This window comes from Populus nigra, chromosome 5 (genome assembly GCF_951802175.1).
Source record: "Populus nigra chromosome 5, ddPopNigr1.1, whole genome shotgun sequence".
NCBI lineage: Eukaryota > Viridiplantae > Streptophyta > Magnoliopsida > Malpighiales > Salicaceae > Populus > Populus nigra.
In genome coordinates, this window is record NC_084856.1 from 23401591 (window position 1) to 23471097 (window position 69507).

The 69507-nt window shown below is 35.4% G+C and overlaps 7 protein-coding genes, 1 long non-coding RNA gene and 1 pseudogene across 21 annotated transcripts; 5 read left to right on the plus strand and 4 right to left on the minus strand.

The window, feature by feature from the left end:
* Positions 1–8454: 8454 nt before the first annotated feature.
* On the minus strand, positions 8455–11558 carry LOC133694784 (uncharacterized). 2 transcript variants are annotated; one of them, XR_009842342.1, is made up of 7 exons: positions 11008–11558; positions 10359–10733; positions 10040–10134; positions 9488–9585; positions 9107–9361; positions 8926–9035; positions 8455–8815 (listed from the first exon to the last, which is right to left on the minus strand). It is a non-coding gene; the product is annotated as an uncharacterized LOC133694784 (long non-coding RNA). The 2 variants fall into 2 exon arrangements; XR_009842341.1 differs by having other exon boundaries at positions 8926–9361.
* A 3167-nt stretch (positions 11559–14725) lies between these two features.
* LOC133695166 (uncharacterized) lies at positions 14726–17754 on the plus strand. 3 transcript variants are annotated; one of them, XM_062117017.1, is made up of 5 exons: positions 14733–14915; positions 15712–16053; positions 16176–16280; positions 16371–16418; positions 17240–17754. In XM_062117017.1, exons 2-5 carry the CDS (start codon positions 15787–15789, stop codon positions 17474–17476), a joined length of 657 nt encoding a protein of 218 aa, XP_061973001.1. In that variant the 5' UTR covers positions 14733–14915; positions 15712–15786; the 3' UTR covers positions 17477–17754. The 3 variants fall into 3 exon arrangements, with proteins under 3 accessions (XP_061973003.1, XP_061973001.1, XP_061973002.1); XM_062117018.1 differs by lacking the exon at positions 14733–14915 and adding an exon at positions 14951–15148; XM_062117019.1 differs by lacking the exon at positions 16371–16418 and having other exon boundaries at positions 14726–14915.
* A 509-nt stretch (positions 17755–18263) lies between these two features.
* Positions 18264–20999, minus strand: LOC133694388 (putative pentatricopeptide repeat-containing protein At3g49142). 2 transcript variants are annotated; one of them, XM_062115890.1, is made up of 2 exons: positions 20847–20999; positions 18264–20064 (listed from the first exon to the last, which is right to left on the minus strand). In XM_062115890.1, the coding sequence occupies exons 1-2, from the start codon at positions 20988–20990 to the stop codon at positions 18466–18468; spliced, it is 1743 nt and encodes a 580-aa protein (XP_061971874.1). In that variant the 5' UTR covers positions 20991–20999; the 3' UTR covers positions 18264–18465. The 2 variants fall into 2 exon arrangements, with proteins under 2 accessions (XP_061971874.1, XP_061971873.1); XM_062115889.1 differs by lacking the exon at positions 20847–20999 and having other exon boundaries at positions 18264–20756.
* A 2421-nt stretch (positions 21000–23420) lies between these two features.
* Positions 23421–26085, minus strand: LOC133693345 (polygalacturonase At1g48100-like). The gene is made up of 6 exons (XM_062114543.1): positions 25392–26085; positions 25097–25264; positions 24817–24861; positions 24527–24734; positions 24351–24432; positions 23421–24012 (listed from the first exon to the last, which is right to left on the minus strand). The coding sequence occupies exons 1-6, from the start codon at positions 25818–25820 to the stop codon at positions 23484–23486; spliced, it is 1461 nt and encodes a 486-aa protein (XP_061970527.1). The 5' UTR covers positions 25821–26085; the 3' UTR covers positions 23421–23483.
* An 8084-nt stretch (positions 26086–34169) lies between these two features.
* Positions 34170–38756, plus strand: LOC133694697 (shaggy-related protein kinase alpha). Of its 6 annotated transcripts, none has more exons than XM_062116355.1 (14): positions 34170–34386; positions 35001–35129; positions 35246–35423; positions 35518–35610; positions 36007–36066; positions 36191–36463; positions 36712–36786; positions 37035–37091; positions 37175–37315; positions 37405–37455; positions 37622–37717; positions 37811–37894; positions 38205–38307; positions 38410–38756. In XM_062116355.1, exons 3-14 carry the CDS (start codon positions 35310–35312, stop codon positions 38490–38492), a joined length of 1230 nt encoding a protein of 409 aa, XP_061972339.1. In that variant the 5' UTR covers positions 34170–34386; positions 35001–35129; positions 35246–35309; the 3' UTR covers positions 38493–38756. The 6 variants fall into 6 exon arrangements, with proteins under 6 accessions (XP_061972339.1, XP_061972340.1, XP_061972335.1 ...); XM_062116356.1 differs by having other exon boundaries at positions 35249–35423; XM_062116351.1 differs by having other exon boundaries at positions 35001–35112.
* Positions 38757–39515: 759 nt separating this feature from the next.
* LOC133693168 (FACT complex subunit SPT16-like) lies at positions 39516–45888 on the plus strand. Of its 3 annotated transcripts, none has more exons than XM_062114329.1 (5): positions 39516–39761; positions 39910–40028; positions 40130–40165; positions 40586–43953; positions 44883–45888. In XM_062114329.1, the coding sequence occupies exons 4-5, from the start codon at positions 40646–40648 to the stop codon at positions 44926–44928; spliced, it is 3354 nt and encodes a 1117-aa protein (XP_061970313.1). In that variant the 5' UTR covers positions 39516–39761; positions 39910–40028; positions 40130–40165; positions 40586–40645; the 3' UTR covers positions 44929–45888. The 3 variants fall into 3 exon arrangements, with proteins under 3 accessions (XP_061970313.1, XP_061970314.1, XP_061970315.1); XM_062114330.1 differs by having other exon boundaries at positions 39943–40028; XM_062114331.1 differs by lacking the exon at positions 44883–45888 and having other exon boundaries at positions 40586–44230.
* Positions 45889–46473: 585 nt separating this feature from the next.
* On the minus strand, positions 46474–51045 carry LOC133694688 (FACT complex subunit SPT16-like). Of its 2 annotated transcripts, none has more exons than XM_062116334.1 (4): positions 50938–51045; positions 50685–50777; positions 48936–50249; positions 46474–48722 (listed from the first exon to the last, which is right to left on the minus strand). In XM_062116334.1, exons 3-4 carry the CDS (start codon positions 50230–50232, stop codon positions 46822–46824), a joined length of 3198 nt encoding a protein of 1065 aa, XP_061972318.1. In that variant the 5' UTR covers positions 50233–50249; positions 50685–50777; positions 50938–51045; the 3' UTR covers positions 46474–46821. The 2 variants fall into 2 exon arrangements, with proteins under 2 accessions (XP_061972318.1, XP_061972317.1); XM_062116333.1 differs by having other exon boundaries at positions 50672–50777.
* Positions 51046–61646: 10601 nt separating this feature from the next.
* Positions 61647–65717, plus strand: LOC133695130 (ATP-citrate synthase alpha chain protein 2). 2 transcript variants are annotated; one of them, XM_062116957.1, is made up of 13 exons: positions 61647–61844; positions 61985–62108; positions 62560–62736; positions 62829–62990; positions 63113–63193; positions 63479–63530; positions 63799–63913; positions 64028–64109; positions 64228–64323; positions 64433–64534; positions 64633–64749; positions 64845–64961; positions 65389–65717. In XM_062116957.1, exons 2-13 carry the CDS (start codon positions 62010–62012, stop codon positions 65458–65460), a joined length of 1272 nt encoding a protein of 423 aa, XP_061972941.1. In that variant the 5' UTR covers positions 61647–61844; positions 61985–62009; the 3' UTR covers positions 65461–65717. The 2 variants fall into 2 exon arrangements, with proteins under 2 accessions (XP_061972941.1, XP_061972942.1); XM_062116958.1 differs by lacking the exon at positions 61647–61844 and having other exon boundaries at positions 61851–62108.
* Positions 65718–67325: 1608 nt separating this feature from the next.
* The window catches only part of LOC133694927 (uncharacterized), a 5743-nt pseudogene continuing 3561 nt past the window's right edge, over positions 67326–69507 (plus strand).

The following is a 69507-nucleotide window of genomic DNA, read 5'->3' on the forward strand; positions in this document are numbered from 1 at the left end:
ATTATTAATCTTTACCAGAATAGCTTCATTAGGTGCATCACTCAGAATCAGCTCATTAGTAGCCAGATCAATGTTTAGCTTGACACGTTCACAATAAAGGTTCTCGGGGACATTATGGAAATGTACACGTGTCTCCACTCTGCATCATGTAGTTTCATCATGGTCAGAAAATTCAATATAGTGTAAGCAAATGGTACACCATTTCCTCCCCCTAGTAACTAACACAATGCGTGTCTTAATTTGGGCATATAAATACCCCGCACAAATCCCTTGTTCTCTAGTTTCATTCAGCACAGAACTCAAGAGTTCAGCTGTGTGCACCCTGAATGTGAAGAGTTTGGATTCCTGAACCTTAACACTAAGTGTTCTCAATGAAGTTCCTTCTTAAGAGATGATCTATCCTTGTATTTAACACACACTGCTCTAACTCTGCTGCATCTTAAGTTCCATGCATCTTGAAAAGACCACTCTGAAGCAAAAGTACTCAGCTTGTTTTTTCTTTCCTCCTCCATTTGCTTTGTAAGTGCTGTTTCACCAAACTTTTATGACACACTATATATTAGTGGTTGATCAGCTCCTGCCTTCTCACTGCAGGGTGACTTTAGTTGTATATTTATACAACCCGGTACAAAATCACAGAAAATATGTCATTCTAGTGGGGACATAGACCTGCTGGAGTTTGCGATGCCTTTTAATTTCGTCCGGTGAAGGTGACCGAAGTGAATCAATTAGGATGCTTTCTTTCAAAGTTGCTATTAACTAGTGGTTGATCATATACGTCATAGGATTACATAAGTCGAGAATCTTTTTCCTTGTAAAATTTTCTGTCAACTTTGATTACTGTCTTTGCTGTATCTGTTGAGCTCTATGATATCTGAAACTGTACCTGTGAGTGGCTAAGTACTTCGATCCTCAAAAGATTTTATCTTCGGGAATGCTAATGAATGAGAATCATGATTTTTTAAGCAGATAATCTTGTGATGAGACAAGTATCTACGAAACATTGAGCATCATCCTGGCTGCTCCAACACACAAAAAAATAAAAAATAAAAAAGTTGCTTTAGGCAAATGGCATCAATTATTAGAGGTGAATGCAAGGCTGCCCCGACAAAAAAAAAACAAAAAAAAAAAAGGCTGCTTTAAGCAAATGGCATAAATTATTAGAGGCAACTGTGCAGCTTGGCAAGGTAAAATTCTCCTCCTAGATGATCTTTAAAGAAAAGTTTTTTACTTTGCCTGGAATAAATTTATTATGAAAGGTTTGACAAGCTGTAAAGCCTGGACCTCAATTTGCCTTCCACAACGTTCTTCCAAATCTCCAATGATGCTGCCCATAGAGTTACAGTCTACCGTTCAGTACAGTCAATACCATCCATGTTAACACAAATTTGGCAGAACGGGTGTTAACTCCTAATACGTTTTATTTGTGATAAATTATATTATTTATTAATATAAAAAAAATTATGTTTTTTTAATTGTTGATTTATTTAAAATTTTAAAAAAAATCTAATAAAAAAATTCTTATCTTATCAAATTAAAAACATAACCGTTTTAATATCAATAAAAAAATAAATTGTTTTTCTTATTTAATATTAAAAATATATCTTACATATAAATTTATAATCTCACATATTAAAATAAAAAAATAATATTTTTTGGTATTTTTGAAATGTAGACAAAAATCCTTTGAAATTTTACAAATTTATTATAAAATCCAACCAATATTAAAAAAAAACATGTCAAGGTATTTTAAGATATTTTTTTAAGAAAAAAAAATGCTTAAATAACTTTAGAATTTTTAGTCATATACAAGAAAAAAAATATTTACCCGGCCCAACCGGGTTGACCTAAAATTTTTGATTCGCCCATAAACAGAATAAAAAATTCTAGTTTGACCCGGAAGAAAAAACCCAAAAATAAAATTAAAGCAAAAAAAAAAAGATTAAACACCCAAAAAAACATAAAAATTCAAAAATTCTTAAACAAAATGGATCAAACAAAAAAAATAAAGAATACGAAGAACACCAAGAGCACTCGAAACAAACCCAACAACGTGAACTCAAATCTAGACCATATTTCATGAAATCAAAAGCACGTAAAAGTTGTAAATTATTCAAGGATCAAGAATTAAAGGTTCATTCACTTCAATTATGATTAAATCATCACGATTTGGTCAAAATGGGTTTTGGTTCAAAATCAAAATCTTAGAATTAAAAATCATTATAAATGTGTTGTTGATACAAATAAATACTAGATTATTAGTTAACCATGCATAAGGTAGGATTCTCTACAAACAAATGGATCAAAATTTTGATCCAAATCAAGGGTTTAAGATAATATTCTTCTTAATAATACAAAAAACATTGCCTAGAACCCAACAAAAAACATAACCATGAGGTAGCCATTGTCAAGCATAGAAATGAGCATTTTTTGTCTCTAAAACATGCTTTCTTTATTCCAACAAGTCACAATATCATACACAAACATGTTTGAATCTAAAACTAACAGAAAAAAAACATCAAAATCAAGTATGAAATACCAAATCCAAAAACTAATAACCTCAAACAACTTACATGTTCATGCAACATGGATTCCAAATTGGTTTTTTGAACCCATTTTATGCCTAAACAAGCTTGACAAACTAAGGATAAACACTCTTACTTTAACATGTATAGCTTAGGTTAAACCAAAGCTAAAACAACATTTATATATCAAAAAGAGAATATAAAAATCAAATTTAATACATAAAAAATATAAAATAACTTCATTAAATAGAAATCATAGTAACAGAGAGGTGAATGCAACACCATTTGTTAAACATTTTAAACCTTTTTTCTATGATTGTAACTATAAATGTAAACCAAAACAAATAAAAAAAAAAGACAGGCCATAAAATACCTGTTTTTGGGCCTGCAATATATACCTAAAACAACTACTCTCTCTTAGCTTTCTTTTAGAAACTTTTGCCTCTTACAAACTTATAAAGCTTAAGGAAACTTTTGCCTCCTACAACTAGTCTAAACTTTTGTTTAGACTTTTGGACCTCTACCCTTATATTTCTCTTTTTCTTTTTTTCTTTCTCTTTCCTTCAGCCTCTTTTCTTGATTTTGAATGGGTATTTATAGGGTTTTATTAGGGTTTTGAGAGGTCTTGAATCCATTTATGACCTCTTGATCTTGAGATGAGTGTTGTGAACTCTTGATAAGAACCCATTGAGGAGCTTTTATGTGTAAACACACAAAAATCAAATTGTTTTTTGCATGATAGTTACATTGTTGGGGCTGATTGAGTTGCCTACTTTCGAGGCCTCGTTAGAGCAATTCTGACGTCATCATCGCCTGAAACCACCTAAACCTCGTAGAGGGGGAGAATATCTTTCATTTGGATCCAACCTTACTCAATTTGAATGCCTGAAACTCCATATTATACGTTTGAAGTTGTTAACTCAATCAATCAAAACTATCAAAATAAAGGTGTAAACTGACGAATGACGTGTCATTCACCTTCACTTCATTAAATTTGAATGACACATTATTTAGGATTATTTATTTGGGATTTGACAAAATTCAATCGAGTCTTTGTTCTTCAAATTGCTTTTACTTGTAATTGCCTCAAGACTTTTAATTTCATGCAATTTCACCATTGTTAAACTCAATTATTAGCCTCAAAGTTGACCGTTATTTTTATTTAAGTCTTTAATTCTGAATTTGTGCATTCCAACCATCTTCTGAATTTATGTATTTTAACCTTCAACTAACCAACAAACTTTTAATTTTTTCTATTTGGCCCCTGATTTAGTCCATTTTAGCCCTTACATTATATGTCTTTTTAGTTTGGTCCTTGAATTTAAATTTCTTCAATCAAGTTCTTAATTGCCTATTAAACTTTAATATTTATGCAATTAAGGCCCTAATTTGACCAAATTAACTCTTAAAAATTACAATCCAACCCCTAAACTTTAATTTCTGTTAATTAAAGCCTGGATTGACTTCAAAAATCAATTTTCTTACAATTAAGCTCTCAATAAATTCAATTGAACCTTGAAAAATTTCAATTAAATCCTTAAACATTCAATTTTGATTTTTTTCTCCTTCAATTGGATTTTTCTTTGCCAATAAAGCCTTCATCAAAAATATACTGTTAAATTTTTCAATCTTGTATATTTTAATCTTCTTCAACTAGTCTTCGACAATCTCCTAGATGTTCTGGTATATTCTTCTCACTAATATATATATTTTTTTATTCTCTTCCAACATTTTTTTTAAAAAAATTTTGTATAATTTTTATATTATATCACAAGTTTATTCATGGTCAATTAGTAACGGTGTGTGTGAAAAGAAAAGAGGTAAAGGGTTTAAATCCCACAACTTATTTGTATTTTTGTTTTTTTAATTACTAATTACCAGCGCAATGTTACAAGGTAGGATTTTAAGTTAATTTTTAATATATATAATTAACTTAAAATCCTACCTTGTAACATATATATATATATATATATACACACACACACACACACTGTGAAAGCATTCGATAAAATAGATTGCATTCAATAAAATAGATTGAAAATTATATGAATTAATAAATTTTAAAGAGAGTTATTAAGACAAACTAAAGCAGGAAGGTAAAAAAATTATATAAAAATATTTGATCCAGTAATCTATAGAAACCATCTCAATTGAATTTTTCTTTTAAAACATAATCTATAGATATCAAAATTGAAGTTATTGATGGTCAGAATTCAGCCAACTAAGAGCTTTTTAAAATTTTTTATGACTTTATCTCTCATTTCTCAAGAACGAGAAATTAAAATATTAAAAAAAATAAAATTTATGATCAAAATAAGAAATCCTAAACAAAAAAGGATCAAATCTAAATAAATTAAAAATTTAGAGATGAAAGTGTAGTTTTACGCTCACAATGAACATGGAAAGAAGGTTGTTACATATTGCCAATGTTAATATTAGGGCGTCGTTCTTTTAATTTTTTCAGCATAGCTAAAAAATCTTTTTGTAAAATTACCATGTCATTTTAACTCCAAAATAATCTCCGACACTTCGGACCTGTTATAGCATGCAATCCAGAAACAAAAAGAAAAGATAGGATAGGATAGCGACAACATATTTTTTTAGGACCAAATTCATAGAGAATAAAGTTCGATTACCTAGTCAAAAGAATCTAAAACTCAACTATGTCTGAAACTAGGCTTTGCTGTTCTTGTAAAATTACCTAGTTCGATTAAAAGTTGACCGTGTTCTGGAAACGAGGATTTCTTGTTCTTGTTCTTGTTGGAGAAAGAAGGTATATTCTCCTAAACTGTCTCAAACCTATTTAAAAAATACAGCATGAGTTCTCGTCGAACAAGTGTTTACATGACTTGGTGTGTCCGCTTCAAACAGTGAGCTAGGTTATTCCATCACTTGTGTAATAACATCAACTTAAAAAAAAAAAAATCTTAATTACCTCATATAGACCCAAACAAGCCAGAGAGACGTCAGGATACATAATATGTTTTCGATAAACTCAGCACATCATGGAAATGCTTGCCAGTATTGCTGTTACTTATTGTAGTGGTCGACCTTTCATTGTAAAAGCTTCTCAGCATGCAAGAAGAGAGAAGGGAGTTGTGGGGGAGGCAGCTACCCTCTACAAAGAAAGCTTTAGGTCCAAGCCAGTGCCTTCTTGTCCCTCGTCCTTTTTCTCTTCTTCCTTTCTCTTGGAAGGACCGGCTGCTGCCTGACTATCCTTGCCATCCTCCAAGAAATCTTCTGGCAGAAATGATGGATTCCAAGCCACGCTAACCTTCTCTTCTCCAACTTTCCTGATCTCCTCTTTCTCTTTAAATATTCTATTTGAGTTTCTTCTTATTTGATCATGCATTTGTTTTGTACTTCTCAGCAAAGCAAAGAACTTCTCCATCTTCTCTTCTTCTTCTTCATCATCATCATCTTCCTTTCCCTTTTCTTCTTCTTCAATAAACTCCGTCTTCCTCTTCTTTGCTTCCCTCTCCATGCCAAGCTAGCTAGCTATTTCCTCCAACAAAAACAAATATCAAAGAGAGAAGCATAAGCAGTAGACCATAGAGTATCTCTTATTGTCTAGTATGGGTTATTGTAGTTTGATGTGTTAAACCAAACCACATACTAGACTTGCACTATGACCACTCTAGAAACCGTGTTAGTTGACTCTTTGTAGAGAGTCACCATGACGTAGTGCAGGTATCACAAGAAGACTTTTACAGAAATGGGCTTGGCTTTTCATTTTTGATTTGAATATTGTGAAAGCATCCCTCCATATATAAATAATTGTTTAAGACTTGATTGGTGCAGACTTTAGTTTCAATGTACAAAAGCTGATTTAAAAATTACCCCACCAATAAGCGTAATAAAATTTTGATTTGATTTCTTGCAAAAACAGATAAAAACCATAGTGAGTCCTCGCTTCTCTTCAGGAAAGATTGGCTGAAGATGGAGTGGATACTATGGATGGAAAAGAATAATGGCAAATAAGGTCATTGGCTGCTGCCCATGATGCTGTGTAGCATACCGAATAAAGGTGATGCAAGCACCATGACATATTGTCATTTTGGTGGAGTCTTCCTAGAGGGCCAGCCTGACATTTTTGTGAGAATATATACTTTGGTGGGTCCTTTTGGTATACTTTTATGGCCTCTATTTAATTGACACCTTAGAAAACTTATTTCTCTGCCGTCTGTTTTCCTTCATTACTTGTTCTATGTTCATAGCAAGAATCTATCACTGTAGCAATTAATCAATTATATATTGTCATCGTGATGTCATATGGATGATCTCATACTAGTTTAAGGTACAATTTATAGTTGTCATCCTCCAAGTGGAGCTTCACAATGACATGTAATTTGCGGCAAAATGACAAGTTGGGCTCGAGCTTCTTTCATGTTTCAACGAAGCAAAGCTGAAAGTCTGTTCGGCCTGCTATACAAACTGCTTAACAACCACAGAATTGTGGGGTAAAAGCAACAACTTCCCTTATAAGCAGCTTCCAACTGCTTTTGTAAGATGAAGATATTATAGTGGATGGAGATTATTTGCCATGAATAGATTCAAAATAGGGGAGTTGGATCACTATGACTGAGCTTTGTATTCACCTGGGCAATGGATGGTGAACTTTGGATTCATGTAGTAATACCTACCTAACTAGCCAGAGCTGTAATAAATATTTAGCCAAGTTTAAACTAGAGTCAGTGAACTAGGTCTTCTGTGGAGTCAACCAAACTTAATGCACAAATAAGATACCTTCGATATCAGGTGGGCCCTGAATTCACATTATTCTTGCTGAAATTTTAAACATCAAGTTCCATCAATAGATAAGCTGTGTTCACAGAAATATCTTTATTATGGGCCAAGCTAGGCTGGCAAATCCAGAGCTCCATGATCACTGGCATTCAACTTTATTGACAGGAAAGTAGATTGTGCTACTGAAGCACAACAGCATGGTATCCAAGGTTAATGTATAAAACACAACTCAAGTTCTGACAGTTGAGCATGTCATGATATTGTATAATACAGAAGCGTGTGATTGAAGTTCAATGTTTGTCAAGAACATAGAACTGAATCTTACTTTGGAAATTGTCAGGAAAAAGAAATTGATGGGGGTCTCCAAAGTTTTTCTCCGTGATTGTATGGTGATTTGAAGCTCCGATAAGAAGCTTGATCAATCACCCTCAGCAGGCCATTATTTTGCTAGTTAAGGCAGCTGGACTGTGGTAACAGAAAATCAAACAAGGAACATGTTAGTTGAATATTTCAGTAAATCAGAGTAATTTTACACGCCTAACATATATACAGTTATTTATTTCACGTGGTCCTGGAGACGGAATGACTATTTCATACTGCCTATCATGCATGTAGTTGTTCTCAAACATCAGATTCGAAGCCTTCAACAAGCTTCGGTCGTCTACCAACCCACCGAACCTGATATTTTGCATAAAGATAATATCGTCCAATTGGACCTCTACCTCCCAGTTCACAGAGTTCTGGTGTCGTACGTTTCTTGTCTATCTCCTGTGGAGTTGGAGTTAGAATATTCCATGCAGCAGCAAGCTCATCGCTCCTCATGAAGAGATGGTTGTCTCCATCAATGAAATCAAGAAGAAGATGGTCATATGAATCAGGCACCTCCGCATTATAGAACAAGGTGGGTGCTGAATTGGCTTCACTTTAGGAAATGTGAATTTAAATAGAACATGTCTTGTAACATGAAAGTGCTTACTTGTCCTTATACAGCAGATTGAGTTCGGAAGCATCCAACTGCAAGCCAAGTCCCGGAATCATATTATTAATCTTTACCAGAATAGCTTCATTAGGTGCATCACTCAGAATCAGCTCATTAGTAGCCAGATCAATGTTTAGCTTGACACGTTCACAATAAAGGTTCTCGGGGACATTATGGAAATGTACACGTCTCCACTCTGCATCATGTAGTTCATCATGGTCAGAAAATTCAATATAGTGTAAGCAAATGGTACACCATTTCCTCCCCCTAGTAACTATCACATAGATTGAAGAACTAGCACAATGCATGTGTCTATGTGCACATAAATACCCTGCACAATTCCCTTGTTCTCTAGTTTCATTCAGCACAGAATTCAAGAGCTGAGTTTGGATTCTTGAATCTTCATATTCTAATTTGAAAACAATGAAGAGCCAAGGAGAAATCAGGCAATCTCATAATCAAAGCATCTTGGTTTTTTTTAGTGCCAAATTTTGATCTTCTAAATAAATTATCATAGATGTTCCCCAGAACATGTGTGCGAGAGGAAGTCTTCTGACAAAATGATCTGAAATATCATGCAATGTTTCAGTGACTGAGCAGTATATTACGGGTGGTGTATTGAAGGTTTGCCACATCATAGAATGTAACACAAATTAATAAAATACATAAACTCACCTGCATACTGTGCACATTAAGTTCAGCTTCATAATGGCTCAAAGACCAGATTAGAGAACCTCACCACTGTGAGGTTATCAATGAGGTTCCTTCTTAAGAGTTGATCTATCCTGATGTGCACAAAATTGAAGTCATATTCCAATCAAATGAAGTGAATAGCTACAGAAGAAAATGTGCTTACTGAATGAATATTGCGCACACACGGAACAGATATAGCTAATGTCAACTGAAACTTGTATAATTATTTCTCATCAAACTTAAAGAGAAGACTTTGTGAATTGGTGAGAAGACAGTGCATCAAACCCAAAAGGTTTCACAAATATTATTCAATTCCAGCTCTTCAGTGTTTGGGCATTATCAGCTAGACAGGATGCAACATCAAGGAGTGCTTCTTGTGACACAGAAAGGTAGTATTCCTGTTTGCTTTAGATCCCACCTGCATTGGTATGCTATTACAGAATCAATTATCAATTAATCCAGCAAATCTATTTTACAGTCAACAAAAACCCCGCCTAGTCAGAAAGCAATTTTAATATTTAAGCATGTGCCAGTACAAGTATACCTCAATCTGCTCCATTCTGGCATTTAGCTTTGACATCCTCTCTCAGCTATCATAACCTCCATTAAGAGGAAAGCCTCCATTTGTCCCCACAGTTCTGCCTGAAACATTTCCAAACATTGATGATTATTGCAAAGTTGAGAACCTGTGATACAGGAATAACCATGAGACATAAGCATACATTCAATAATTTATATTCTTACTTTTAGCAATTACTTCATTTTATAGAATTTTTTAATGAGCATTGTTGTGGGTGGTATTAACAACTCAATTGACAAGCCCAGGAATAAATATCAGATATTCTCCGTATGCAATGCCCTTGTTACCTAAAGCTGTGAGATTTTATTGACAAGCAACCCACTATATTTGTTTTAGTCATTTCTCAGGGAGGTTCAGAAAGATTGAGTTTTCTTTCGCATGATTGTGGATCAATGTTAATTGGAAGCATCTTCTTGTGCCAGCCATATATAGAAATGCTTGCTCATTTTGACCATTCTACCACATAATTCAATAAAATTAATGATTGAAACTCGTAAGGTGATAAGAGAACCATACTGGTGATCAATGCGACAAGTCAAAGTCAAAGCTATTATGGATCTCAGATCTTCAGCCGTCAAATTCTTTCTTGAATAACCAAAGATACCGACGTCCTGCATCCATAAAACTACTCAAACTAAGAGTAAATACAAAAGTAAACCAGCGTAAAAGGATATGAACACAACATACTGGAGACAAGCTAATTTCGCTAATTCATGTATTTCCACTTTCCCTTTATGATTGAAGTATATCCACATACTGAGCTTACCAGATGCATGTAAAAAGAATGAAATGTACACAAAGAAACATTGAGTATTGACATCAGAGTAAACCTCACCTCAGATAGAAATCCATTATAATACAGAGCAAATAATGCTAGAAAAATTTCCCCCTTTGCTAGCTCACCAGTTGCTCCAATGACTGCAATGCAGAGAGAAGGTCCTCTACCACCCTCAGTCGGATAATTCAAGTAATGACTTGGCAAAGGCACTACATTTGCGAAGGAATCAGGTTGGAGCTCATGCAAGAACTTTCTTCAGGTTCCGAAGTTCTTTTTGTCTCTTGATCAGAATCGACACTCAGAAAACACTTTTTGACAACAAATTCAACTCAAATTGACACACACAGGTGCGCACCCTTTTGGTAGTAATCATCACAGCAAAACACAAACTTTCAATACACAAACTGCCACGCACACACTCTTCAGTGGAATCTACAGTCGAAAAACAAACCTTTACTACAAATTCAACTAAAATCCATACACAAAAACATGTTAGTAACAATGAACGATCACATTCAACAATGAATCTTCATCACAAAAAACACTTACTTTCATTTTCCTCTTTTCGATTAATTACACAGATTTTCACTATAATGAATCACTAACACTTGAAGCACGATCTTTCACCACAAACTCCTCTAAAATTAACCCACACATTTACACTTGTAAGTAAAAAAAATCACTATTACAATGAACTATTACTAACCATTGGGAAAATTTTGATTTTTTGTAGTCATGAACTCCTTCAAAAGTCCAGACTTCCTATTCATTTGCCAAATATTGAATCTCTGGGTCATCCATAGCTTTAACCCACAAAACCTTCTACATAAACCACCTCCTCCTCCAAAATTCCTTGTCACAAGCTAACATAAACCACCAGAAACCAACAAACTTAGTAATTTATTCAAAAGGGCATTTATAGAATCACAAAAAGTTCAGTACTTTATAGTGCAAAATCTCATTGACCTGCAAGCTAAAAGGAGGGTCTTTGAGAGAACTCGAACATGGAGAAATGGGTCTAGAAGTTGAAGAATCCCAAGAGGGTATTGATAGAGTTGGAAAGAAAAGTGACATCCTTTCTGGATTTTATTGTGGTTGAGACAGTAAAGGTTCGGTTCTTTTACCCATGGTGGAAGAAGAGGGAGGGGGGTAGTTGAGGATGAATGTAACTTGGGTTTGGCGAGACTGGTTGTAGTGGATTAAATGAGGACACCAGATGACTGTAAATTGGACTTTCCCAGAGGGGGTGAGGAACTCGTGACTACAATGGGCTGTTGGTGATAGGCTTTCTTTTGTTTTCTTTTGAAATAATTTTCCTACATGGTAAGTTATTGTCAATCAAGTTTAGATTAATTATTTATATCTAATTAGTTTATAAAAAGTAAAATATTTTTTACACATATATATTACGTATAATATAAACCGCATAGCTATTTCATTGTATATTATTTTACTGTTTACTTTTTTATGTTTTATTATGAATTATAATAATGAGATTAAAAAAAAAATCAAGGTGGTCTGGAACTTTATTTAGGTAATTAAATGGATGGCGCGCATGCTATTAAAAAGTCGCATGTGATGTTTTGTGATGGCCAAATCCGGCTATATATCTTCTTACTAAATGTGCAATCATGCTCTCTTTTATATGGTATAACGCGTATAAATAAATAATAGTTGAATTGCAACTATTAATTGATTGTTTGTATTTTTTCTATTTTTTCTCTCTCTTGACAATTAAAATGCATAATTATTTTTTTTACTTGTTATTTATCAAATCAGGTATTTTTCTCATACCCAAATCATTTGGACCTTTATTATTATTTTTTGTTTGATAATGGTGCAAATGACATGTCGTCAGCCCTAACTAAAGTTAATAAAAAGATGTGTCAGACAACACGTCACTCTTCATACCTAAATTCTGGGCACCAAAATTGGGTCTGACATGGGTATCAAACTTGAGTTTCTTAGATTTAGCAACCACGTCAAATTCAAGTGTTTTGAGTTTGAGAGCAATGTCAAACCCAAGTATTACTGGGTGAGAGGAAAAAGAGGATGGCCGGAATCTAGCTTGAAGAGTTCGATTCTAATCCAAGATACTTGAGTTTGACAATAACTTTAAATTTAAATGACTTGAATCTAGAATCATGGTAGCCCTAAGCAACTTGAATCTAATAACCACATCTAGATGGAAGCGGCTTGAGTTGACAACCAACATAATAACAGGGAAAAAAAAAAAAAAAAGCTACATGCACACATGCACACACCTTTAATAAGGTAGACATAAATAATAGCATCCAAAAGATATAAATAAAGATAATTTATGTTTCTTTAAAAAGAAAATATACAAGGAGTACAGATTTTCTTTAAAAAAACTGCATAGTAAAAACAAAAAATAGAGAAAATGACACCCTATTTTTTTTATTATTTGAGCATTAATTTTTTAGTTTTCAGTTATATTTTAATATATATCTTTCATGTTTTCATATTCACCGATACTAAAATTCGTTATTCTCTTGAATATTTTATGTACTTTATATTTTTTTATTTTTTAAATATCCAAAAAAACTCAAGTATATCAAAGATATAAGTAATAATTTTTTAAAAGTGTCTTGAAATATTTCAAAATCCTCTCTTTATCCTTATTTTCAAATCTCAAGTATTTTCATGTAAATACTTTTTAAAAGTATTTTTTTATTTAAAAATATATTAAAATATTTTTTTTAACATCAGCATATTAAGATTATCATAAAACATTAAAAAAATCAATTCAATATTTTTCATATCAAATATATTTTTAAAATACATTCAAATAAAACTAGAAACACAATGTTAAATAGCCAGTCTCCATCATTTAACTTAAAATACTAATATATACACACACACACACACACACCAAAATCTGATGAGAATATTGCCAGCAGATGAGAGCCGGCAAAATATAATGAGGTGTGTCTAAACAATGGGCATGTTGAATGTTGTTTAGTCATGGGAATCAATGGATGAATTCATGATGATGATGAATTTTAATTAAATATTAATCAATATATATATATTAATTAAATATTAATCAATGTATATAGACACACACACACATGTGCGTGCATGCATGCCTGCCTGCCTCCCTGCAGGTCCACCTCATGGCCTCATCCACAAGGTAGGCTGCTACAAAGCATTAGTCAACAACAGCCACTCTATTATTTTTTTGCAATTTGCAAGACATGAAGTAAACCTCTTTGATCCACAAGCCCAGCCATTGAAGATTTGAAATAAAATTAAAAGTTTCTTTATTTTTATGTTTTAAAATTATATTTTTTCTGCAGAATAAAAATGAAAGAATACCAGTTTCTGACGATAAATGGAGAGAGAGAGAGAGAGAGATGCGATGTACAGTTTGCAAGAACCGACAAATCATTGTCTAACCAGAAAACAAGAAAAAACGACAAGCGCTCTTTAGCCTTTGTAATTCCTCGCAGCAGACCAGAGTGCTCTCCACTCGTGAATGAAGAACATACGATGTTAGGCCCTAGCCCTAGCCAGTAGCCAGTAGCCAGTAGCCAGTAGCCAGTAGCCAGTAGCCACCCACCTTTTTCTATCAATGGAGAAACCAATTGGAACTTAAACGCCATAGCCATAGCCACCCTCCCTTTCACCCACCTTTTACTATTTTCAAATTGTTTTAATATATTAATATTAAAAATATTTAAAAAATAACAACTATTATAATAAAAATTAAGAAAGTGATATTTTAATTTTAATAAAAATTTAAGTTTTAAAGTTTTAAATAAATTATGCTAAACTAGATCTAGCTTCACGTTTTTGTATCTGATAACCTTATTTAATAATGCTTGTTGGAGTTCTAATTACTATAATTTCTTTGATTATTATAATATGAAATATTTATATTTTATAATTAGTGTCTTGGAATAAAACTATAAATATAAAAGAGATTAAAACATATTTGGTTAAGGAAATAGAAAATACAACATTAAATTAATATGTTAAAAAAACTCAAGATTCAAACCATAAAAAAATATTTATTACATCCGTGAGAAAATCTTAGTTATTAACATTCAAATCTTAAGTTTTATAAGTTGTTTTAACAAAAATAAAATTATTTATCTAAAATTCAAATAAGAATCCAAAAATAGGTAACAATTATATTTAAAATTTTAAAATAACACATTTTTAACTCTATGATGAAAAACATTTACCCTCTTTAAACATCCAATATATAGCTGAAATCAATATCTTAAGTTTTTAATATATTAATATTAAAAAATATAATTTTAATCACGTTTCTAAATACATCCATAGTTATTATGCTTTTCATCTCTCTCTCTCTCTATATATATATATATATATTAGAGTGAACCTTCTCCAATAAAACCACATTCTTTATTATAATAATAAGATTTTTAATACCTATCAAGAAAAAAAAAATTTCAACTCCTTTGTCACTCACTCTCTCTCTCCCTTCTTATAAACTGATTGGAATCTTAATCAGTTCTTCATTAGTGTTAAATCAACCTTTTTCAATAGATAAGACTGGTGGTTGAGTCACTCATTACCCTTTTTTTCTTTCCTCTCTTACTTTCCTTCTTTTGAAGATTACAGGTAAGAAAATTTAGGAAAGGTCTTATCTTTTTCTTCTTTTTGAATTTCAAGATAGATGCTTTTGGTCCCTTTTGTTTTTATCGATTTCTGGGTTTTGATTGTTTTTCTGATATATATGGTCATCTGGGTGGTCCTTGATCAGTTGTTTTCTGATTGTGTACCAACTTGAATTTTGAGTACAGCTGGATTTACGGTGGTTTATTTCATCTGGGGTTGTGTTTTTTCTTTCAAAGGTGTGATCTTTTTTAGCTGTGTACTTAAATGATTTTGGATTAGATTATCAGATTCATTTGCAGAATCTTAAGATATGTTATTAGTCCACAGTTTTTTTTTTTTTTAATTCTGATGGTTTTCTTTGTTTATTGTTCTTTTGATCAACAAAGACGTAAACTTTACTCCTTAGTTGTGTTTTATCTTGAATTGAGGCTATTGGTTCTGTCAGTATAGTACTTGGATTGTCAATTTCTCCATATAAAGTCGTGAAATTTTGTTTCATCAAGAGTAGAATTGCTCAGGTTCCAGTCATTTAGTGTTTCTATTATTGAAATTCATTGCCATGATAGCTAAATTATGTCTGCAGATGTATTTTCAGTAATTTTTAAGCCAAATTTGATAGGATTTTAGGTTTAAGGAGTGAGTTTGTTTTTGTTTCCTTACTGACTATAACAAGGTATAAGGGCATTGTAATTTGTTTTAGAATGTTAATGATTGGAAATGTAGTAGTTCTATGTTCTATTATCGCTAGCTGATTCTAATTGCGTGGCTGATGAGCCTGATTTTTTGTTGAATCATGCAGGTGCTTGGATTTCAATCTAATTTTCATGCTATAGTACCTTTTCGATCAAGTAAATCTTGAAAAAGTGAATTGTTAATGGGGTCTGAAGGGCCTCCAGCTGTAACTATCCATGTGACTGGATTCAAGAAATTCCATGGAGTTGCTGAGAATCCAACTGAGACAATTGTTGGTAATCTAAAAGAGTACATGAAGAAGAAGGGCATGCCAAAAGGCGTGATTCTGGGGAGTTGCAGTGTTCTCGAGTCTGCAGGACAAGGAGCGGTTGCTCCACTTTACCAAATATTTCAATCTTCCATAAACTCGAAGGATTCTGAATCCTCAAGTCCTGGAAGAATCATTTGGGTAACATCTATAGATCTTTTCTTTCATATCTCAGCTTCGTGTATATTGCTTGTCTGACTCCTTCCAACATCTTATGTTTTCTGCTTACCACTTGATACTGTTTTTGCAAATGATTCATTCAGCTACACTTTGGGGTCAATAGTGGGGCAACAAGATTTGCCATTGAGCATCAAGCTGTCAATGAAGCTACTTTTCGCTGTCCAGATGAGTTGGGATGGAAGCCACAGGTTAGACAAATCATTAAGGTCTTTTCTTTTAGTGATTTTGAGTTTTTAATTTTTTTTGTGTTTTTAGAGTTCCATTATTTTGGTTTGCAGAAAGTACCCATCATTCCTTCAGATGGTGGAATTTCACGAGTTCGAGAGGTATATTTGGGTTTGAATTTACCTTTTCTTTTCCTTTATCTTTCAAAAAGTTGATGCTATGTCGGCTGGCAAATAGAATTAATCAATTTGTTAGTGCTTTTTTTTTATTGCATCTTATTATGATTTAGGTTTTTTTAAATCATTAAGGTATTAGGTGGCGTAAAGCCTCTATGCTATTGATTTGGTGCTCAATAGAAGCTGCCTTTTCTTCTTTCATTGGAAGCCTCTGTGCTACTTTCTTCAGTTTGAAAGCTGACATGACTTGAAACCACACAATTTATGCTAACAGGAAGTATCTGAACTATGCGATTGATTTTTTAGGTGCGCTTTTTTGTTGTCCATCTGTTTCTTGGGACCATCACATCTTAAACTTTTCAGATGCTAATTCACCGTCCAATTGTCAAAGGCAAAGTAAACATCAAGAAATTTCGTGACAGAAATTTGGATTATGTCACCCATCAATGGTTATGGATCCCACTATTTCTTTCTTTGCAACTTCTTTGCCATTAAGAAGAGAAATTGGATCAGGGGAAGCCAATAACTATACCATTTAGACTATGTAAACTAGAATCTATTTTATTATGTGGGAGTTACCCTTTCAGAGCCAGGCTAAGCAAATGAAATGAAGAGAAAACTATCCTCTCTGCTTGTAGCGTCTTTTGCTTTTCTTTGTCCAGAACATTTTGTTGTGAAAAATACTGTACTAGGTTCTAATTCTGTTTTTTAGGTAGGATGTAGAGATATCTTTGGATGCATTTTGTTTTTGTTACCTTTGTTCTGTTGCACTTTATAAAAGGGTTTCTTCTTCTCAATGCACACAGACCACTCTTCCCGTCCAGGAGCTCACAAAGATCTTGACAAAGAAAGGCTATGAGGTGATGACATCTGATGATGCAGGCCGATTTGTATGCAATTATGTTTACTACCATTCACTTCGGTTTGCAGAGCAAAATGGGACAATGTCTCTCTTTGTGCATGTACCTCTGTTCTTGACCATAGATGAGGAGACGCAAATGCAATTTGCTGCTTCCCTGTTGGAGGTACTTGCTTCTTTGTAGTAGTAATATCTATTAGCATCCATCTTGCTCTTAATCTCCACAAGCATTTAAGCTTGTACAGTTATGGATGACTATTGTTAAGGTGGATGCTTGTATTGAAATGTTCTAATAAACGAATGGGTGTATGGTGAATGAAAAAAAGTGTGTTAATTGGTTGCTCAAAGACTTCTCATGTACTTTCTTCGACCTTTCCCAAAAGGTTTGGCAACTGACTGAAAGGTTCTTGAATATCAGTTTACTATGTGAATGAATAAGATTTCAGTTCGCTATTATCTTTATTCATTGTACACATTACATGTCTTCTACCTCCACCAATTTGTGCTTTCAATATTGCTCCTGAAAGGGTTTTTGTGGACAACTCGGTTGAATTTTACCCTTCTCAAATTGGAATATGAAATCCTATCTCGTAATAAAAAGGGTAAATTTTCATGTGAAGACTCTCAAAAGGTAGCAAGGCACAATCGTGGAATACAATATGCCATTCTATTTTCTTCGCGATCCACTCTGGCTTGCTGATTTCCCTTGGATTCCTGTTTCTGGTAACCAAATGGACCATCAGTTCTTGACAACTCGTGCATTGTATGCTCGATCCCTTGCTCCGAATAACTTCAACTTTCTTAAATTGACACTTGAATTTTCAAATTTGAGCCATTTGATGGATTGTTAAGGCTTGAAATCTGAACTAGAAATCTAGAATGCTACATGCATTGCCACCCACTCTTTCCAGTTTCAACGCCAAAGTTGTGGCTTTGTGATGAAAGCTAAAAAGAGAGAGGAGGTTCAGAAAAGTTTAAAGGTGTTAGATATTTTATATTTCTTATTGCTTGATAAATGCTCAATACACCTTCTATTCGTAGCCTTAGAATTGCAACGCTAATAAAAATAATCCTAATCCGAGACATAATCTAAGATAGATGATTATAATCAGAATTCAGAACTGTCCTTGATCATGTCAGATTATGTTTCTGACTCACAATGCTCAACATCAGTTACCAATAGTCCCCACAGGAGCAAACCCCATCACGAAAATGGTGAAAACGATGAGTATCTCTAATGATGATCTCTCGTTCAGCGATCTTGGATATAAGCTTGGTAGCAACATGGCAATCCCCACAAACACGAATATTCTTGGTAATTCTGATTGTGCTTCCAGGCTTTGTATTCAGAATGGCAAACACAATTGCCAGCTTCTCACTATGAACTGCTAGATGGCATTCTTTGTCCTCCTCTTCCACATCGTGAAGAGCAGAATCAGTTTCAGGCATGTAACCTAATTCTTTCATTCTTCCAACTAATACACCTAACGCCTTGTAGATCTCCTTTGATTGAGTATGAGACTGGTCACCAGCAAGAAAGGTGTAAACATGATCGTTGATCTCAACATTGCTATTGCCTGGAATTTTTTTGACTCCCTTGCTGTTCATGATTGACCTAACCGTTTCCACATCTTGCCATCTTCCAGCCTTTGCATATATGTTGGATAGCAACACATAATACCCTGACTGTTTAGGAGCTAACTGGAACAGGTGGTCAGCAGCCAAAAGTGCAATATTCATGTTAGAGTAAACCCGACAAGCACTCAACAGAGACCCCCAAACTCTTTCGTTAGGCTCCATTGGCATCTTTCTGGTCAAATGATAGGCCTCGTCTATTTTCCCAGCACGTCCCAATAGATCTACCATGCAATTATAGTGTTCTATCCCTGGAGTTATCCCATATTCAGCCATTAGATTAAAGCAATACCTCCCCTCGTCAACCAATCCTGCGTGACTGCAGGCTGCTAGAACAGAAACAAAAGCAATCCAATCTGGAGTAAAACCTGAGTCCCTCATCTTTTTAAAGAGAGCCACAGCATCCTTACCTTGGCCACTCATGCCATAAGCAGAGATCATAGAAGTCCATGACACAACATCCCGAAACATCATTTGATCAAATACTGCCCTTGCTTCCTTTAAGCATCCACATTTTGCATACATATCAATTAATGCATTCTCCAATAATAAATTCGGCCGAAGCTTCTTCCTTTCAACATATTCATGGATTCGTCTTCCTAACACCGCAGCTGAAAGGTCCCCACAAGCAGGAAGCACACTAGAAATAGAGACAGCATCGGGTTCAACCCCATGCACTTGCATCTGCAAATACAAGTCCACTGCTTCATTAGGCATTGCATTATTCACATACACTGCTATCATCACGTTCCAAGAAATCAAACTCTTTTCTTTCAGCTTCACAAACATGTCCTTAACATACAAAACATTATCACAAGATGTGTTCGTCACAGCTGGCAAGAGACTTCCCATTGTGCCAGCATCAGGTTCTAGCTTCAAATCCTCCATTTCCCTACAAAGTTTCAATGCATCATTAAACCTCCCATTTTGTGCATACCCAGCAACCATCGAATTCCAAGAAACCATATCCCTCCCTGGCATCTCATCAAGAACTCGCCTTGCCGCATCCAACCACTTACATTTCCCATACATGGAAACTAACCCATTCCCAATATAAAGATTCATATCAAGCCCAAGTTTCACAACAGCACCATGAATTTGCAAGCCAACCCACAAATTCCCAGACACCGAACACGCCTTTAACACACAAGGATAAGTATAATTATCAGGATAAAACCCCTGATTAGCCATGGTTTTGAAAACAAGTAAAGCATCTTGGTATAAACCATTGTTAACATAGCTTCTAATCATGACATTAAAGAACACAACATTTTTGTCAGTAATTTCATCAAATATGTGGCGTGTGTAAAATGGTTCACCACAAGCGGCATAAGCCCTCATTAATTTGATGCCAAGTGAAGGGTTTGGGTGAAGGTTTTGGTCAATTAAAATCTTGGAATGGAGCTTTTTAAGTGTTTTGGCATCTGGGTTTACGTCCAAAATTTTATTACACAAGTCTTCTGTTAGGGCTGTGAATTTTGGGGAAAGTTGAGGTTTTTGGGTTGTTAAAGAAAAGGGTTTTGTCTGTTTAGCAGTTGAAAATTGGCGGGAAAGAGAAGAAATTGTTTTCATGAATTAATCTTTGTGCCTGTGATTTTGATTGTAGTATCACTTCAACTGTGAAACAGAGTTATATATAGTTTGATAAAGATCACAGACCCAGTTGATAAAACTACAAATTATATATTTAATAGCATTTAATTAGTTATCTGTAAAGATTTATTCGTGGTTTCTTCTTCTATGTGTTACATTGAGGTTACATGGTGTTTTATGTTTTTAGTCCCTTTTGTTTATACAATCAATCATGTGTTTTGCCATAAAAAAAAACATAAAAAATAATGTGTTTTTTTTTCCAGAGAAAAAGAGTGCCATTAGGATATGATTTTTATTCTCTAGGCAAGGTGTTGAAGACAACTAACAAGGGAGCTTCTATTCTTTTCTTTGGCGCTATCTTGCAGTACGAAATGAAACTCCACATTGAATCCTAGAGCCAATTCTTTCAGAGAGACTATGATGCTATATATCCCATGCGCAGCCTCGATTTTGAGATTTAACATGTTCATACTGAGGATTTTCGGTACAATGTCGCGTCCTGAATTGGAATCTTGTGCCAGCGAGAAATGCTGCTTTTTCCTCAAGATGGAGTAGCAGTCCTCGTTTCATCAACTTTATGATTTCCTGAACTCCATTCTTACCTTCATGTTTCTGGTAACCAAATGAGCCATCCGTTCCTGGAGGGCTCTTTTTTCTTTGAAGCCCAATGGATTGTTAGGCTTGACAGTTGAACTGGATACAATTCTAGAATGATGAATGCATCACCTCCAAATCTTTCCAGTTTCAAAGCCTTAAGTCATGGCTTTCTAATAATTAGCCCATGTATCTTGTGACTTAACACAACATGATGAGCAAGGCAACGTATCACAACAGAGTAGTCACTCAGAATCAGTCACCATTAATAGCCTGCACAACAGCGAATTCCACCATGAAAATGGCGCAAACAACGATTATCTCTAACAATGAGAAGAGTGATTTCTTTGGAAACAATCAAGATTGCAAAGATTACTTCTATTCATATTGTAGGTTAAATAGTGGTGAAGCAGCTGATGCAGTGACGATAAAAGAATAGATAACGCTGCACTTTCTAGGCTGAGATACATGCACTTTCTAGCTAATCTTCCTTAAATTACTAACATGACAATTCTCTGGATTCTAAAATTAGATATTACTGCATGTAAAATTACAATGTTGACAAGCTGCTCAAACAATTCTTCTTCTTCTTCCTTTTCTTTTTCTTCTTATGTTATTTTGTGACAAGAAATCGAGTACACGCCATTTGGATGTAGGTCAGATACATTTCGATATAACCTTCTTCCACAGTAATTGGCATCTCATGCTCTTTAGCCAATTGCCTGATAAGATTTGTACCAGAGACAATTACCCCATTTCACTTTTCTGACCTCCGGTGCGGTTACTTTGTTGTTCGGGGAAAGAATTGTTCCAATTCCATTGCCCTTGGGAACCTGAAGCAGCGGGTTCTGTGTCATCTATAGCTGCCGCTGTTGCAACAATGTGCATCAGCTCAGCTTCATCAGATGGAGCCATGTATGTGATATCAAATGCTCCACAATAGGCGAGTCTATCTGCTCCAACCAAACCAGCTCTATCCATGGCAAAAAGGGTTGGTAACTACTCTTGAAGATCAGCAGATGTGAATTTAAGTTTTCAAGGGAAAAAAAGGTTTTAAGTATTGTCGGAGAAGTGCATGGCGTCCTACCCCCTTGTATTTTTTTAAGAATCAATGCCCTAATCAATTACAACAATAATTATTGTTACTGATTAATCAAATTATTCTACTTTGAGTAAATCAGTCTGGACACAAAAAATATGAGTATATTCCAGTTAAATAATAGATGAAATCATAATTAAAAAACTTCAAAAAAATAGTAATCATCGTCACGTTTAGGTGTAAGAACTTCTTTTTATCATTTTTGGTAGGTAAACAACACTATGGTTATGGCTCTGCTCACCATACCGAGTCCTTTATCAAGCATCAGGATTTTGGGTTGTTAAAGCAATTCAGGCAAACTTCAAATCCATCCCCCAACTATTGTTGTAGTATCAACTATGCCCCTAAAGTATTTTAATTGCATCATTTTGAAAATTAGTGGAAAAGAGAAAGTATTATGTTCATAGGCTAATCTTTGGGCATGGCTGTAGTCTAGAAAATGAGGCAACTACTCAACCAGTAGAGAATTGGGCTCGCCTTTTCCTCCATCCCATTTAGCCCACGGGGGGTATTCGGTGTCTCTAATGTGAGAGCTTTAGGTAGGGAATTTATGTCTGAGCCGTAAAGGTCAAGTTTGGCTCCTATGGTCCCAAGTTTCTTAAAGAAAAATATCCTTTCTTGGTGCCCACATAGACCCTTTCTTTTGCTTGGTGTACTTTTGGAATCCGGCAAATTAAATATGATTCATCCTTGCTACCCAGCCAATTTATTAAATTTACACTAAATTATTGTTTGGATATGTTTTTTTTTATAGCATTTGGTTATTGAATTAGAGCAAAAGGAGACAAAAAATAATTTGGGTAGAAAAGACAAGTCTTTTAGTATTTTTTATTTTGAAAGGATATAAAATCACTTCAAAACAATCCCAAAAACAAATTATTAATATATATTTGTTTTTATATCACCAACCTAGAGCTTTTTTTATTTGTGTTTTCTCTCACGAAACATTAATCAAATTCAACCAAAGTGATAATCCTCTAATTAGCTTGCAACTGTTTGATATAAGAATTCAATTTTTAGAATTTATTTTCTGTTCCTACTTCTTGAAATCTAAATTTCTTGTTCGTCCCTTTTGTCTTCTCTTCTATAGCAATAACCAAGTAGTTGCAAATAACAAGCAGATCCAAGAAATCTGACATCTCCATTCCATTATAAGGTTTGAAACATGAAATAGGGTGCAATTTTAATTTGTTGAACTAAAACCTCTAATTCCATGCTAGGCAATGATAGCTGCTAGCCTTTTGGTCTCTGACATGTAACTAAATCTTCTTTACATACGGGTCTGATACAAATTATTCTGACACTGATCAATATTGTTCTGGGGTAAGAATTGTGGGATTCCATCCAACAAGCAAGAAACTGGTGGAATGGTAAGATTCTGCATTGCCCCATAAACATTCCAGCAAAATGGATTTGCCATAAATTGTCCTTGAGCTGGAAGCAACTCAATTTCTGATAACCTGAGGTTGGTGCATGGAACTGAATCACTGCAAGCCAAATGCAAAGGTGGACTCCTAATATCATAGGTACCTTTAATGTTTGTGTACAAAATATCAGAAATGTAAACTGAACTAGTTTGGTTAGTGCAATTCCTGGTTTGGCAGTAATACTGGTCTATGATTATTGGATTGCGAACTGTTTCCATGTGAATGTTGTGGAATGTGATTTTAGACACAGAACCATATCCACCTTGCCATGTCTTAATTCGGACACCATTATCGGAATACTTGATTACTGAATCTGTCACTGTTATGTTCGACACACATGCTCGCGAGTTGCGGATTCCAAGACTACCAATGCTGCAACAACAATAATATCAGACACCAAATGTTGGCCATATTTTTTTGAACATCTCTCGAATCAATGCTAATAAATGACTTTGGCAACATAGCAAATTCGATTCCCTCACTGCTGCCAGATTTTCCTGTTTAGTTTTCGTCTAATTTGTTGCTGAGTTTTATGGATAGATTAGGAGGTGACATTATCAATGAGTCACAAAGCATTAAAAATCTTGGATCACTGTAAGTTGAGCTAAGAAGTTGAAATTAGAGCATTAGAAACCCTTTTTGGAGGCGCCTAACTTCTGTACTCATCTTTTGGGGAGAGAGTATTTAGGCAAAAGCTTAAAAAAATGTACCTTATGCCATGGCTTGGACCACAGGTAATGTTCTTTATATCAACATTATGACAACCGGCTCCAATTGATACACAGTCATCACCTGCAGTAGAAAAAGCAGAGGAAAAAATGGAACTCAGAGAGTGAATATTCATGGAGATGATGAAGAAAAGTTCTGAAGTCTAAGGAATTAATACCATTTGATACAACAGAGTTATGTATTTGGACATTGTTTGTGTTCTCTATGTGAATCCCATCTGTGTTAGGGCTTTGAGCTGGTGATTTGATGCTAAGCATTTGTACAATAACATTTTGACAGTTATCAAACCGGAAATGGAATTGGGGACTGTTCTTCACTCTGAGTCCTTGGACTGTCAAATTAGAGCTCGTGAAAAACCTAATAGCCTGCATTATAGAGCAAAAACAAAAGGTTATAAAATTTCATGAAACCCTTGATTCATCATGCTGAAGTAGTTCTTTTACTTACAACTGGGCTATCACAAGGACCAGGAAGTGTTGTGCCATTAATCCCCTAAATTTTGCAAGCATAGCAAGTTAGTTAGAGAGATAAAAAAAAAGAAGAGAGAACTATTAAAGAAATTAACTAACCACATACAGCGTGTTTGATAATACGATGCAATTAGTTATTTATATTAAAAATATTATTGATTTAATAGTTTTTTCAAGTATATTACAATAATTTTAATATAAACTCATTTTGAAAAGTGTTTTCTCAGGCCGAATAGAGCCTAAAATTAATGACTTACTTTGTGAGGCTTGCATGGCAGATTCCACCACTTCTCTCCTCTCCCGTCTATAACACCACCTCCTTGCATTGCCATTCCATTGATCTTGTAAAACACTAGCCATTGTCTCTTGTTCATCTTACTAGGCCATGATTCAGGTCCATCAGGTGGCATTATAGTTCCATCAATCTTCTCATAAACCAAAATAACCAATCAGTTTTTTCTCCCACTTAATAATGTATATATACTGGAATTCAATTCCATAACAAAATACTTAGAGCCAGTCTTAGCTTAGTTATTATTTTACTGAAATTACCTGAAACACGAGGCTAGTTTTACAAGGTCCTGTAAAGATAGTAGGCTGTATCATAAAAGAATAATCATCAGGAGCAAGTAGAATAGCTGATTCATTCTGCAGGCAAGCAGTATCCCAAGCCATCTTGAATGCTTGTGTATCATCTGTTACACCATCACCAACAGCACCAAAAGATAGCACATTGTAAACCCTTGCTATACTTTGAATTGGGCTAGGAGTGGGACTAGGACTTGGAGAATATTCTTTATAATAACTTGGACTAACAGGCGCCTGAGGAGCAGGAGCAAGAGCTAGCGAAACGTGGGAAACAATGTCCGAGTGTTTTGATCTACTCTTGGCATGAACTCTCCCTTCAGTGTAAGTAAAGAAGAAGAGAGAGACGAAAGAAAAAGCCAAAAGGAAAATTTTAGACAATGTCATGGTTACCATACTACGATGAGGGAATCAATGCAAGTGAAGATAAAAAGGTAATGGTCTATACTTATAGAAACAAAGAGAAAGTTTCAAGTTGAGTACTAGAATAGAATAGGGTTTTGTTGCGGTTACTAGGTGTAGCCAAGCTCAATATCACGCTTTGGACATTGAATTCAAAGAAGACAAGTTGAGTTTTGAAAGATGATGGAGCTTTTTTCACGAGTAAAGAAAGAGATTAGAGGAGGAGACAGAGAAGGCGAAGGCACCCACGTTTAGGGAGTTGAAAACATTTAACGACGTGTGTGTGACCACTTGAAGCACTATACATATAAACATCAACTTGGCCGTGAAGGGAGGATATCCTGAATGGACATATATAGTGCATAGAATTGTTTCAATGGAGGTTGCTTTTATACTCTAGGAATTCTTAGTGGAAGCTCCTTTTTGGGAGGGGGTATTTTGTATGTGTTTGTGCTTTTAAGCCTATCTATAATATAATGGAGGCATGAGACCGACCAATTCCATTTAGAGATTGGTATTTTGTTCATAGGGCAATGGTATTAAAGATATCTTTAAATCAATTTTCATGTTAATTAATTCAAATTTGATTCTTTATCATAGTATTAATATTTAAAATCACATCAACTTAATGCATACAGATTTAAGAAGCTAATAAAGAAAGCAAATCTTTCTAATTAATAAATCATAAAAACTATACATCTTCAGACCCACTTTTTAAAATAAGATATTAATTTTTTATTATTAAGAATGTGTTATTTGATCATCAGCATTCAAGTAAAATTGGAGGAGTTGAAAAGAATGGGGAGGCACAAGGCAACTCATAATTGCTTATGCAATATGAATTGGGATTTAATGATAAAAAATAAAGAGAAATCAACTTGCTGCATTTGCTGGAGCAAGTGGAAATGGCAAAGAAGAATGTTTTCAATTTCATATATGGGCCGGCATTGGACACCAACCCACTAGAGAGAAATGTTATTTTTTAATGTATTAGTCAACAGAAAGCAATAATTGTTTTTTTTTTTTAATTATTGGCAGAAACTCAGCTAGCTTGCTAACCAATAGCCTTTGCTCTTGTTTTGCTGACATCTATTCAATGTCCACTTAAGGTTTTCTTAAAGCAAGGTAGCTGCTTATAACATCTCAAATAAAGAAGGTTGGAAGTGGGAGGGCAAAATGGATAGTGATTATTTGGCTCAAAGTTCTTGGGCGGTTGAGCGTGATCACTTTACCTCCTTCCATGATCATGCACCCATCTAGATACCTGTCACAAGCGAGCTGCTTACATCAATTTCAGTTTTATAGCAGATTTGTCCGACCATAGCAGTCAGGGACTGGAGTTATTAAGTTTTTTTTATCAATTAGTTATTATGATTTTGATGCCTGTTCATTAAAAAAATGTCAAAGTGGGATGGATTCAGTTCAATGTTCATTATCATTGCTAAAACAAATTGATAGACATGTGAGACGCGCAGAATTAAAGAAACCCATATTAGCATTCTTCCTCTCAATGTAACAGTCTATCTCCATCTCCTTGCCTCCATCTTCCGCATGGCATTTAGCCGTCCGCCTTCCATGATATATAGAATTGGTGGTCTAGTGAGTTTACTATTCACAGACATTTGACTTCCACTTCCATCAGCAGAGTGTTAAAATGTTTGAATTAGCAATACTAATTTGCCATGCCTGAATCTTCACTCTCCTTGGATAATCATCTTCTCTTCTGAAGTCTTGAAAGACTTTCCAATTTCTACTTATACAGCTTCTATAGACTTGAAGTGCCATTTTCATTTGAGAGCTCCGAAATGGCTAATCAGTTAAGGTCCCATCCAAGCTTCAAGTGGTGGGCTCGGGATGTTAATGAATTTAGTGATGCTCCACCATGAACACCATCTTCAGTTGGAAGTCCTGAACGTGTTCCTCCGGCAAGAAGACCATCTTCAGTTGGTACTGAACGTTATACTCCAACAAGAAGATCATCTTCAGTTGCTAGTGACAAGACAGTCTTCAGTTAGTAGTGAACATATTTCTGTGATGAGAACCAAGCTTCCATGTTACGGCGGAAACCAATTTGAGGTCAGAAATGAATGACCGGCAGAATTAGAATCTCTTCTGACTTGGGGGATTTTGAGTTCTTAGTTCTGATTTGAATCAAATATCTTATATTGTATCTTAATATAGATTAGGATTATCTTTATCAGTTATTTTTCTTTATTAGAATTTTTGCTAGGCTATGATAGCCAAGGCGTGTTGAATATTCAATAAGCAAAACGCAATAAAAAATAAAATATCAAACACTGTTGACTAAGCATGACTCCATAAGTATGATCAGTTTTTATTTGTTGCTATTTTTGTGGCCATGACCACTTCTTTTGATTTGTAACAGAAAAATCCAATACTAGAAGGAGAGGAAGCAATAAGTATGATTAGTAATATTCAGGTGTGGACTGTTAGAATGGAAGCCTATTTTGATGCTCAAGATATATGGAAAGCTTTTAAACAAGTATATAGAATTCCACCCCTGCCACACAATCCAATTATTGCATAAATAAAAAATCACAAGGAGAGGAAGCAAAGAAAATCAAAAGCAAGATCAACTTTGTTTTGTAGCAGTACTCTCACCCATCATCTTGAACAGGATAATGACTTTGAAAACATCTAAGAAAATTCAATATTTTTTAAAGCAAGAATATGAAAGAAATGAGAAGATCAAAGGGATACAAGTGCTCTGAATTTGATCTGAGAATTTGAGATGCAAAAAATATAAAATTTAGAAACAATCAAGGAATATTCTAATAGATTTCTTAACATTGTCAATAATGTAAGACTCTTTGGTGCTGATTTTTCTGATTCTAGAATCATTCAAAAGATCCTTATAACAGTTCTTGAAAAGTTTGAGGCTATAATTTTATTTTTGGAAAACTCAAATATTTGTCAAGTATTACCTAGGCAGAATTGTTGAATGCATTGTAGGCACAAAAGCAAAGAAGGCTTATGAGGCAATAAAGATCTCTGGAGGGTGTTTTTTTTTGCCAAATCTTAAAACAACTATGGTGGCAAGAACAAGAAAACAAATTAGAACAACAAGCCTAAAGGTTCTGCATTCAACATCAGAAATAACAGAAAGTGTTAGTGGAGGCTTGATGTATGATGTTTCAAATATGGTCAGTTAAGGCACATGAAAAAGATACGCAAGACTTATCAATAACAAGGAGAAGCCAATGATGCTTCAATATTTAGAGGGACAATTATTTGTGGTATCATGCTTGGCCGCCAACAGCTTCACAGAAAGTCGACTTATAAATAATGGTTGTACAAATCATATCACTAATGATCGAAAGCTTTTCAAAAAGATTAATGAAACTATCATTTCCAAAGTTAGAATTGGAAATGGAGCACATCTGACAGTAGAAGGCAAATGAATAGTAACTATTGAAGGACACTTATGTTTAAAATTAATTTAAGATGTACTATATATTCTTGAAATTAATCAGAACTTATTAAGTATCTCTCAGCTACTAAACAAAGATTATAAGGTGTTGTTTGAAGATAAGAACTATATGATTGAAGATGCAAAAGGCATAAAGGTATTCAAAGTTCAAATGAAAGGCAAAAGCTTTGTCTTGAACTTTATGAACGAGGAACACGCTGCTGTATATAAAGAAAATAGTAATTTAATGCTTTGGCAAAAAAAATAAGACATTATCATCATGAAGCTTTGTTTTTCATGAAGGAGAATAATATGGTGAAAGGCTTAACTAAATTGGAAAAGGATTTTCCTACATGTTATGCTTGTCAATATGAAAAACTGTCAAGGTTTCCTTTTAACAAAGCAAGACCTGAAAAGCCACACAAAAGCTACAATTGATACACACAAATGTTCAAGGACCAATGAATACGTCATCTCTAAATGGCAATGTAGGCATTCAACATCAATTAGCAACACCATATACCCTTCAGTAGAATGGTGTTGTGGAGAGAGAAAAAAAAACAAGAAAGTGATGGAGATGACAAGGTGATTGCTTCATGATAAAAGTCTGCCAAAGAAATTTTAAGCTAAAGCAGTTAACACAATAATTTTTCTGCTAAATAGGTTGCCAACAAAAGCCCTGCAAACAAAGACTCCATTTAAAGTTTGGTACAAATACAAACATAACAGTTAACAGTTAACATAACATTTGGTTTTTTGTGTTTCTCTTATATTCCTCAAATGAAAAGAGACAAATTGGATAAGAAAGCTGAAGTTGAAATTTTTATAGGCTACTGTTCTATTTCAAAAGCTTATAGGATCTTTTTACCACAAAGAAATAATGTAATCATTAATAGGGATGCTTAATTTTTTTAGTCTGATAGCATAAACAGCTTAAAATTCAGAAATAAAAAAATAATATAGATGATGAACCTGTTAGAGGAACCAGAACAATATCTAACATTTATCAAAGATGCAATATTGCTGTAATAAAACCTGTAAACTATGAAGAAGCTGCAACTGATCAGAAATGAATGGTTGCAATGAAGGAGTAGCTAAAAATGACTAAAAAAACCAAACGTGAGAATTAGTGTACAGACCTTAACACGAAAAAAAAAACTATAGGAGTCAAGTGGGTTTATAAATGCAAATTGAATTCTAATGTTTCAGTTCTAGAGTTCTTTCATGGTGTTCAAAGAAGTAAAAAATCATAGCTCAGTCTACAATAGAAGCAAAATATGTAACTGCTGCTGCTACTGCAAACCAAACACTTTGGATCAGGAAGCTTATGGTAGATTTGCATCTGAAATAACAACAAAGCACATAGTTATCTGTAAACAACCAAGCTGCAATATCAATCTCTAATAATCCAGTGTTTCATGGTAAAACAAAACACTTCAAGATTAAGTTTTTATTTCCAAAAGAAGGAGAAATCAAGTTGTTTTACTTCAAAAGCACTTCTTAAGTTCAGGTTTGAGCATTTAAGACAGAAATTAGGAGTTTGCAGCTTCAAAGTCAAGAAGGAGAATAGTTGAAACAAGCATGACTTAAGAAGCATAATCAATTTGTATTTGTTTTTATTTTTATGGCTATGACCACTTCTTTTTATTTGTAACAGAAAAATTTGATATGTATGGAGATTTTCTTATAATTTAGTTTCATTCATATTATATAAATAAATGCTTTGATATTCAATAAAAAATAATCTTCTGCAATTCAAGAAATATAAAACTTGCTTTCTCTTTCATATAACCAACAAACACCTTTCATAAACTTTTTTTAACCTATCTTTCTTGCTAGCACAAAGCACAATGACACCAGCTACACACCAATATTCTCGATATATGATTGAGAATCCATCGCTGGGGATGGATAGGCATGCTGCTTTGAGAATGCATGAGAGTATGAAGAGGAATGGATTGAGAAGATTATTTGTAAGGAGGAAAATGAGATAAAGGAAATAAAAGAAGAGGGAGTTGATCAGGTTAATTATGAGGAGGTTTTAAGAATGGATTATTTGGTGAGAGATGGCTTTGTTGGTTATGTACGCGATATTTTGTGTTTTGAAAATGTTTTTTAAAAAATTATTTTTTTATTTTAAATTAATATTTTTTTGATATTTTTAAATTATTTTAATATTTTAATGTTAAAAATAATTTTTTTAAATATATATATATATATTAAATAAAAAATATTTTAAAAAACAAACACCTCTCGGCTAACCTTATCGCTCAGTGATTTCTAACAAAGGTAATGCAAGAACAAGTAGCAATATCCTTCAAAGAATCGTCGAAAGGAAATTTATGTGTACTAAGTGGTGCATTGCAATTAGACAAATCCGGAAACTGCAAGATGGGACGGGACGCGCCTCACATCTATACTCTTTCTTTCTTAATAGTGTTGAAGCATTACAAAGAAAAGGCAAGGACAAACCACTCATCAACAAAGAGGAGAAATTTCATGAGAATTAACATTAACATTGATTAACAAAAACAAAAAATACATTAAAGGAGAAGGGGTTTTATTCAATACTTTTTTTTTATAATACTATTTACTAAAATAATGTTATTTTTTTTCTTATAACTTATTTTTTTTTTCAATTTTAATTGTATAAGTTTTATTGAGGATTGCGTTTCATAATGTTTTTTCATTTATTTTTTATCAGTTTATTCTAGACTTATGATCTAGACCGCGCGTTTAACAGATTGACTCGAGTTTTTTTTCTTTTCTTAATTAACTTTTTCTCTCTAAATTATATTCTTTATTATTGAGTTGATTATAAATTAGATTTTGTGATTTATTTTGATCGGTTTCTTATAAAATTATTTTCATCTCATGATTCAAATCACGTGTATTTATTTCACTTTGTTTTTTATTAGATTATTCTAATTGACTTCGGTCATAAGTTTGATATGTTAATTCAAGTTGACTCAAGTTAATTTTTTATTTTTTTATTGATTTTTTTATTTTTAAATTTTCCAAAACATCCTAGTGATGTCCTGTATAATTAAATTTTGTTATATTGAAAAAATATTTATCCGATCCATGATCAAGTACGAAAACTATGCCCAGTTAGTGAGTGATGCGGCATAAAATTATGGAATACATGATCTGAGAAATCAATCACAACATGTGAAATACGAGGATGAGCTGTGATGTAGGAAGAACTATACCACTAGGACACAGTTTGTAACTATATTTAAGTTAAAATTGAGTGTGGTTTGTATTTTTTAAATTATTTTAATTTATTAATATCAAAAATAATTTTTAAAAAATAAAAAAATATTATTAATATATATTTAATATAAAAAATTATTTAAAAAACATCCATCCATAACCACACTTTCACAACGTAAAATGCTAAAGAGTCTACCACCCTCTAACTTGAAGTAGGGCTGTCCCCCACAGCCACAGGATGTATTATTGTCCGAATCTGCCTTCCATCTGGTCCCACCATCTCACAGCATCCTGCCTAATCTTCTCAGCACCCATTGACTTTATAGTCCTCCTTTGCCTCCCTTTCAAGGGTAGAATTGCCCTTTCCTCCATGATTGCTACCCTTGAATGCGAGAACTGTTGTACTTTGTGGTTGCCGTTTTCCTACTTGCCCTTGTAGGGTGGGGCAACCATTGTCAAGATCACCTCCCTTTCTATTTAAATACAATTACAATTATTTCCCTCGTCCTATTAAAATACCATCCAACCAAAACAAATAAATAAATAAATAAATCAAGTTTCATGCATGGCTTTGGACTTTGAACGGCAAAGAAAAAAAATAAAAAATTATTGTCAAAGCTACTCCTCCCTTCCCCTGTGCTGCAATTGCATTTGTGAATGATTTGACTGCAAAACAGTAGAGTGGAGTGTCTTGTTCTTTCTAAAAAGAAAAAAAAAAGGAGGAAAGAAATCATTGAACATATTTTTAAATGTTAAATCATCTCTCCAACCAATAATTTCTTCTTCAAGGTCGTCTATGAAATTATAGTGGGAAGTGCCTTTCCTGCAATTCCATGATCATAAGTGGGTAATGTATAAATTGCTGCTGTTGTTAGAGTCAAGTAAAATATAAATTGATTACTGCTTTTTTATATCATTTGAAAAAAAAGGGAAATAATTTTTTTTTAATAAAAACCAATCATTTTAATTTTCCCATTATATATGTGTTGTGCTATTGTCTCCATTCCAAAAAAAAAAGGGAAATTAACTATTTTTCTCTTTTAATTTATAAACTAGTATTAATAAAAAGAAATATTCTTTGGGATAAAAGTATTCAGATATACCATTGTTTATGGTTTTTTTTAACAATAAGATTAAAGTAGTTAGACATACCATTGTTTTTTTTTAAGTATTTAAAAACTTTCTTAATTATTTTTATTATTTTTATCTCTAGATAATAATCAAATATTATCTTTATTTTTCCAGTATTCACGAGTGGATGCTTTTTTTATTTTATAAGAATTCACCCCTTGAATTTGGATTTAATTAAAAAAAATTCATGAAAACAATTTTATGAATACACATGTATTTATTCAAGGCTTGGATGATGTGAATTGAATCATATATTAGTAAAATAAAAACAATTTAAAAAGATATATTTTTTAAAAATATATAGTTGTTTTTATTCTTAAAGTATTTTATTTCATGTACCGAGCCAAACCTTAATCATGCCATAACAACTCTTCATTATTATTATTATTTTTTTTATAAATAGCTGTCTTTATTCTTAAAGTATATTAATTATACAATAATTTTTTTTCATATTATCATTTCAGTTCAAATTGATAAAAAAAAAAACCCTAACTAAACCTAAACCTAATGGACTGACACAAGCACATTAGCACACCTTAAAAAATTAAAAATTAAAAAAAAAGGAGGAAAAACACACAAAACAAAAACAAAAGAGAAAGAGAGAAAGAAAGCACTTTCTTTTGTGTATTGTATTGGAAGGCAGCTTGTTGTGTTATTGCCCACAAAAATGGATCTGTCTTCCCCATCTTCTCTCTCCACTGTCTGATCCTCAGCTCCTCTTCCTCATCTCCACCTTCAAAACGGCATCTTCTTTAATACCCAGGATTTTTTCCGGCTTAATTGGTATGTTTTCTTATTCTCTATGTTTCTCTTTTTATTCAAAAATTGGCATCTTTTTTATTTAAGCGTGAAAAGATTGAGACTTTTTGGGTTTTTTTGACATAGATTGTGTGTCTTGGCTCCCGGGGTTTCTTGTTTTTGGATCAAATTGTGATGGGTTGTCTTGGATCTTGTTAAAGTTTTGAGTTTTGCATCTGGGCTCTATTTTTTTTTATGTTCTTTGGGAGCTTGAATAATTTTTTTTTTTATGTTTATGGGTTTTGATTGTATTTTAAAAGTTCTGTCTTGGGAATTTTGTTGGGAGGATTTGTTTGTTTTCGTTGTTAGATCTTAGATTGAAAGTTGTGGACTTTGTTTGAGCTATTGTAATTTTTTAGTTTGTTATGTCTCATGTAGATCAAAACACCTTTTTCAGGTTCCATTTTGCATGTCATTTTTTTTTTATGTTTTAATTTATTCATCTGGGGTGATTTGTGGCGTAAGTGTTTGACTTTAATGGCAAAAAACTTGTACAGAAAACTTGATTTACTGCTGTTTTGTGGGAATTTACAGAGCTCTTGTGTCTTTGTGTTCTATTGTGCTGGTGCTTGAGCATTTTGATTTTGAACCTTGTGCAGGAATTTAATTATAGAGCCTGACTTGATCTGATGGTTGTGCTATCTATGGTCACCGGTCATTGATTTTTAAGCTGTGAATTGGATAAACTTTGGAGTCCGAGTTTTTGTTCGAGTACTAGCTTTCCTTTTGTGGGTTTTGGTTTAGTTCTGTTACTGCACGTTGTGGAGAATCAATGAATGTATTTTATATGTATTTTGATGCAACTAAATCTGTCTTCTGAGATTTTTAACCTTCTCCGTTCCAGCAGGTAATGTGTAATTGAATTGAAGTTCAAGAGTAAGACAGAATAATTTGTTCTTGTCTAACAAATGGGTTCTGTGGGCGTGGCACCTTCTTCGGGATTAAGAGAAGCTAGTGCCCATAATGCTGGTGTGGATAAGTTACCTGAGGAAATGAATGACATGAAAATTAGAGATGACAAAGTATGGCAATCAGCTCCTTGTCGTTGGTTTATGCCTCTTTTTGTTGTTTTTAGTGGATTTCGGATGCAGTCACTCACTCAGGTATGCTTTTCAGGAAATGGAGGCAACAGTGGTGGATGGTAATGGTACAGAGACAGGTCATATTATAGTAACAACAATTGGCGGTAGAAATGGCCAGCCAAAGCAGGTATAATTGTTGTCTTTTTTCTTCATATCTTCTAGCAAGTCAAAATCCCCTTGCAGTTTGAGGGGTAGTCCTCAGGATGTAACCTGATTTAAACAACTGGCACCATTTCCTCCCATTATTCACCTTGTTATTATCGAAGCCTCAACAGATATGATTAGGAGAATTCCATAATGGTTTCTCCATACATTGATATTTACTGTTATCCTCCAAGTGCCATGATTTTACCATAACTTCACCACATAACCCATCCCATTCTAAGACATTCTTCTCCATTTCTAATTAAAGACAGTGAATCAGCAATTTGGTTTGTCTATCAGGGCATGTCCCATTCACTTTGTTGTATTATGCTTCTTTTATTCTTAGTTAATATGTTTTTCTTCCATTTAAACCATGCAGACTATAAGTTACATGGCTGAGCGTGTTGTTGGGCATGGTTCATTTGGGGTTGTTTTCCAGGTATGCTGTTTTAGACATTAGTGTTTTGCTGAATGTTCATCGATAGTGTAATGTTACTTCCTTTCCAGACTTTCTCACCAAGTGTTCATGTTTCCATTTTGCCTTTCTGCAATTTTGACTTTAGGCAAAATGCTTAGAGACTGGTGAAACTGTTGCTATAAAGAAAGTTCTTCAAGATAAGAGGTATAAGAACCGTGAGCTGCAAACCATGCGTCTTCTTGACCATCCGAATGTTGTCTCTTTAAAGCATTGCTTCTTTTCGACAACTGAGAAGGATGAGCTTTACCTTAATCTGGTTCTCGAGTATGTCCCGGAAACTGTTCATCGTGTGATTAAACACTATAGCAAGTTGAATCAGAAGATGCCACTAATATATGTCAAACTTTATACGTATCAGGTATGGAGCTGATCAATTGAATTGGGTTTTATAATGGTCTTCTCTTAAGTTACAGTTTAGATGACCTAGTTCTTGCGGATCCATTTTCTTTCTTTCTATCTTTTTTTTGGCATTTTATATCCATCACTTTGTTATTTATTTCTCCCAAGGCAGCTAGAGTTTTTACCTCAATGCACGGAACAGTATCTTCTTGGAGGTATTGTTTATCAGGAACATTGGTAAGATATTAACGTGTTGATTCTTGGCAGATATTTAGGGCATTGTCATACATCCACCGTGCAATTGGAGTGTGTCATCGTGATATTAAACCTCAAAACCTTTTGGTAAGAGTTCGAGTGCATTTTTTAGGCATATACTTGTATATGTTTAATTGTGATAAAAATATAGAAATATGTCTTCTCATAAGGGTCTCACTAAAAAAAACTATAAATATTTGGTTGTAATTTGATTTGCACAAATGAAGTGGTTATCCTTTTTTATTGGAGGACACAATCTTTGTGTTGTTTACATGGTCTCTTATTCCATGTCAGAATTTTTTTTAAAGTTATCTTCAATTTTTTTCTTGATGCAGGTGAATCCTCATACGCATCAGGTTAAATTGTGTGATTTTGGAAGTGCAAAAGTCTTGGTATGCTTTGCTCCTTGGTATTTTTGTCTCTTTGGTGTTTATGTTTGCTTTTATTTTTAGTGGGATGCTGTTTCTTCTGACAGGTAAAAGGGGAGCCAAATATATCTTATATCTGCTCTAGGTATTACAGAGCACCTGAACTTATATTTGGAGCAACTGAATACACGACAGCTATTGACATCTGGTCTGTTGGCTGTGTCCTTGCTGAGCTATTGCTTGGACAGGTAGGAAGCTTTTGTGGACAAGGTGTATTTGATTTGTTTTACATAAATGATCTCCACGACAAGCTTAATAAATGTATCGATTATGTCAGCCTCTTTTTCCTGGTGAGAGTGGAGTCGACCAGCTTGTGGAGATTATCAAGGTAAATTTAGTATCCTGAACCTTTTAATAACTGTCTAGGCATTATTAAGTTTAGCTTTTTACTCACATTAAAAGGCTTTGTCTACACTTTGGTAAAATGTGCGTTTCTGTTGGGACCTACTTTATCCTTGATTTATTTTAATTCATAAAATGCCATTATTTTCCAGGTTTTGGGGACTCCAACAAGGGAGGAAATTAAATGCATGAACCCGAATTATACAGAGTACAAATTCCCCCAGATTAAAGCTCATCCTTGGCACAAGGTATTAGCAATTCTAGATGAATGTTTCATGGTTTGTGTTGTTGCATTCTTATGACTCTTACCACCCATTAACTCCTGTTGGTTTCACTTTTAGATTTTCCACAAGCGCATGCCTCCTGAAGCAGTTGATCTGGTTTCTAGATTACTGCAATACTCCCCTAACCTACGGTGCACTGCTGTGAGTATTTTTCTGGACTAGGGTTCCTTTGATTCTATAATTTTTGTGAACTCACCATAACCTTCTTTGAATGTCGTTGTTTCTTTCCCAAGAATTACTTGTTGCTATTTGACTTTGAAGGCCTAACAGCTGCATTAAACTGTCATTTAAATATGGAGTTGGTTACTTTTTGATGTTAATCAATTACTCAATTTAGATGCTTTTACCTAATGTTTATTATAGAAACCGACCATGTTATGTGCTTATTGCAATCTTGTCCTCTGGGCTTGTTTGATTAAAATTTTTTTACTACTATTTACTTTGGTTGCAGCTGGATGCCTTGACACATCCCTTTTTTGACGAGCTCCGTGATCAAAACACCCGCCTGCCAAATGGGCGTTTCCTCCCACCGTTATTTAACTTCAAATCTCATGGTATGAAATTATTATAGAGGAAATCGTTTTCATGAACTGCAGTTTATTATACATTAATCATGATATTACCATTTGTTGTTTCTACTGCTGCTGTTCAACTAGAATTGAAGGGAGTTTCAGTGGAGACACTGGTCAAATTGATACCCGAGCATGCAAGAAAGCAATGCCCCTTTCTCGGTTTATGATTTTATTGTGTTAGAAACCGAGCTGAGTGATGTCCCGAACTGGAAGCTATAATTGTTCTACCTTATCTATGATGTTTGGTTCTCTATGTATCTTTGTTGTATCCTATTATTCTATTATGTAAACGCAGATTTAGAGACATGCTACTTGATGTTTGCCCTAGCCTCCATGGGTGGTCTGATCACCCGTGTACCTTGTTCCTGTATCACAGAATATTGTAATGTTCCTAAACAGCTAAAGATCAAATGTGATTTAGTGTTCCTGAATTGGGCCTGGCAGTTCAATTGGTTCTCTCGTCTGTCTTTGTAGCTCGCCCTCATTGTTTGTTGTGGTTTGCTCTTGAACATAGTTCCTGGGAATTGAATGCAAACTGTTCATCCATAACGAGTTTAGACCCGTATAACCAAAATTGTTGAGTAAAAACTTTGAATGGATTTAGAGTAAACCTTCCTATCATCCGTATAACATGCTAGATTTTCATCTTTTCTGAAGATGAATGTGAAATTGAAACTTAAACCAACCTTATAAATTGATTTTAATCTAGAAGATTAATGCTTAGTGGTGTTTAAAACTTTTTTTTTTAGAAAAATATTTAACTATTTTTTTTATATAATTCTGTTGTATTAATGCTAAAAATAAAAAAAATTACAAAAACATCAGAAGTTAAAATACACTGCACCGTATCATCAACGATATGTTTTTCTTTTTTAATGTTTTATTTTAAAAATATAAAAAGTTGTTTTAAAATCATTTGGAGATAGATTTTATTATTCTGAAATAAAAACTGAAAATAAAGAGGATATTTTTTTTATGTTTTCTGTTTTAAGAATATAAAAAATTATTTAAAAACATATTTATTTTATTTTTTTTCAGGTTTTTTAATTAAATATGCTTTTATTTTTTTATACATCAGACAATTTGTTTTTGTTCTGTACATATAATAAAAACCAAAAATGAAAAAAGGTAAAAAAATCAACCAGATTTTACCTTACATATAAATATTCATTTTCCACAAGAGAACTGATTGATGATGACCCTTTTGGCTTCTTTAGCTCCTCCTCATCTCCTCTGTTGTTCATCTTTAATCATTCCTTATTGTAACTGTCATCCATTAATCACTCTCTATACCTCCAAATCCTTCATGTTGGAGCAATCCATTCAAAGTTGATAAAAAGTCAGTTTCATCATCATCAACATCCATTTCTTTCAAAAAGTTCACACCTTTGACCTCAACCTTTTACCTTTTGAATCATAAGATAAACATACCATAGGTACCTACAAGTTGTAATCTTTTAATTTTAATCTTTTATCTATCTGGGTTTTCTTTGTTTTTTCATAATTCAATGAAATCAAGCACCAGATTTAGCTCCAAATTCTGACCTTTTTTATTTTATTTATTTATTTTGTGGGTCTGTGTAGCTGGTTCTAAGGATCAAGAATTCTTGATTGCAGAAGTTGAGATTTGATGGCTTTTTTATTAGATGCATGGTTCCTTGTTACTGAAGTGAGGTTCATTTGAGGCTTTTCAGATAGAGGAGGTAATGGATCGATCCTTCTTTGATTACTAGTTTGATCAATGGATTTTTGAGGATGTGAAGTTTTAACAAAGATTTGTTTTCTTTTTTATTTGTGAGTGCAGGATTGTCTTGCTTCTGCTAAGGGAAGACAGAGAATTGTAAGCTCTAATCCATTTCTGTGTTTGGATTCTGACAAAATGAATGGAAGTAAAAAGGGGACTGTAAAATTTGAATTTATGATCTTTCCTTTTCTGGGAATGGATAGGCCTAAACTATAAACTTAAATTCCAAAATCAGGTCTTTATCGAATTGAACAGACTAAGATGTGCAAAGGAGATGCATCAAATGTAGTTTATGAATTAAGATCTGATAGCTCTTTAATCCGGGGCATCATTTAGAACAGGTTTTAAATTTTTGCAACTTTGGAAGTTGTCATTGTTCAAGTTTCTCCGTAATATTTTGCTGGTCTTCTGATTTTGAAAATTGTTGATCATGGCTAATAAAAGCGTATCCAGATCAAACTTTTGCCATATGGAGAGAAGGAAGAGAACTGATGGGTTATTTGTTATTTATCACAGTTTTTGCTGATCATTAGGCGCAACTTGTTCAGTTGTTGACAAATCAAGATCCTACATGCGATGGCTGAAAGTAGGAATGCTAATGCAAAATCCTCAAATGGGAAGCCTTCAGGAGCTGTCAGTCCATATGCGATAGATTTGGATAACTTCACTAAGCGCTTGAACTTGTTATATTCACATTGGAAGGAACACCATAATGACCTATGGGGTGCTTCTGATGTTCTTGCCATAGCAACGCCTCCAGCTTCAGAGGATCTCCGGTATCTGAAGTCATCAGCACTGAATATTTGGTTGGTTGGATATGAGTTCCCAGAGACAATTATGGTCTTCCTGAAAAAGCAGATCCATTTCTTGTGTAGCCAGAAAAAGGCTTCTTTGCTTGAGGTTGTTAAGAAGTCTGCCAAAGAGGCTTTGGGTGTTGAAGTTGTGATACATGTGAAGACCAAAAGTGACGATGGAAGTGGTTTGATGGATATCATTTTTCATGCAGTCCATGCTCAGTCAAACTCCAATGGTCATGATACTCCTGTCATTGGACATATAGCTAGAGAAAGTCCTGAAGGGAAGCTTTTGGAAACATGGGATGAGAAACTAAAGAATGCTAATTGTGAGCTAAGTGATGTAACGAATGGGTTCTCTGACTTATTTGCTGTCAAAGACAGTATTGAGCTTACAAATGTAAGGAAAGCAGCTTTCTTGACTTCTTCAGTGATGAAGCAGTTTGTGGTGCCAAAGCTTGAAAAAGTCATTGATGAGGAGAAGAAGATCTCCCATTCTTCATTGATGGATGACACAGAGAAGGCAATATTGGAACCTGCAAGAATTAAGGTAAAGCTGAAGGCAGAGAATGTTGATATATGCTATCCTCCAATTTTTCAGAGTGGAGGAGAGTTTGATCTGAAACCGAGTGCTGCAAGCAATGATGAGAGCCTCTACTATGACTCTACTAGTGTGATCATATGTGCAATTGGTTCTAGATACAACAGCTACTGCTCAAACATTGCAAGAACTTTTCTGATTGATGCCAATCCGTTGCAGAGCAAGGCATATGAGGTCCTCCTTAAGGCCCATGAAGCAGCAATCAGTGAATTGAAGTCTGGGAACAAGATTAGTGCTGTGTATCAAGCAGCACTCTCTGTGGTTGAGAAGGATGCTCCTGAATTAATTGCAAACTTGACCAAAACTGCAGGAACTGGAATTGGCCTTGAGTTTCGTGAGTCAGGGCTAAGTCTTAATTCCAAGAATGATCGAACTCTGAGACAAGGAATGGTTTTCAATGTGTCTCTTGGCTTTCAGAACTTGCAGGCAGAGACCAAAAACCCAAAGACCCAGAAGTGTTCTGTCTTGCTGGCAGATACAGTGATTGTTGGTGAGAAGATTCCAGATGTGGTGACTTCAAAGAGTACTAAAGCCGTTAAAGATGTGGCATACTCATTCAATGAGGACGATCAGGAAGAAGATCAGCCAAAAGTCAGGCCTGAACTTAGAGGGAGTAAGACCATCTTGTCTAAGGCAACACTTAGGTCAGACAACCATGAAATGTCAAAGGAGGAGCTACGAAGGCAGCACCAGGCAGAACTTGCCCGCCAGAAGAATGAAGAGACTGCTAGGAGGCTTGCTGGTGGGGGTTCAAGTGCAACAGATAATCGTGGTGGTGCAAAGACAATTGGTGATTTGGTTGCGTATAAGAATGTCAATGATCTGCCCCCTCCTCGGGAGTTTATGATTCAGATTGACCAAAAGAATGAAGCCATAATATTACCAATTCATGGAAGTATGGTTCCTTTCCATGTCGCCACTGTGAAGAGCGTGTCTAGTCAGCAGGATGGTAACCGAACTTGCTACATACGAATAATATTTAATGTGCCTGGCACCCCTTTCAGCCCTCATGATGCAAATTCCCTTAAGTTTCAAGGGTCTATATATTTAAAAGAGGTTTCATTTCGTTCAAAGGATTCTAGACATATAAGTGAAGTGGTACAGCAGATTAAAACCCTACGTCGGCAGGTTACTTCTAGAGAATCTGAGAGAGCTGAGAGGGCGACCTTAGTTAGTCAGGAAAAGCTTCAGCTATCTTCTACCAAATTCAAGCCAATAAAATTGTTAGATCTATGGGTTCGTCCTCCTTTTGGTGGTCGTGGAAGAAAATTGACTGGCTCACTTGAAGCCCACGCTAATGGCTTTCGCTATTCAACTTCACGGCCTGATGAACGTGTTGATGTAATGTTTGGTAACATCAAGCATGCATTCTTTCAGCCAGCAGAGAAGGAAATGATTACTCTCGTGCACTTTCATTTGCATAATCACATAATGGTGGGGAACAAAAAGACCAAGGATGTGCAATTTTATATTGAGGTGATTGATGTGGTCCAGACAATTGGAGGGGGTAAAAGATCAGCCTATGACCCTGACGAGATTGAGGAGGAACAACGTGAGAGGGATCGGAAGAATAAAATTAACATGGACTTCCAGAACTTTGTGAACCGGGTGAATGATGTATGGGGCCAACCTCAATTTAAAGCACTTGACCTTGAGTTTGATCAGCCTTTAAGAGAGCTTGGGTTCCATGGGGTTCCCCATAAAGTTTCAGCATTCATAGTTCCGACATCGAGTTGCTTGGTTGAGCTGATAGAGACTCCTTGTGTGGTTATAACTCTGAGTGAGATTGAAATAGTTAACCTGGAGAGAGTTGGCCTTGGACAGAAGAATTTTGATATGACTGTTGTCTTCAAGGACTTCAAACGGGATGTCCTAAGGATAGACTCTATCCCCTCTACGTCACTAGATGGCATAAAGGAGTGGCTAAACACGACTGACCTCAAGTATTATGAGAGTAGATTAAATCTGAACTGGCGGCCTATACTGAAAACTATCACTGATGATCCAGAAAAATTCATAGAGGATGGTGGGTGGGAATTTTTAAACATGGAAGTTAGTGATTCAGATTCTGAAAACTCAGTGGACTCGGACCAAGGGTATGTGCCTTCAGATGTGCAATCTGACTCAGGTTCCGATGATGAAGATGATGACAGTGAGTCTTTGGTGGAGTCTGAGGATGATGAGGAAGAGGACTCTGAGGAAGATTCGGAGGAGGAAGAAGGAAAGACATGGGAAGAGTTGGAGAGAGAAGCTAGTTATGCTGACAGGGAGAAGGGGAATGATTCAGATAGTGAAGAGGAGAGAAAAAGAAGGAAGATCAAGGCACTTGGTAAGTCTCGAGAGCCAGCTCGACCACCCACTCGACCACCAGCTCGACCGCCAGCTCGACCCCTGGCTCGACCCCCGGCTCGACCCCCAGCTCGACCGCTAGTTCGACCGCCTGATAGAAGAAATGTGAGTGGCAGTCATCCCAAGAGGCCCAAACTAAGGTGACCAAAGGTGTCTATACCCCTATGCTTTATTAAACTAGCACCTGCAGCATCTACAGATAATAGTTGCACTAGCCAGAATAATCTCTTGCAGGGAAGCAGATGTTTTGGAATTTTCTCCTTTTTGTTTTTTTGGTGGTGTTATTTTATACGCATGTTGGACAAAATGGTTGAAATTATACTCTTTACTTGTAAAGTAGTTTTGAAACTCAGGGTCATAACCAATTGTTTACTTGTAAAATAGTGGAATTAGAAATCAGAGAGAAATGTTTTCATATCTTTTTTCTGCCTTTTGTTTTTAACTTGAATCTCCTACTTGAATGTCCCTCTAGAATCGTTTCCATTTCATCAATTAGAATGTGTAAAGCTGTTTTTGGATCTTCAAATTCCACATCCACTCTTTGGTTTCCTCCACTGTCACTGATGTCAATGGAGGGAATATTAACCACATATGGCCAAAATGGCGAGTGCTATTCAATTGATGGTGATGGGTATGTTGTGTGTAAACCTGCTCAATTTCATATCAGCATGTTATTGGTTGCCATTGTGTGGAGCTTTCTTCTGTTTTGAAAGTAGTTCGTTTATCTTATTTAGCTACGGTTTTATTGCATATCTCGATCCATGTATCATCCACCATGAAATTTTCTATTTCGCAATGCTATACAGGAAATAGCAAGGTGCATGTTTTCGGAGGTGGGTATGGCTTTATTTGTTCAAGGCTTTTTATCCTCAGTTTTCTATTTGTTTATATGGGATGATTAAAGTGTTACTTTCATTTATGGTTTACCATTTCCATGATTATGAATCGCTGTGTCTCTTAGCTTGGATAGTTAAATTATTTTTGCATTAAATTTTTATTGTATGATTTCCAAATCAATTCCTTACATCTTCTCTCTGCTGTTTAAACCATTGTGATGAGATGTATGCAGCAAAGAAAAGGGATGGTTGGGGTTTTCGGAAATTATAACTTCTTAACCCAGGCACTCGCCAAAAAAAGGTTGGAATACATGAAGACTCCTGACACACTTTCGAACCCAGATACCATCCAAGGTCTGCCACACAAGTCTAGGATATTGGTCAAGCTATCCATGGTGCGGAATTTTTGAAGCTAAACAACTACCGGATTATGGTCTGGTGTGGAGGACTGTAGTGGACTGACAGCATATGAAAGGACCATTGGTTGCCAGATCAAGCTACAAGCAGATTCTCTTTCGAGTTTCCATGCTTGATATGAAGATGCAAGTTCTTAAATGTTGGAATGAGAAGTGATAGATACTATATCCCAAGGCACAGCAACTAAGGCCACCAAGACTATTCTTCTCAGTTATGTCCTTCACCCTGATTCACTATTTAGTTAAGGACAGCAAGTTTTTCAGTGAGGAGTGCCTACCATCTATCCATCCTGCTCAAATATTAGAGAATTTTGAAACAAAGGGGAGCTAATGTGCCTCCAACCTGTGACTGATGTGTTCCTCAGCTACTGAATTACTGAGACTGAATCCTTTAGCTCCGAATCCAGAAGAGACCAGTGATGTTCAATTTCGAGGATTTCTCAACTTGAAAATTCCGAACCAAAGCATACAAAATAATACGTCTACAAAGGGTTCTTGCATGGTTAGAGCTGTATTTAGCTCAAGACACTCTGCCTGAATCTGTGAATTGATTATCCTCCAATGGTGCAGCTGTTATCCGTGAGTACACTGTAGAGATTAGACAAATAGTGGAGGATTGCAATATACATGGCCACTCGCTGGGAATTTTGAGTCTCGCTTTCCGCTTGCAGCCCCTGCACCACGAGTCAAGTTTGCCAATTAGCTCATGACTTCACGTTGATAGAAAAACATGTATGGTTGAAGAAATGAATATAGACAGTCTATAACAGTTTTGACATGTCTTTTATCTCTCGTGCAATCACATAAAGATTCATTACTATCATTTATTGTCGAGATTCGAAGTATCCCTTGGGCTTAAACTGAAACCATGAATGGTTACAAAATTATAAAAAACTCTCTCTCTAGTAATGACTTGCACCAAATGTAAGAATAGCCATAATTGATAATGCACTTCCTCCTTTAACAATAACAAGTAGAGGTGATTGCTTGTGTTCACGTACATACAAGTAAAGTTATTAAACTTAATTAGATTCTAGCAATGAATCATGAGTTAAGTGAGTTAATGCAACATCATTTCTAGATTGTAAAAAATAATAACTAAAATAACAATGTTTTGAAAAAATAAAGTCAAATCAAAATTTAAATAGAATAAGCAGGTTATGAGTTGAAACCCTATGTTATCCGATCACAAGTTAATTCTCACCGGATTTTATTTAAAAACTGACCTGAATTTGGAGTCAAGTCAATGAGCTTGCTTAGTCAACCTGAATTTGATGGAAGCAAAGTTATGAAGTTCTCCCACTTAGTTTCATTTATAACTCGGCCCAAGCTTGAAGGTCGGATTTAATAACACTAGATAAGTGAGGGTTGTGACTGCAAAATGTTTCTATTCCATGAGGCATAATGATTGGATATCAACAAATATGTATTGAACAACATTTCCATATCGTGCATTATGGTATTACAAGAACAAGAACACAAGGACAACACAGATGAAGATAATAATAACAAAGATTTTAATGACACAGCGCAATTGTGGTGACGCAACAGCTAAGGTTTGTTAGGGATTGGACTCATTCCCAGCAAAACTCCTACTTAATGACCAAAAGGCAATGGATTAAAATAAAAACAATCTTAGAAACTACCACTATCAATAGTTCTAACCCAAGTTAGAGGCCTGCATTCTAAGGCAGCTGCTGCAGCTTCCTGCTAGAAACATAAACAAGAAAAGGAACGTTGACGTTTCCTATCAAACCTATCGGAACTTGGGTCGCTTGGGCATTCTAGGAGCGGGTCTAGGAGGGGCTCGAGACTTCCCAAAAGCCTTTGCTTTCCTTCTGTTCCTCTCCTGCTCACTGTCTGAATCATCAGCCTTTTCCCTGTCTGCATTGCTTGCTTCCCTCTCCAGCTCCTCCCATGTCTTACCCTTTTCTTCCTCAGAGTCTTCCTCGGAATCATCCTCTTCATCGTCCTCAGACTCCACAAGTGATTCACTATCAGAGTCTTCCTCCTCCGTCTCAGAGTCAGGTTCTGCATCTGATGGTATGTAACCCTGGTCTGAATCCTCTGAGTTGTCAGAATCTGAATCGCTAGCTTCCAAATTCAAAAATTCCCACCCCCCGTCATCAATGAAGCTCTGTGGGTCATCAGTGATTGTCTTCAGTATCTGTCGCCAGTTAAGATTCAGCCTGCTCTCATAATACTTGATGTCTGTTGTGTCAAGCCATTCTTTGATGCCATCAAGTGCCGTTGATGGAATAGAGTCAATCCTGAGGACATCACGCTTGAAGTCCTTGAAGACAATGGTCATGTCAAAGTTTTTCTGTCCAAGCCCAACTCTCTCCAAATTGACAATCTCAATCTCACTAAGGGTGACAACAAGGAAAGGAGTCTCAACTAACTCAACCAGGCAGCTTGAAGTGGGGACGATGAAAGATGTAACCTTGTGGGGCACTCCATGGAAACCAAGCTCTCTCAGAGGCTGATCAAACTCAAGGTCAAGTCCACTAAATTGGGGCTGGGCCCAAAGGTCATTCACCCGATTTACAAAGCTCTGAAAATCCATATTGATCTTATTCTTCCTCTCTCTTTCCCGCTGCTCTTCTTCAATCTCATCTGGGTCATAGGCAGACCTTTTTCCACCTCCCAAAGTCTGCACCACATCCATCACCTCAACATAAAACTGCACATCCTTGGTCTTCTTGTTTCCCACCATAATGTGGTTGTGAAGATGGAAGTGCAGGAGAGTAATCATCTCCTTCTCTGCAGGCTGGAAAAATGCATGTTTGATGTTTGCAAACATAATATCCACACGCTCCTCGGCTCTGCTTGTAGAATATCGAAACCCATTAACATGGGCTTCAAGAGAACCAGGCAACTTTCTTCCACGGCCACCAAAAACAGGACGAATCCAAAGGTCAGTCAACCTTATTGGCTTGAATCTATTCCCTGCAAGCTGTAGTTTCTCCTGCATAACCAAGGTTGCCCTCTCAGCCCTCTCTGACTCCCTGGCCATAACATGCCGTCTAAGTGTCTTGATCAGCTGTACCACTTCACTTATATGCCTAGGATCCTTTGAACGAAAAGAAACCTCCTTCAGATAAATAGCTCCTTGGTGCTTCAATGAGTTGGAGTCATGTGGATTAAAAGCCGTCCCGGGAACATTAAAAATGATTCGAATGTAACAGGTCCGGTTGGTATCCTGCTGGCTGGAAACTGTCCTGATTGTGGAAACATGGAAAGGCACCATACTCCCATAAATAGGCAAAAGCACAGCCTCATTCTTCTGGTCTATCTGAATCATTAGATCTCTAGCAGGAGGAATATCATTGACATTCTTGTATGCCACCAAATCAGCTGAAGTCTTCGAAGCAGCACGACTGTCTCCATTAGCACTTCCTCCACCAGCAAGTCGCCGGGCAGTTTCTTCATTCTTCTGCCGGGCAAGTTCTGCTTGGTGCTGCCTCCGAAGCTCCTCCTTTGAGATCTCCCCGTTATCTGACCTCAATGTTGTCTTAGACATCAAGTTTTCCCCGCCATTCACCTCAGCTCTAGCTTTAGGTTTTTGTTCTTCTTCCTCACCTTCATTAAATGAGTAAGCCACATCCTTAACAGCTTTTGAGCTCTTGGAAGTCACCACATCTGGATTTTGATCACCTGCAATGTCCAGATCATTGGATAATAATGAAATAAACTTTTTTAAATAATTATAATTCCTGTTTGATGTAAATATGATAGTTCATAAGATAACATTAGGAAAAAGAAATTTAAATGAATAAAAGAGAAAAAACGCATTCCTCGTTGCCATAGAAATTGGGAAAAACAAAAGGGTGAAAATCAAGAAAAAGTTGCAGAGGATAATGAGATTACCGACAATAACGGTATCTGCAAGCAACAGTGAGAAATTCCGAATCTTGGGATTATCAGTCTGATTTTGCAAGTTCTGAAAACCAAGGGACACATTGAGAACCATTTTAGCTTTCACTGCTCGATCATTCTTGGCATTAAGATTCAGTCCTGACTCGCGAAACTCAAGACCCATGCCTGTCCCAGCTGATTTGCTCAGATTTGGAACCAATTCAGGAGCCTCCTTCTCAACCACTGACAGGGCAGCTTGATAAGCAGCACTGAGTTTGTTCCCGGGCTTCAGTGCTCCGATGGCAGCTTCATGTGCCTTGAGAAGAACAGCATAAGCCTTGCTCTGCAAAGGAGTGGCATCTATCATTAAAGTCCTGGCAACATTGGAGCAGTAACTGTTGTATCGAGATCCCACCGCAATTATAATTACACTGGCAGAATCATAATACAGGGGCTCCTCATTGCTTGCAGCACTAGGCCTGAGATCAAACTCCCCTCCACTCTGAAATATGGGAGGGTAGCATATATCAACATTATCTGCCTTCAACTTTGCCTTAGCTCTAGTGGGGTCTAAAATGGCCTTCTCTGCTTCATCCATCAAAGCAGAATGGGTGATATTTTTCTCCTCATCAATAACATTCTCAAGCTTCGGCACCACAATATTGTTCATTACACTAAAAGTCAAAAAAGCGGCTTTCTTCACATTAATCAGCTCATCAGCATCCTTAACAGCAAACAAATCAGACAACCCATTAGTTACATCAGCAAGCTCAAAACCTGCACCCTTCAATTTCTCAGACCAGGTTTCCAAAAGATTTCCTTCAGGAGCCTCTCTCACAATGTGTCCAACAACAGGTGCAACTTGTCCATCAGCACCTGACTGAGAACGAATAGCACGGAATATTGCTTCCATCAGACCAGTCCCATTGTCCGTCTTCGCCTTCACATGCATCACAACATCAACACCCACAACTTCCCTAGCAGGTTTTTTCACAACTTCAAGCAAAGAAGCCTTCTTCTGGCTACACAAGAAATGAATCTGCTTCTTCATAAAAACCATTACCGTCTCTGGAAACTCATACCCAAGCAACCAAATATTCAAAGCTGACGATTTCAGATACCGCAAGTCCTCAGAAGGCGGAGGTGTTGCTATAGCAACAACATCAGAAGACCCCCATAAATCAGCCTTGTTCTCATTCCAGTTCGAATAAAATGACTTGAGCCGTGTTTTAAACTTCTCCACATCAATAGCATATACATTTCTTGCTGCATTTGAAGGCTGCCCACTTCCATTCCTCTGATCAGCCATCTTTAACTGCAACAACTCTACAACCAAATATAACAAATAATCAACACAAATGGCAACAAGTCAAACATCAATCACAAACATATTCAACCAACTTTAAATTAGATTACAAAACCAATCCCAAATTAGGGTTTCACAAACTTATAAAAAAACCATTAAATTACAAGCCAAAAAACCAAATTTTCATCCTCAATAATCAACACCCAACAATCAACACATCCAAGAATCCCCGATTTCAACTTCGATTCTCTTCAAAACCCTAAATTCCTTCACCACCTACCATTTTCACACAATAACCACAAAATAACACTAGCCCACTTCCATTTCCACTCAAACAAACTAAAATCCAAATCCAAAACCACAACTTCCCCAACTTCAAAACCATATCAAATCCAATAAAAATCGAATTCAGATAGTAAAAAGATAATAAAAAAAAACTCACATTCGTTAAATACCTCGCAGCAGCAGTGCTTGAACCAAGCAATCTTCAATCAATAAAGAGAAAAAATCCGAGGCCAATTCGGCTTATAATTCATGTAACAAAAACCCTGTGAGAGAGAGATTAGGGTTAGGTTTTGAAACGAAACACAAAAACATAAAATGTGAAGATTAAATAACAGAGAAATCGATTAAATAAACCAAGAAGAAAACCTAAAAATTAGCTTAAAATGATTATGAAGAGAAAAGGAGAGGAGATGAAGAAATTACAGAAATTGATCGAAGAAATGGAGAAATTTGAGAAATTTTTCGAGAGCGCGAAGAGAGTATGAATTTTTATAGAGACGTCGAGCTTTCAAGGGGAAAATATATTGGGGGTTTTTGGCTTTGTTATTAAGGCTTGAGGGTTCAGAAAATTACATTGTATGCCATTTATATGGGGCACCGGAGTTACTTGAGTGCCCTTGATCTGAAGGTGGACATGGAGGGGGTGATTGGGGTAGTTTGGGGAGTGTGGTTTTTGAAAGCTGAATTAGAGGGAGGGGAGTGACGGTGTCGTTTTGGGGAAAGAAAAATAGCGGGAAATTGAAGAAGGGCGGGTCGGTGAGTGTTAATTGGGGCGGGAAGAGGTTGATTAGTTAATTTGAGTGATTGATTTTAATTGGGTTGTTAATATAGTTACGAGTAATTTTAGAAATTTGTTTACAATTACACTATTAAGTATGATTAGTTGTCATACTTCGAGATTGTATAAACTTTAGATCAAGTAAAGCAAGCTAATTAATTAGAGAAAAATCTTTAACCTTGCATTGATATAAAAAAATATAAAAAATAATGTTTTTAGGTATTTTTTTAATACATTTATGTAAAAAATAAAAAAAATAATTATAAAAAATATTATTTTAATATATTTTTAATTAAAAATATAATTTTAAAATATAGACCGCCTGTCGTGATTCCCTGAAAAAACAAATAAAAACATATTTAATTTACTTTTTAAACCTAGGCTATATTTCATTTTATTTTATTGTAGTGTGATTTTATATTCGATTGAATAACAAATAAAAATATATTTGATTAAAAATGGGAGATGAAGATAAAAATATAAAATAAATATTTTTAAAATAATTTTAAAATAAGTTTTTATTCTTTCAAAATATTTTATTTTATCTGTTTTTTTTTAATCTCCAGCAACAATTATAGATTTCTATCTATAAATATATTATGTAATAGGCTCATCATTCATAAAAGTTTATGAAATATGTGTGATATTTGATTTGAAACTTGGTTATTTATGATCTTTTAGTAGAGATTAACAAGAGTTATAATTGCTGGAAAATAATTAATAGAGATAATCACAACCTAATCCAAGATAGTTGTAACAAATCAAAACTCAGAACATCAGAAGCCAAGTTCTAACCGAGTTAAGATGTCGCCTTCAAGATTGTCTCTGTCGCATATAATTAAAGCCTCTTCTTAATTCCTTCTCCTTGTAGAATACTTCCTCTCTAGTTGTTGTTGTAATCTGCCTCTGGTTGCTGACTTGATGCTGTTCCAAATCCTCCTCCCACTCGAAGGACTCCTTCCACTAACCTTGTTGCTGGATTTTTTTTCTATGCTTTTTCTACTCATAACAACGTACTTTTCTCTTCATCAATGGCAAATCATCACTTTCCCTTGCCTCGTCCTCATCCTCCTTGCTTTATTGTAGGCATTTTTCGGCCTCCTACCTTGGTCCTCACCAGACTGACCCAACTTTTCGTGACCATACAAAGCATAATTGAAACTATGGAAACAATTTAAAGTATTGTGCGAAGAAAACAAATCCATGCCATTTATTTGATAATATCATCCAAAGAATAACATTGTTCCAAGGAAAAGACATAAATGGAACCAGCAAGGCTTCTAATCATTAAATTAAGAACAAATTGCCTCCCAATTTGTGCATGGGGGGAAGGTTAAAATGGACTCAGGGCCATTAATGGAAGGATTTAATTAGCCTCCATGTATGAAAGTTGATCATCCAATAATACTTTTACCATCGAGACAAAGAAAGTTGAAAAAGAAAACTCTCACTATCTTAGGGATTAGAAAGAAAAAGGAAATCTTTGATATCACACCACCTTGTAATAAAACTGTTCCAGTTCCTGCTAAACCTGTACGGATTAGGGAATTATTAGCCTTTATCTACAGAACAAATTAATCATTGGCAACTTTCATGAGATATATATATGCCAATGGTACTGCTCCTGGCTTGATCGAGTTAATAAAGAATGCCTTCCCCGAACAGGTGCTAGCTTGTTATCAGAGCTGACAGGGGGTTGACGCTTGCAGAAGCCGATGAAGAAGATGGATTGGTAGCTACTGATGATCATGAAATGGATGATCGATCGGTATGTTAATGTTATGCTTAAATGACTGGTGTCATGGCAGCCCACCAATGAATTAAAATGGGAATGTCTCTAACTGATGAGGAACGAAGGCCAGCTAGTTTTCAAGAAATTTGAAGACATAAAATTCCTGAGCAGAATAGACTTGAGATTTTCATATATTACTAGAAGTAGTGGTGATATCAAATAATTGGAAAGGATTGAATAAGGTGAATGTGATGGGAAAACTGTTTGCATGAATTCAAATAAATTAAATTAAATGACAGCGCTCCTCTGCTTTAGAGATGAATCGATGATTAACCAAACAGATTTAATTAATAAATTCTTCAAGAATATTTTTAAATAAATATTTTTATTATAGCCTGAAACCATGGAGTACAAAGATTTAGTTTAACCCATATATACATAATATTTATTCAAGTCTAGTTAAAAATTATTTTATATGGTTAAAAACTTAAATAAATTAGTTTAATTATGAATGCAATAATTTATGTAAAATTATTTTGAAAAAAAACATTTTTATATAATAAACAGTCATCTTCATTCATTTATAAATAAATTTAAACAATACATTAAAAAAAATTATTAGTTGAATAATACACGAGCCCAACACTTGTTAAGAAACTAGCTTCTCTTAATGCACTTAATATTTGAAATTTATTCACATTTAATTAGTATATTTGAGGCTAAATTAAAAATGCAGTCGACTCACTTTTAAAATTAAAATTTTATTAGAAATTATTCTTTAGTAAAAAATATTTAACATGATTAAAATAAAATAATAATTTGTGGGTGAATGGAAAATTAATATAAAAAAACACTTAGTTAATATTTTTTTATGCAATCCAAAACTCTTTACCCTACATTAAAAAAATACAAGATTTTCTTATAATATATAAAATGAAAAGTTAAAAAGGCTTGTAGGGCACTAAAGTTTTTAGTGCAGACGTAACCTAAATAAAACGAGTTTTGAGTTTGAGTTATATACGTTTCGTAAGTCTCAGGCTTGGATTTGAGTTTTTCGTAAATTATTTTTTTAATTTATAAAAATTTATTTTTTTCCGATTTGTTTTAAACTTGAGTTTGAGAATTTGTTGTAAAATAATTCTTTGAACCATAGTATTATTGTTTTTCAACAAATTTTATTTAGTCAACCGAAGAATCTTAACAATAATCGAAATTTTTTTATTTTCTAAGTAAAAACATTTAGTTTTTTCTAAAATAAATGCTGTCAAGTTTTTTACCTATTTATAGTAGGTAATTAAAGCAAAATAACATAAATTAATTATGATAATTATCAAAATTAATTTTTCATCAATTTTATTTCAAAAAATTAGTATAAAAAAGAGTTGAAGGGAGACGTTTTGCACACTAATTAATACCTCTTCTACCTTCATTCCAGCATTTTCTACTTTATTTTTCTTCGGTCACTCTAGAGCTTAGGTTTAGATTTTGTAAAGAGCTTTTAAATTTTTTTTTTAATTTATAGACCTAGATAAGAAGTGCAATTAATCAATATGGTGTTGTTGAAAATCCTAAAATACAAATTACATTCAATCATTTATACTAAATGACAAGTAATAAAACTTTAAAAACAAAGTATTAATTTCTGACAACAAACAATTGAAATCATATTTTAAACGCTTTAACAAATGTTGCTAAATAATTTAGGCAGTTTATATTTATGCAACTAATTAAGGTGGTGATATTGAAAATTCTAAGAGAAAGATTGCATTTAATTATTTATACCAAATAACAAATAGTAAAGCTTTAAAAAGAAAGAATTAATTATTGACAATAATTGGAATTATATTTAAAATACTTCAGCTAGTAAGTGTTACTAAACAATCTAGTTTAAATTCATGAAATTTTATTGTAGCATCGTTGTTAAGTTTTAAGGAGTTATTTTGACCCCATATTTATAGTATTTACATGCTTTACCTTATAGTTAAACTAAAAAAAAAAAAATTAATGTAACTTAATATTATTAAGATCACTAATAACACCTTTTGATAATAATAATAATAATAATAATAATATACCCTTTAAAAAATAATAATATACCCTTAAAATCGTCAACATACAATTACCAATTTGAGACATGATCAAGCAGTGAGCTTCGCATACAAGCAAAACGCTTTCGATAGCAAGACTACACAAAGTTAGTGCTAAAATGCAGTCATCAATGAGGCAACAGATTGAAACTAGACCTGTTTATGAAGATTTCGAACCAACAACATCATGCAGGATACGAGAGCCTGGAGTCAACTCTCTTATATCTTTGATTTATAATAGAGATTTAGCATATATACATTTTCCATCCATGTACTGAATAGATTCATCTGGTAAAAATCAAAATACATCGACAGTTTAGAGAAGGATATTGCAAATTTTGATGTAAATTAAAGGCTAGATATGACCCAAGATTATCTTGAATTCTGGATTGAATTGAACTTAGCCTCTAAACTATCAATTTAAATAATAGGTTGAACCGTGGTAGGAAACCGAGCTTTAAGTATACATGTACATGTCCCTTCTCAAAAAATAAACGTGGAGATGGAGAACAGCCTGTATTTAGCTTAGAAATGTTCTTAATTTCCTTCTTTTCGTGCTGATTTCCCGACAGGATTTAAAAAGGAACATCTGGATATTAAATGTATGTATTCACCGCTTATTTTAATAAGAATCACCGGACAACGCCAGTTCGAGCCCTGTAGTTGCTCATATGATGATCATTAGAGGTTTACATAGTCGTTAATTTTAGGACCCGTGGGATTAGTCGAGGTGCGCGTAAGCTAGTCCGGACATCCATGTAAAATAAAAAAAAAAAAAAAAAGAATCACCGGACAACGCTCCCTTGATCATGATCATGTATGGAGCCGTTTCCTCAAGGAGATTGTTCTTGCACCAAATTGTAAGCTTCATGAAATGAGAGCAAAGTTTGTTAACAATATCCTTCGTGTCGTCATACCTTATGATGTTGCAACAAAAACAAGGGACAAGCCCTTAACAGCAAAGCAAATCAGGGAGATTTTCACGAGGCACGTCAAGGATCTTGACAATAATGTTCTTGGCTGGAATGAGCTGAAGGCTGCCTTCTCTGAGTTGGGTGCTAGTTATCCTGACTTCAGAGCTGACAGGGCACTAGTGTTTGCGGATCCCAATGGAGTGTTGGGAATTCCGACGGTGATGTACTGATAGTTGCTCAACGGAGGGGAAGCACACTGACACAATATTTTACGTGGTTCGGCAAATCCGCCTACATCCACGGGAGAGAGTTTATATTATTTAGGGATAGAGAAAGGATACAATAAATACATGGAGGAGGATCACTCAACTCTCTCAACTCACACACTCAGCTGCATATGGCAGCAGGGCTGCTGCCCATGGCAGCAGCTCCTCTTTCTCTTCACTTCATGTTTTCCCTCACTCTCACAACTCTCACATTTTGCTCTCACATAATGCCTCTATTTATAGGCATTTCATGGTAGCTCTTCTTGCTTTGTTGTCAACCTTGGTGGCTGCCAAACTCCAGCTCTTTCAACAATGGTGGCTGCCAATAGTCAATGGTTGGTGCCAACCATTTGCTGCACATGCAATGGCAACCAAACCTAACAATCACCCCCTTTGCCATTCATGTGGGGCAATTGTCCTCTTGCTTCTTCAGCATAGGCTTGCATCTTGCAGCTCTTCCAAGCTTACCATTCCGAGAGCGTCTCCGGCCAAGTTTACAGGTACTCGCCAAACCTTTCATTCATCAGAGTCACCAAAGCACACCTTTTCTCACACAAAAGGATCACTACAACCAGATGGTCTCCCACATCACATCTGAAGAGTGTTAACGCTTGTCTCTGGAACACAACATTCCCCTTCGAGCGTATCAACCATGCTCGGTCCGAAATGATTCATCAAGCCTTACATCAAGGCTTACAACACCCCCTCAAACTGAAATTTCTATTTCCAAGTGCGACAGTCATTATCTGAGTATCTCAATATGATCACGAGCTCACCACTCTTCCAAGAGTCTACTCATCCAGGAGCTGCGCCTGCCCTCTGTTCCACCCTAGGAACCACGCTTTACTTCTCCTTGAGTCTCTTGCTCTTAGTCGTAAGAGTCCAGGTAGCTCTCCACCTTCACCTATGGGGGCAGCCCATTAAAGGTTGATCCATATATGTCTTCATACTTTGAGTATTACAATGCCATTATCGAGCTCACCACCTTGACAAGAGTCAACTCGTTCCCGGAACCTGCGCATGCCCTCTGCTCCTCCATAGCAGCCGCGTCTTAATGCTTCACAAGTCACACACTTATTGTCCAAGGCAAATGTCTTCTAGCTCATTGATCTTTAGCATGGGGGCAATATCCATGAAAGTCAATTCTGCATTTGTCTCCATACTCATCATAGCCACTTCATTGGCTATACACCTGTCCACTAATATCTAGCCATCACATTGGCTCTGGGGCGTTCTGAACTGGGCTCATATTATAACCCACACACCTTCTCTAAAATGTCTTCGCTCGTTGTCATGGGGCGATCTGATCCGGGCTCCTATCATGGCCCTCACATTTTTTGTAAGGTGTCTTCGCCCGTTGTCATGGGGCGGTCGCATCCTCCTTCAGCTGAGATGCTTCAAAGTGGCTCCAGAATTCTCTACCACCATGTGCACTATGGGAGAGATAGCTGTCACTAATCACATAGAAAGAGAAACTTGCGGTATACTCCTCGCAATCCTCCACCTCGATTTCTATGTTTGGAGCTTCTATGCCTTTCTGCTTGACAGCTCTACCTACACCAACTCTCTTTGGTGTCTTCGCCTTTCGTCATAGGCGGTCGTCTTTTATCACAGGCGTTTGCACCCCCTCAATTAGGTGCATCTGCAACAGCTCTCTTTCCATCCTTGCATGCATTGGAAAGGTCTTCGCCTGTTGTCTTCATCAAGAGCATAAGAGACTTCCTATTGTACAAACGTTAACAGTCTCTGCTCTGAGCTTCATCTGGGAACACTTCTTCTCCTTGCACCTGTTGTCTCATTACACTACCTCGTTGGATCCTACGGGTACTCCTGTATAATCTCCGTGTGCCCTCGTGCAATTTATGTTCTCCAGATTTTCCCTTATTCCTTGCTTATGTTTGACAGCAGCTCATCCTGTCACAACACCTGTTCAAGTCAAAATAGGGTGCCAATCTTTATCCCCTTGCTGTATTTCTCTTCCATTATCAGGGTCTTTATCAATTCTCCCCTCGAGAAATCACAGTCACTGAATCTAACTGCTTTGGAGAAATCACCACTCTATCAGATCCTTGATCATACGGAACCCAACTGTTCCTTTGTGCCGTCATCCTGCTAGTCTTCAACCGTTTCATTACAAACTGCTATATATACGAAAATAGTACCGTATGGATAATCCTTCCACTAAGCAAGTTCCCAGGAAAGATTGGAGGGGTCACACTGGTCCCGCTTAAAACCCAATCTCCTAGACAGAACTTCTCAGGCCATATCTATCAATCGTACTGTCTTTCTGTATATACAACCATTTGCTAGCTTTGTCCCGGCTTTCCTTTACAAGTGATCTGGAATATACTGGTTTAATACATGATTTCTCAACATCTGGCGAGACTACCAGTTCTTAGATTCGTCAAGATTGGTCTTCATCAATTTCCACTCTTCACCTCAAATTATCCACATGATCGGGTGTCCAGAGTGTCCCAATTTTGCCTTCCCTCAAGGCAATTAAAATTCTCCCCACTTAGCAGTTTAGCATATGTAATTGGGTAAACATGTGCACCTCCTTCTTCTTCTCTTCAACGACCACCATGATGACCTTCAGATGCCTCCTGATCGGGCAATCTATCTTTAATAATTCACCACCACCACTTTCGATCTCAAATCTCAACGATCGAATCGTACCATTGCATCCGGAACGATCAAATTAGCTGGAAACAAGTTTGAAATCGTCCAAATCGCATTTCAGACGGCTAAGATTTGATCAAAACAATTCTGGCCTGATCAACGGCTCAGATTCAATCTCAGATCCGATTGCACATAGGATCAGCTACACTGGATCCTGTCCCTCGGCTCGCGGCTCGGCTCGGCTCCAATTCGGCTCGGCTCGGCTCGCATCTGGTGACGTGGCAGTGGGTCCCCCTTGCTGACGTATCTGATGACTGGTTGCTGATGTGGCATGCTGACTGGACGCTGACGTGTCTGCTGACATGCATGCTGACTGTGTGTACTGGCGTCATGATGACGTCATCTTTATCCGGGTCTGGCACGTGGGTCGGGTCGTCTGGTATTCGGGTTGGGTCGGCTCATCCGGGTGAAGAAGACGCGTGTGACGCGTGGCGCGCGTCTGTGCGCGTGGGCAATGTCCTCGCCGGCGCGTGCGGTGGATTCCGACGTCCGATTTCGACACGGTTTTCAACAGTGGCTTCGTCTCTTCCTCCTCTACACAGTGGTATGGTCAAAACACAATTTTGACAACTTTCATTTTTGAGCAAAAATCAAACACCCCTTTAAACCATGTGCTCTGATACCAATAGTTGGGAATTCCGACCGGTGATGTTCTGATAGTTGCTCATCGGAGGCTTAAGCACACTGACACAATATTTTACGTGGTTCGGCAAATCCGCCTACATCCACGGGAGAGAGTTTATATTATTTAGGGATAGAGAAAGGATACAATAAATACATGGAGGAGGATCACTCAACTCTCTCAACTCACACACTCAGCTGCATATGGCAGCAGCTCCTCTTTCTCTTCACTTCATGTTTTCCCTCACTCTCACAACTCTCACATTTTGCTCTCACATAATGCCTCTATTTATAGGCATTTCATGGTAGCTCTTCTTGCTTTGTTGTCAACCTTGGTGGCTGCCAAACTCCAGCTCTTTCAACAATGGTGGCTGCCAATAGTCAATGGTTGGTGCCAACCATTTGCTGCACATGCAATGGCAACCAAACCTAACATGGAGATGGATTGATTGCTAGTGATTATGAGATGGATGAACTAGTGTGTTATGCTTGGCTGGTATTTTGGCAGCCTGATCATAAATCTGACGAGGAAATGGGAATGTTTTTGAGTGATGAGCAATTAAGGGTGGTTTTCAAGGAATTTGAAGATAAAATTGTCCTTAGCAAGAAAAACTTGAAGAAAGCCTTCAATCATCTTGGTCTTTTCTTTCCTGAACATGCAGACAAGGTTCTTGACCAGTCTGACAAAGATGGGTTTTTTGAGTTAAAGCAGCTTGATGATCTTGCTAAATTTGCTGTCCAATATGGGTTACTGTTAAGTAAAAAAAAAAGAGATGAAAATGGATTCTTTCTTTTCTTTTCTTTTATTATAGGGTGTATTGATGATGATGATGTATCATGTTATTAAACATGGAGAAATTTTGTTGTCATATAGAGCTGAGAAAGTAAAATTAACGGTCAAGGACTCAATTGATGAATTTTGACCCTAAGTTTGTGCTGCAATTTCAAAAACAAAAGAAGTGGGGAAAAAATTAAAATTGGTTAGAGTCATCCAACTTGATGAAACTCTGTCAAGCTCCCATACATCAAGTTATGTGTTGCTCAGATTAATTTGAGTTAATTAAATTAATGTTGTTTTAATTATTATTTTTTAAAAAATTATAAGATCATGAATTAATCTGTTAATCTCACTAGATTAATTTTTTTTTATTAAACTCAATCTAGACCAGATTATTGATCAATCCATGAAGATAAGCTGAGTTTAATCAAACACAAAGTTCATACGATGTTGAAGAGATTGAAAAGTGTTTTGATTAAACGACTTCAAATAATGCAAATTGGGGAGTAAAGGAGAGGACGATGAAGCACTGCCCAGTTGCCATATTCAAATTGCTTCTTCTGTTTATTTTTCATATTAACATAATTAAAAAATATTAAATAAATATTTATTTAAAAAAATAAATACATTTAAAAAAATACTCAAATGTAGTTGAAAATTCACTCCCAAAGAGCCGGGTCAACTCCTCTGTTTCCTTTACTCTTATGCCAATCCCGTTCTGATAAATCCATCATTTCACATCTTCCAATAAACAAAACCTATACCAATATTTGACCAAATCAAGAGAGTCAATATTTAAATCCTTCAAATCTAGTTACTCAAGACACTTGAAAGAATAATTTCACGTATAAATCCACTTTCATACATAAAAAAATAATTGATTTTTTTTAAATTTTAAATAGGATATTTATATTCAAACAAATGCATTCACATAAAAAACAATTCTCTAACTTCTTCTTGGAGTCAAATCACGAAACAATCTTGATTTAATTTGGTGGAGGCATGCAAGCTTGACCAAGCAATTATGTATCTAATAACTTCATGAAACAAAGTTAAAGTCCAATTGACAATATTTTTGTCCTTATGATTTAGGAGGAGGATTGCTACTTCATGAAAAAATATTTTTTTTATTTTTTATTCAGCATATTAAAAAAAAACAAAAAAAAACACTTAGATAAAACATTAATTTAATATTTTTATTTAAAAAACATAAAAAAAAAATCTTTTAAGATTTAACTTTGAAACAAACAACAACCAGATATTCTCATTTACGAATACAAGTACCTGTGGGCACAAAAACACATGATGATGGTGATTGAGTTGTTAGCTGATCAACAACTTTGACTAACCATTTTAGCTTTCCCCTCCTCGTGCAAATCGCCTACCACCACGCCCCACATTATTAGACACCAACTAACCAGCTAAACCACCCCTCTCTCTTACAAGACACAACCTTGCTGAGTTGCTGTTGTCTGGTGAGTTCTAATCTTCTCTTTTAAGCAAAACAAGACCATTCATTTCATTAATTTTTTCAAAATTCTGTTTCTTTGGTAATATAAAGGCAGAGGTTGTAATAACATAGTTGCAAATTGTACACTGTTTCATTGTTTTGTAGATCATCTTTGATTTGAATTGTTGAAATGGCTAGAAAGAAGATAAGAGAGTATGATTCTAAGAGACTTTTGAAAGAGCACTTGAAACGTCTCTCTGGTATTGATCTTCAGATCTGCTCTGCTCAGGTTGATATCTCCCCATCCTCTCAATCTCCCCTCGCGTGTGTGATTTGATCCCCTTTTTTTTTATTTGACCATATGATTGTTATGGTCATTTGGTATTTTATGCTCTTATTAAGTTGAGATTTGATTACTTTGGATTGGAAATTGAATCTTATTTGATTAAATTTTTCAACCTTAGCTTAATTTTAGTGGAATTGAAACTGGGTTTCTGATATGCACTCAATCTTCAACTGGGTTTTCTGAAAGTTCAAGTTTGGAGCTAGTGATTAGCTGTATCATATTTTGGTAAAGTTGGTGATTAGCTTGGTTTTGATGAAATTCTAGCTGGGTTTTGGCTATAATTGCAGCCCTCTTGTTTTTACCGGGTCTGTTAAAAATTCAAGCTTGGTAATGGGAGTGGCGTTATTTTGGATTTGATGTTACAAGTAATAAGATAATCTGTTGTTGTGTCTAGGTGACAGAAGGTACAGATTTCACGGAGTTAACAAATAAAGAGCCATGGCTTTCATCTACAAAATTGGTTGTGAAGCCTGACATGCTATTTGGGAAGCGTGGGAAGAGTGGTTTGGTAGCTTTGAATTTAGATCTAGCTCAAGTTGCTGAATTTGTGAAAGCACGCCTTGGTGCTGAGGTGATTTTTTGGATTGAATTGCATGAAAGTTCGTTCTTTTGTATGTCTGGTTAAATTTTAGATTGATGTGCAAATTGGATCTGCTTTTTTAGGTTGAGATGGGTGGCTGTAAGGCACCAATAACTACCTTCATTGTTGAACCATTTGTTCCACATGACCAAGAGTTTTACATCTCAATTGTCTCTGAAAGACTCGGCAGCACTATTAGCTTCTCAGAATGTGGAGGTATTGAAATTGAGGAGAACTGGGATAAGGTATGTTTACATTGCTAATCTTGATAGGTGCTTCTTCATCTCTTCTCATATTATGACCGTTTAATCTCATAACCGTTGGAATTTAAATTACCGACATGGTTTTGGTTTTTGGACTTCTGCAGGTTAAAACCATATTCCTCCCAACTGAAAAACCAATGACACTGGAAGCATGTGCTCCATTGATTGCTACACTTCCTTTGGAGGTGATTTTCTTTATATTCATTATCTTTGATTTAATAAATTCTGGTGATGAGCAATCTAGTATGTTTCACTGATCAAAATAATTAAACAGGTTAAAAGTCTGATTCTTGTTAATAAAAAGTGGTTCCTTGGTTTGTCAATTGATGGGACATGCTCAGTTCCCTTAGATTTTAGTTTCTCTTTGATTTATTCTGAAAATCTCAGAGTTGAAAGTTTTGGGTATCGTGCATTCTGAATTGCTTAATACATACTTGAAATTTGCTGATACAACTTCAATACCATCTCAGATTCGAGGAAAAATTGGTGATTTCATCATCGGTGTCTTTTCTGTATTTCAAGGTGAGCATGCTCTCGCCACATTCATTTAACGCAGGAAATTACTTGACTTGTGAACAAGATTCTAATCACATGCACTTGAATCTTTTTTAATTTTCATGTTGTATGAAATAATAGAGTGGAAAGGAAGTAAATTTTTCTTGAGAATCTTGAAAGGATTGAGAATGGTCTGATATTTCCTTTTATATGACCTCTTTGCGAATTTCTTACACCAAATATTATATATGCTAGTAATGAATTCACTTCTGATTGCTTTTCCTGTTCTCCATAGATCTGGACTTCAGTTTTCTAGAAATGAATCCATTTACATTGGTGAATGGGGAACCATATCCATTGGATATGAGAGGAGAATTGGACGACACTGCTGCTTTCAAGAACTTCAAGAAGTATGTATATATTCATATCCTCTTTTGAGGAAACCTTCAGTTGACATGAGATTGTTGTTTAGGTATGTTACTAACATATTTTGTCTCTCATCCAATATGTTTTGGTGCATTCAGATGGGGTAATGTAGAGTTTCCTCTGCCTTTTGGAAGAGTTCTGAGTTCTACCGAAAGCTTCATTCATTCTTTGGATGAAAAGGTAATTACATGAATGCATGTTTTGACATTCTTTTACTTGCCTATACTTTCATGCATGGAACTGTCATTATCTTTTTGTCCGTTATTCAGATGCATTAACAATATTCTTGTGTTTACAGACAAGTTCATCTTTGAAATTCACTGTTTTGAACCCAAAGGGACGTATCTGGACAATGGTTGCTGGAGGTGGTGCCAGTGTTATATATGCTGATACTGTAGGTGCTTTTATAGCCATATGCTATAGTCTACCTGCCCTTTATTGGTTGGTGCAAGGTCTATACTTCCTGATTTTACTGGTAGACTAATTCTTTTCCCGTTAACAAGGTTGGAGATTTGGGTTATGCATCAGAGCTTGGCAACTATGCAGAGTATAGTGGAGCTCCAAATGAGGACGAGGTCTTGCAATATGCAAGAGTTGTCATTGATGTAAGAGACAATAAATTTAAGCCTTTTCTTTTTCAGCATCTTTTCTCACAATTATGTCGTTACTCATGTTCTGTAACAACATTCCTTGATCATTGTAGTGTGCCACTTCTGACCCTGATGGTCGCAAAAGAGCCCTTCTTATTGGAGGAGGCATCGCTAACTTCACTGATGTTGCTGCTACTTTCAATGGTATTATACGAGCACTGAGAGAGAAGGTATGTCTAGTTGAATCTAGTCCAATTGCTGTAAGTAGTGACTGGTTTAAGTTGCCTTTTTCTACATGTAACTCTTCCTCATCACCTACTTACAGGAATCCAAGTTAAAGGCTGCAAGAATGCACATCTATGTCCGAAGAGGTGGTCCAAACTATCAGACTGGTTTGGCCAAGATGCGTGCTCTAGGAGAGGAACTGGGAGTACCTCTTGAGGTATGAAATGACATTCTTCTTTTTGTAGTTCTCATTGAGTTTGTTGGCCATTGGTTTATGAAATTAAATAAAGCTGTAAGCTCTGAAATGCATGCTGTTAATAGGAGAAAAGTAACCCTGTCTTCAATATTGATCTGTAAGATTGTGACCTTTTTCCCATTTGAAGTATGGAATCCTTGTTTACGAGGAGTGCACAGATCTAATACAGGTTTCTTAAGTTTTGCTGGTGTTTTTTTAATTATAAAGTTCAAGTTGTCCTTTACCTTAACAAACATGACTGGATTTGAATGAACCACAAGATCTTCTATGCTCTTAGAAAGTTTTCTTTAGTTTCCATTTCTCCACTCCTGAAGATTCGGATCTTGGAGCTTCTTTATATTTGTCTTATTCGTAGCTAAGCTGTGACAATTTTTTCTTTCGTTTTCAGGTTTTTGGGCCAGAGGCCACAATGACAGGCATCTGCAAGCAAGCCATTGATTGCATCATGTCTACGGCATAGTCTACCAATTCATTTTCTCCTTTGTCAGTGTGAGTGAAGAAAATGTATTGTGGCAAGTTGTGTTGAGAAAATAATTTAGCGTAGAAGGCGTAAGCTGGATTGAATTGCTGTATACTTGGCATCAAATTCTCGCTTATGATAAACAATCTTGGATCAATGTTTTGAAATATGCATGACACGGTTTCGACTCTGTATATTGGCAACTTATCAATTTATTGTTTGAGTAATCAAATCACTTTTGCTATTTTCCTATGAAATTCCCAGTCCATGTCTTCTTCATGCTATCGAAATCTTCTATTGATTGAATTTGTACTCAATTCTTCTCTGATAAAATGCTGCATCATAGCATCGCTTAAAATTCGAAACCCAATGGCTCATGAATCCTATGGACTTATGTATAACCTTTCCAGTTTGTTTTAGACTAGAAAGTGGTTAGATGTTAGCTGACAGAGACGGTTATTTTGATGTTTGATGTGTTAGTATTGAAAATAATTTAAAAAAATAAAAAATATATATTATTTTAATATATTTTTAAATAAAAAATATTTTAAATCTCAGCTGTTACATGAAAATCCATGAGAAGTTGTGACCTGGAGTACCAATCCATCAGAGAGAGAGCAGAAAACGTATTGCCTTGCCACTTGTCCCCCCTCTTTGATTTCTAGCAACGAATGCCATCAGCACCATTTTTGACCGCCCAGTTTGGTCTCCGACTCTCCTGTCCCAACTACAAAATTACTTCCTCTTCCTTCCCCTCCCTCTCAAACTGGGTGGCAGCTGGCAAATTATCATGGCAAGGGCGTTTAATGTAGTGCAGCTTGTTCCCTATCGGCTTTCCGCAGAGAGAGAGCTAGCCCGACCTAATAAATGCATTAACTTTGCAGTTCTTGTAAGAAATTTCAAGTTGATGTGGAGGGTGCTGACTGCTGACCATGCAGAGCTGCCTGCCTCCAGTATGCTATTTTAAAAATACTATTTTTTTTTTGTTAATAATAAAAATAATTTTTTAAAAAAATAATTTTTTAATATATTTATAAAAAAATAATTTAAAAATCAATTATTAATATATTTCCGAACACCACTTTAGTCGTGATGCAGGATTTTATTAGTAGTAAACGTGAACCTGTGAGGACCGAGGAGTAGGACATGAAAATGGAAAGTTACATTAATATATAAAACAGATGTCTTGCATTTGAAGGGTCCTTATAGCTTCTTAGTTTTTGTTAGGTAAGGCCCTCGTAAAGACACAGACTAATGCTTTAACTTCTGTCTCAAAACATTCACAGTTCACAACTTTGTAGGACAGCTCCACCAGTTTGAGAAATGGAAGAATCTCCATTTGAACTCGCACTCGAAGGACCACCTTGCCCTTAAGTGTAGGCTGTTCTAACTTTACCCCTGTATGCATTAAGACTTTATACTAGGTTTAGCATGCATCGTTGAGTTACAGTAGAAAGCTCCCATTAGCAGCAGTGTTGACAGGTAATTAATTAGTACATAAGGATTATGAACTATAATTTTTGAGAATTAGAAATAGAGAACAAGCTTCAATAGTTTTAGATCAAGTAAAGGTTATTGAAGTACTTTTACATAATATGAGCTGGTGAATGGTTTATGGAGTAAATTTTTTGACAGTGATGGACCCAAGACATAAATTTTTAGCTACATCATTAGTGACTATCCCATCTAACTCTTTTCCATGCCTACTGCTGTTTGTAAAAGAGTTGGTTATACACTTGTTTAAACTTGAAACCTCGGGTACTATAAGATGGGTGGGGGAGGCTGGGGTTCTTTACACCGCAAGTGAGAAAGACTAGAGAAAAGTAGAGAGTGTGTTAATGCCAGGTGTTGAGAGAAGTGCTAAGATGGAGAGAACTCAAAAGATGCTACTGATCCTTACCATTTTCGTACTGGTTCTTGCCTCCAATGTTGAAGCAGGAAGGAAGCTCAAGGACAAGGAGAAAGCTGACCAACCTCAGAACTATCTAGGAGGCTTTGGTACCAGTGGTGGCTTTATCCCAAGTCCTAATGGTCCTGTCTTTCAGCTTGGGCCAACAGGGTATTGCTCTTACCCTGGGGTTGGTTGTGTCAGGATCCCTGGTACTGGTTCCATTGGCTCACCACCATGAGCAAGAGTCTTGACTGCACTTACTAGTCAGGATCTCTAGCTAGTTAGTCTAGTGGCGGTCTGGTTTGAGGCTCTTGATTTAGGGGTCTGGACTCGTTTTAGCCGTGGAAGTTTCAATAAGCTTGTTTCAGTTTGTTGTCCTTTGTTTATGCTTGGTCTTGTGTGCTTGTGTTGAAGCTTATGCCTCTTCTTGTGTTAGTGTCTATGTTTCAGGTCTGTCATTAATTATCTAGTTGATCTATGAAGAACTTGGCTTTCAAACCTTAACCAGTACTATGTACATTACAAGCCCTATCAATAGATGATCTATGTTTAAGTTACTACTTGTTCTACATATTCTCTGCAATGTTGTGTTCTATCTTTGAGACATCCCCTCTCTCTCTCTCCCTTCTCTTTCCCCCCACCTCACAGATCTTGATCAGCAAGAAAAGAGAAACTTCTTACAACAACGTGTCTTTCTTGTATAGAGATAGGATGAAAATCATGCAATCGTTGACCATACAGAATATTTGCTGCAAGAATCTAACATTGTACCTTTTCCTAGTTTCTACATCTTTTTAAGACATTGAAGGATCCTAACAGTCTCCCACCAACCAGAACCTCTCTGTTCTATGTTATGGTACTCAAAAGTATGTTATCACACATCACTCCTCTCCCATTGTTATCTTCAATGCAAAAGATGCATTGAATATTAGTATGCTTAGATTAGTCCAAATATATCCTTAATTTGGCCATAAAGATTTCATATATATAAATGGAAGATTAATTATATTGTGTACAAAAACATAAGAATAACCGTTTAATTTATTCACATATATATTAATTGAAAATCTTTCTTCCTTTCATTGCCCTTGAAAATCTTTGAGCTTTGAATATACTTAAACTTTGTTCGACAGATTAATATGATGGGATTCATGATGGATTTTAATTTGATTTGTTTTTTATATTGATTTATTTATATTTAAATAATATAATAAGTTAACCTATAATTTGGTCAATCCATTCAAATTTGATCAGGTCAAAATCAAGATTAAAAAAAAATTAAAACTACTATATTTGTATAAAAATAATAAATTTAGATTGATTTGATAAACATAAACTACTTAACAACTCTATAACTCAAATCTTAATCCGAATCAAATCTTAAATTAGATTTGATAATTATGCTAAGAGTTTGTTTAGGTGTATTAAAATTATTTTTTAAAATATTTTTTATTTAAAAATATATTAACATAATATTTTTTTAAAAAATTATTTTTAATATAGAATATCAAAACAAATCATAAATATAAAAAAAATTAAAAAGAAAAAATTTTTAAAAAGAAAAATTTTACTGCAATGCCAAAAGAGACTTAAAAAGTTACATGTGAAGATCACTATGCTTTAACCTTTCATACATGCTGTGGATGAAACTAATGGATGAGAGATAATTGGTGGAAACACTCCTCTTGGACTTTTGTTCAACTAAAATTTAAAAACATGGTCGTCCATATTTGGTAATTAATCTTAATCATATCCATACAAGTAAATCTTCCAACATGTTTTGTCAAAACTCAGTCTCAAACATCATTAATCAAATTTATTAAATCCAAATCCTTGAGTCAAGTAATCACATCACACCATCGACCTGTCGTCCTTACGTAAGTACCCATAAACATTTGCTGCCCTTGTCTGTCTGTTTCTCTTGCAACTCTCGATCAATTTCTGTTTGGTTCCTGAGAAAACACCCAAAAAAATGGAGCATAATTTTCTCTACTTTCTTTACAAAAAGCTTTACTGCATCCAAGGCGAAAAGCTCTCACCTTTCCATGATCATTGATAACAACATCAAAATAGTAAAAAAACCATTTTGATTTATTCACAATTTTCCATCAAGTTCTCACTTAACTGATCAAAAAATAGATGATACCTATGCTGTT

Coding starts and splice junctions, on each gene's coding strand:
- LOC133695166 (XM_062117017.1), top strand. CDS start 15,787: ATGGGGTCTGAAGGGCCTCCAGCTGTAACTATCCATGTGACTGGATTC. Junction 16,054..16,175: donor GTCCTGGAAGAATCATTTGG/GTAACATCTATA, acceptor TGATTCATTCAG/CTACACTTTGGGGTCAATAG. Junction 16,419..17,239: donor GAATTTCACGAGTTCGAGAG/GTATATTTGGGT, acceptor CAATGCACACAG/ACCACTCTTCCCGTCCAGGA.
- LOC133694388 (XM_062115889.1), bottom strand. CDS start 20,499: ATGAAAACAATTTCTTCTCTTTCCCGCCAATTTTCAACTGCTAAACAG.
- LOC133693345 (XM_062114543.1), bottom strand. CDS start 25,820: ATGGTAACCATGACATTGTCTAAAATTTTCCTTTTGGCTTTTTCTTTC. Junction 24,735..24,816: donor GTCCTTGTGATAGCCCAGTT/GTAAGTAAAAGA, acceptor TCTATAATGCAG/GCTATTAGGTTTTTCACGAG. Junction 24,013..24,350: donor GGTCCAAGCCATGGCATAAG/GTACATTTTTTT, acceptor TTGTTGTTGCAG/CATTGGTAGTCTTGGAATCC.
- LOC133694697 (XM_062116355.1), top strand. CDS start 35,310: ATGGGTTCTGTGGGCGTGGCACCTTCTTCGGGATTAAGAGAAGCTAGT. Junction 35,424..35,517: donor TGAAAATTAGAGATGACAAA/GTATGGCAATCA, acceptor TATGCTTTTCAG/GAAATGGAGGCAACAGTGGT. Junction 37,092..37,174: donor TTGGAAGTGCAAAAGTCTTG/GTATGCTTTGCT, acceptor TTCTTCTGACAG/GTAAAAGGGGAGCCAAATAT.
- LOC133693168 (XM_062114329.1), top strand. CDS start 40,646: ATGGCTGAAAGTAGGAATGCTAATGCAAAATCCTCAAATGGGAAGCCT. Junction 43,954..44,882: donor CCCAAGAGGCCCAAACTAAG/GTGACCAAAGGT, acceptor AGATGTATGCAG/CAAAGAAAAGGGATGGTTGG.
- LOC133694688 (XM_062116334.1), bottom strand. CDS start 50,232: ATGGCTGATCAGAGGAATGGAAGTGGGCAGCCTTCAAATGCAGCAAGA. Junction 48,723..48,935: donor TGCAGATACCGTTATTGTCG/GTAATCTCATTA, acceptor TGGACATTGCAG/GTGATCAAAATCCAGATGTG.
- LOC133695130 (XM_062116957.1), top strand. CDS start 62,010: ATGGCTAGAAAGAAGATAAGAGAGTATGATTCTAAGAGACTTTTGAAA. Junction 63,194..63,478: donor TTGCTACACTTCCTTTGGAG/GTGATTTTCTTT, acceptor ATACCATCTCAG/ATTCGAGGAAAAATTGGTGA. Junction 64,750..64,844: donor TACGAGCACTGAGAGAGAAG/GTATGTCTAGTT, acceptor ACCTACTTACAG/GAATCCAAGTTAAAGGCTGC.